The following is a 72,089-nucleotide window of genomic DNA, read 5'->3' as shown; positions in this document are numbered from 1 at the left end:
TCTAACTCGTATAACTCTCTAAGTATCGTACGTCCTCGACCTCTACGCGTCCCACCATTTTCAGCTACAAGACGTATATTATAATATAAGAATTTAAAAAAATAAATCAATTATAAGTCAACACGCATGTAATTAATGTAAGTTACTTTGAACTTCCGTAGGATCCTCGTGTGTAATTGGAACATTCGAAGATCCAATTGCTGTCTGTTGTTCAGTACTATTTGTTTCTGTCGAGTTTGGATTATTTTGAACAATGCTTTCCCTTATATTTTTTCTTCTAGGCATTTTATCTGCAATACACATAAAATGTAATTAAACTTAATAACTAATTATAACAATAACAGCACATATAAAATAGTATGATGTATATAATAAGACCAATATTTAATACTAATGTAAGTTACATATAATTAAACAATCATAAAATCTTACTATATCATTATTCGTAAATATCTTCATCCGTATCGTGATGAACCCATTGAAATTGTGCACTAGTACTAGGGATATTATCGTTTAAGTTTTGTTCTGGAAATGGCAAAGTTTCTGATATGTCGTCGATGTTATCTCTACTTCCACTGCCCATGTCAAACAAGTCTCTAGGGATGTTACGGAGTACAACGTACCAACCCTCATCAGTTGGATCTTTTGAGTAAAAAACTTGTTTGACTTGACTTGAGAATACATACGACTCATCTATCAGTTGTTGTCCTGTGTGAATCAATCGATCAAAGTTCACCATTGTAAAACCAAATTGATCTTGCTTGATTCCACGAGCTGTATTAACATTGGCCCAATCACCTCGAAATAAGACAACTTTCCATTTGCCGTAGTAATCCAACTCAATTATGTCAGTAAGCTGTCCGAAATATTCCATATTTCCCTCGACAGGATTATTGTCCCTAGCGCTAGCATAGCTTGTAATTGCAGAATTAACAACTATTCCACAATTTTGCGTTCTCCTCAACCTCTCGCGATATTTTGTATGAAATCTGAATCCGTTGATGAGGAACGCAGTATATCTTTTAACCACTCGATTTGGACCTTAGGAGAGCCATTTAACTTCGTCGTTTACGCTCTTCCCATTCCAAACCTATTGAATGGAAAGTAAACTAAGTAATTAAAAATGTTATGAAAAAGCATTATAATTTGCAAGCGAAAGCTCCAACTACATACCGTTTGACTTAACCATTCATAAAAAGATTCTGTAAACAACTTATTGATATCTCAATGTTGTGTTCTTCGGTTGCGCGAACGAGATCTCAATATTTGTTTGTACTCACTATGTTAAAAAAATGTGATCTTTGTTAGAAGATAAACAATTTTTAGTTTGATAAATATTTATAAAATTTGTAGAACTTACTTCCGTAAAGGTTCCAATGATTCGTGGTGAAACAAAACATATCGATGTACTTGTACCCACGATAAATTATCTAATTCTGCAATTTCAACTTTATCGATTGGTTGTCCAAAACTTTGGAACAAATAAGTATCAGCTAAGTTATAGTCCGTGAGTCCAGCATTCCTATTTGGTCTGTTAAACCTTGTTTCGACATCTTCCAAATATCTTAAGCAGAAGGTCATACATTCCTCTGCCAAGTAGCCTTTAGCAATTGATCCTTCTGGATATCGCTTGTTGCGGCAGTAAAACTTTAATTTGGATAGGAACCTAAACACAATATACAACATTATCAAGAGTTGTAACTAAAGGCATAGAGGTGAATGAAGGAAAATTTTAAAAATACTCTTTAACACCTTTCTATGGGATACATCCATCGATAGAAAACGGGTCTGCCAAGAATTGCTTCGTATGGGAGATGAATTATCAAGTGAACCATAATGGTGAAGAAGGAAGGTGGGAAGATTTTCTCCATGTTGCATAAAGTCAAAGCGGCTCGATCCTGTACCTTCTGAAGTTCTTGAACATCCAAAACTTTACCACAAATGGCTTTCATTGTGTTGGATAGTTCAATGATACAAGACGTCACCTTCTTGGACATACATCGTACAACAACTGGCATTAAATCTTGCATCAAGATGTGATAGTCATGTAATTTTAGCGAATATAATCTTCGATCTTTAACACTAACACATCGAGATATATTTCATGCATACACATCCGGAACCTTTATATCCTTCAACACCATGCAAAGCAGTTCTTTCTCCGTCTTGGACATTGAGAAAATAGAAGGCGGCAACCGATATTTCCCATTCGGAAGTGGATTGGGATGAAGATCAGGCCGAATTCCCATTTGGACTAAATCAAGTCGACTCTGAAGATTGTCTTTTGATTTTCCGTCGACGTTCAAAATTGTACCCACAATGTTCTCGCAGACATTTTTCTCTATGTGCATAACATCAAGATTGTGTCGTAAAAGATGATGCTCTTAATAAGGCAACTCAAAAAAAATACTTCTTTTTTTTCCACAAGTCCGCCTCATTAGGATCGTCCTCTTCCTCGGAGCTTTCATCAGCTTCATCATTTGATCTTCTGTTTCTCTGCGTGTTTGGCGGTTGGTTCATCTTCCCATAAATGAAATTCATATCTTTCAACATGAACAAGATTTCAGAGCCACTGGTCTGGGAATGAGCTTCTCTAAACTCTTCAGTGCCGTCAAATACAGAACTCTGAAATCTAAATCTATGATTTTTCGGTAACCACCGACGATGCCCCATGTAAGAAAACTTCTTCCCATTGTACAGCCATTGTGAACATGTTTGTGCAGCACAACAAGGACACGCATAACGACCCTTGGTACTCCAACCGGATAAATTGGCATAAGCGGGAAAGTCATTAATGGTCCACATCAAAGCCGCACGTAAATTAAAGTTTTCCTTTCTCACCACATCGTATGTCTCGACACCAGCCCATAATTGTTTTAACTCTTCAATAAGTGGCTGTAAATAAATGTCGGTATCATTCCTGGACCCTTTCTCACCAGGGATAATCATAGATAAGATAATGGAAGATTGCTTCATGCAAATCCACGGAGGCAGATTATATGGAACAAGCCCTACTGGCCAAGTACTGTACGCAGTGCTCATGATCTTAAAAGGATTAAATCCATCAGATGCTAGCCCAAGCCTCACACTCCTAGAATCGCTTGCAAAGCCTGGAAATTTATTGTCAAATGATTTCCAAGCTAAAGAATCTGCCGAATACCTCAGTAATCCATCATCGGTTCGTCCATCATGGTGCCACGTCATTGACTCCGCTGTCTTGGACGACATGAATAGCCTTTGAAGCCTTGGTATCAGGGAAAAATACCGCAAAATCTTAACTGGCTTCTTTCTCGACTGTGCACCATTTTCATCGTCCTTCCCATCTTCTGTGTTTCTACTAATCCAATTGGATTGGCCGCATACATGACAGCACTGTTGGTCATTTCGATCGCCCCAATACAACATACAGTCATTTGGGCAACTATGGATTTTGTTGTACCCAAGGCCTAAATCTTTTATCATTTTCTTCATATCTTTTCACGACTGAGGGATTTTTGCAAACAGAAACATTTCTCGTAAGAACTCTAACAGCATTGTCAACGAGTTTCCGGTCCAACCTCCCAAACATTTTAACTGAAAAAGACAAACAGAGAAAGACATTTTTGAAAATTTTGATCCCTCATACAGTTCTTCATTCATGTCTTTAAGTAGCGCGTAGAACTTCGCCGCTTCTTCATTCGGCTCTTCATGAGGTACACTACTTCCCGGTTTGGTAAAAGTATTTCTCCCAATATTACAATCATCAGAATCCACAAAGTCCGCTGGGAACGACTGGACACCATGATTGTGCATATTAAATGCATCTTGCAACATACCTTCCATGTCATCCTATCTATCAGACTGATGGTAAGCAGTACCAGAATAAGATACATCCATTCTTGAAGAGGAAGTACTAGGCGGGCATTCTCCATGAAATAACCATTGTTTATAACCCCGAACAAACCCATCAACAATTAGATGCTCGTATACAACCTCACGATAATGCCAGTTTATGTTGACACACTTCTTACAGGGGCAAAGAATCATGTTCTCTTGGCTTGCATATTGAAATGCAAAATTTAGAAAATACTGTACTCCATTTCGATAATCGTTGCTAACCCTTGACAAATTCATCCAAGACCGGTCCATTTCTTAATTCTTGAAGTCTGACGTTGACAAGAATTTGCACGGGTAAGTTAAAACGCCAGTTATGACCATAAATGAATTACGGAAATTTTTGATATGATATATTTTTATGTATTATGTAAGTTATGTAAGTTATGTATTATGTAAGTACTGTAAGTTATGTAAGTAATGTATTATGTAAGTTGTGTATAATATTAATTATGTGAGTTGTGTATAATGTAAGTTATTATGTAAGTTATGTAAGTGAAACAAATTTATGTAAGTTATGTAAGTTATTTAATTTATGTAAGTTATGTAAGTTATTTAGTTTATGTAAGTTATTATGTAAGTTATTTAATTCGGTCAAAGTTATGTAAGTTATTTAAGTTATTTAATTTATGTAAGTTATGTAAATTATTTATTTTATGTAAGTTACTTAATTTATGTAAGTTATGTAAGTTATTTAATTCGGTCAAAGTTATGCAAGTTATTTAAGTTATTTAATTTATGTAAGTTATGTAAATTATTTATTTTATGTAAGTTACTTAATTTATGTAAGTTATGTAAGTTATTTAATTTATGTAAGTTATTTAAGTGGTGTATTAAGTTATGGAAGTTATTATGTAAGTTATGCAATATTATAATATAAGTTATGTATTATGTTATTATGTATTATCAGATTATATATAAGTTATGGAAGTTATTATGTAAGTTATACAAGCTTATATATAAGTTATGTATTATGTTATTATGTATTATGTAATTTATTATGTTATTATTTATAAGTTATCGTATGATTGTTAAATTTGAGTTATTTTGGTTATGTATATTAAAACAATATATATTTTATATAAATAAAATATTTAAATTTTTAAAAAAATATAATTATTTGCAAAACTTGTAAAATTGATACTTATAAATTTTATTAATAATAAATCTAGAACAACTTTTTAGAAAACTTATAAATTTAATACTACTAAATTTTTATACTAATAAATTTAGAAAAATTATTTAGAAAACTTATAAATTTAGAAAACTTATATAGAAAATAAAACACTATTCATAATTATTGGTTGTAATAGATATTAAATTATCATTTACAAGCTTTTTTAAAATTTAAAATGTTATTATTATGTCAAAATTTAAATACAGGTTCCATATCCATATTAATATATGTAATATGTAAAAAGAATATAAATTATCATATTTATGATATAATATTTCCGTCCAAAATTTTTTACGTTACTTGCACAAATGATTGCGTTTTTTGCACGAACATATTACATATTCCTTTCTAAGTTGCTGCTGGAAAATATTAACATGGAAAATAAAACCTAACACATGACGTACATCTTGCGATTTAAGCAAACATAGTATGGATGGATTACAATTTAAAACAAGAATAGGTAGTAAATCATAACACTGATTCTAGAACACAATATATATTTTCATTCGCCAAATTAAACTATACTTAGAGAGAAATGGGTTCGGTATATATATAACCCGTTACACTAATATAACTTTACAACAGTCTAAGTGAAACCCTCCTCGTGTATATATATATAATATACACACTAGTAGGGTTTGAAGAAAAAAGAAAAGGAACTTCACTCAATGTTATTTAAATCCAACTAAGAAGCAACTGAGGTTCAGTCGTTTGAGCCCCCGACCATTTTTAACAGTTAATAAATCACTAACCACGAACTGGATAAGCCAGTAAAAGAAGAACACGCAAACCAAGTAACCCAAAAATCAATATAAAAAAACCTAATCTAAGCAGGTGTGAAATTGATTTACTGAGCATTCACAGAATCAAGAGAAAAAAGAATATGGGTGAAAGTAAAATAAGAGAAAAAAGAAGACGACATTTTTAAGATAAAAAAGAATGACAGTTAGAGAATTTTTATCACTAAGCATTTACTTCACTTTCCTAGAGCTACTCTTTCTTAGTTGTCAAAATTATTATATAAACTTTGAATTGCAGGTAATTAATATAAAAAATAGTCAAATACATATTTCTGCCAGATTTAATCACCAAAATTATCTTACAATGCATAATGCTGCTATTTGTTGAGATATGAAAAATGAGTTTTGGCGGATGAAGAATTAAAAGAATGACTGCTGGCAGTTATATCATATATGTAGCATAGCTTCCCTACCTATTATATCTTCATTTGCAAAAGGAGTTGGCCTAATTTCATGGAGAAGAATCTAATTTCCGTCCAACCCATTTAACCCGTTACACTGATAATGAAAGCATCTGAAATAAATAAAGCAGCAGTTCTGTACCTTCAGCAGGATGAAGAAAAGTGAAACCGTTGAAGACCGATGAAACCAATGAAACCCTAAACAAAAACAACTTCAAATCAGTTCGTAACAAATGAAACCATTCACAAAACAATCAAAGCAGTAATGTACCTCCAGGAAGATGAACGAAACAGTCGAAGACCGAAAGCCCTAAACACGAAAAATACAATTTTTTAAATTCCAGAAGCGAAATCGGAGACGTTATTGAATGGTTTTTTTTGCCGCAAATAATGTTAAATGATTTCAACAAATAGGATGTAATGACCCTATTGAATGGTTTTTTTGCTAGGAATCGAAACTTAATGACAGAAGGGTGAAAGAGATGAAGAAAGGATGAGGGGAAATCGGAGACGCTGACTTAGGGATTTGGCTGAAAAGTGATTTGGGGCTGGCTACGGGGTTATACCCCAAATTTGATATCCCCCAAAACGACACCGTTTTAATTGATTTTTTTTTGTGGCGCTTAAGAAAAACACCACTAATCTTACGGATTTGCGGCGCGTTGAGCAAAAACGCCACTGAACCCTAAACGCGTCACTCAAAAGGACACGTGTCGTTCAAGATTTAATTACCGTTTGTGGCGTTTTAGTTAAAAACGCCACTAATTTTAATTGATTTTTAAATTGAAACATTAATATGAAATTTTTAATTTTTTTCAATACTATTAAATTATTTTCTAGAACAGAAACGGCACCGAATCCGGAAATTTAATTAATTATTGCGGTGTTTCCCTTCAAAAACGCCACTATAAAATTTTTGCCAACACTAAAACGGCGCCGCATTCCGAAAACTTAATCGATCATTGTTATGAAAACGGCATCGTTTTATATTATAATATTTGTTGCGCTTACGCATAAACGCCACTAATTTCACAACTTTTGCGGCGTTTCACAAAAAAACGCCACTAATCTGCAGCTCGTCAACGAAACGGCGTCGTACTACTTCATTTTTTATATATTTTTGTGGCGTTTTATTAACAAATGCTGCTAATATTTAGCTTTTTATAAATTATTTACATTGTTGTAGACATTATTTTTAATTCATACATTAAAATTATGACATTATTAATATTATTAATAATATTATTTAAAAATTTTATACAGATTTATTAATTTCAATTGTTAAATTTTATAAATTTTAAAAATAAATCTGTATAATTTAAATATTATCAATATTTAAAATTATTAATTATTAATTATTTATATTATTCAATTAATGTATTATAATTTTAAAATTATATATACTCTATTTTTAAGTGAATATATAAATGATTAATATATATATGTAAATAAGACAATATTAAAATAATTTGTTTCATCATATATAACATATAAACATGTCATTCGTCATTAATTAGTAAATTAGTCATTTGTGTCAATTAGAACTATAGTATCATAATAATAATTAAAAAACAATACGTATTTGTCATTTTTTTGAAATTGGTACCAAAAAAGTCATTAAACCCTAAATTGCCCAAACCCCAAAACCATGCATTGTAAACGTTAAATTATAAACTGCAAACCGTTAACCACAAGCATAAACCCCTAAAACAGTAATTAACCTCTTAACATAACTAAATCAGTCTAAACCCCAAACCCCAAATCTTAAACCCCAAACTCTTAAACCCTAAACCCAAAACACCATAGCCCACATCATAAACCCTAAACTCAATGCTCTAATATTCACAAAATATTAAACAATATGTAATGATTAACCCTAAAACCCTAAACTATATACGATAAACTTTTTAACTTATAATAATCACTGAACCTTAATCCTTAAACTCTCAAACCCTAAACCAAAAACAATATACCTACATAGTAAACCCTAAACCCTAAACTATAATCCAAAATAATAAACATTGTATAATGATCCCTAATACCCTAAACGTAACCCAAATACGATAAATTAAATATATAATAACCTACATTATATTAATGCATGGTTAAGACCAAAACTGTGCGTTTAGGTAAAGATCTTTTGCGGCGCTTATCAAAAAGCACCGCTAATAATATGATTTAGTGGCGATTTCTCGTGAACGCCACTAATTCCAATATACATCAAGATTTAAACGCAGCGTTTCGGTTAATATATCTTGCGGTGCTTCTAGGAAAGCGCCGCTAATAGTATACTTTAGCGGCGTTTTTCAATAAGCGCCAGTAATTCTAATATACATCAATACCAAACTCTGCGTTTTGGTGTGCATATCTTGCGGCGCTTAACGTTAAGCGCCACTAATACTGTTATGTAGCGGCGTTTTATTGTAAACGCCACTAATTATAGTATACATCAAGACCAAAACGCTGAGTTTTGGTTAAGAAATATAGCGGCGCTTTATCAGAAGCGCCGGTAATAGTATACTTTAGCGGCATTTCCTATAAGCGCCACTAATTCTAATATACCTCAATACCAAACTCTGCGTTTTGGTGTGCATATCTTGCGGCGCTTAACTGAAAGCGCCGCTAATACTGTTATTTAGCGGCGTTTTATTGTAAGCGCCACTAATTATAGTATACATCAAGACCAAAACTCTGAGTTTTGGTTAAGAAATATAGCGACGTTTTATTAGAAGCGCCGGTAATAGTATACTTTAGCGGCGTTTCCTATAAGCACCACTAATTCTAATATACCTCAATACCAAACTCTGCGTTTTGGTGTGCATATCTTGCGGCGCTTAACTGAAAGCGCCGCTAATATTGTTACTTAGCAGCGTTTTATTGTAAGCGCCACTAATTATAGTATACATCGATACCAAAACGCTGCGTTTTGGTTAAGATTTTTGCGGCGCTTCCCACAATGCGCCGCTATTACTTACTTTAGCGGCGTTTTATCATAATCGCCACTAATTATTGTATACATCAATACAAAAATGATGCGTTTTGGTCTTGAGATTTTACGGTGCATAACCAAAAACACCGCTAATTATGTTCTTTTACGGCGTTTTGCTTGAAGTGCCACTAATGCCAGATATTTAGCGGTGTTTTACTTGTTGCGCCGCTAATGCTCGTTTTGTAGCGGAGTTTTCCATCCAAACGCCACAAAATATGCCGCTAAAAGTCTGTTTTGGTGTAGTGTTAGTAGCAATCCACATATTTCACAAATTCATAAATTTTACCATAAATTTATCACAATTTTCAATTTTTCCCCAAATTGATAATTTCACCAAAATTCCCTTTACCAAAGTTGTTTATCTAACAACAACCATTCATTTTCTATCATCAAACTTCAAAACTCATATATATTCATCAATGGTAAAACCCTAATAGTTTAACAGTTTCACAAATTAGTCTCAAGGCTAGCTAGATTAAGCTACAAAGATCCCAGAAACATAAAAATCATTTAAAATAGGTTAAAAATTCATACCCAATTGAACAAAATGAGCTTGCCGAAACCTAGCTCCCAAAAATGGATTTATTTTTTTTGATATTTTTTTTGGTGAAATGTAATATCAATTACATAAAGCAACCATTCATTTTATCCACTTGTAGTAAATCTAAAATATCATTGGGAGCCTCATCAATAACTTGCAAGCTTGATTTCCAACTCAAACTGAGTTTAGCAAGACGATCTGCTACCAAGTTTTGATTTCTTGGTATATGCTTAATCCTCCACTCCCCTTTTGAATGTAAGATGCGTAGAGTTCTTCGGAGTACAGTGATCCCTGAGTCTTTCAAGTCCATATCATTCAAGGTCTGGGCAACTTCAAGATTATCAGTCATGATGGTGATTCGTTTATATCCCTTATTAAGTAAAATAAGGATACCATCAAGAATGGCCCAAACTTCAGTTTCGAACGGAGAACACACGCTTATGAATCGGTTAAAACCCACAATCCAATCTCCAACCCGGTCATGAGCCATGCCTCCTATTGCAGCATAACCTAAATCTCTGGCCACAGCTCCATCAGTGAATAAAAACACCCAAGTATCACCTGGATTGACCATCAAAGGAGAGTTCTGCTTAATGTTGTTGAGATTTCTGACATGTGGGATATAATTCCCCAGCAGCTAGAGACTTTCACTACTTCTGAAGCTGTCCAAGATATATGTTGGAAGATAAATAAGTTTCTGTTCTTCCATATACGCCACGCAACTAGTCCAAATAGGCAAGACCACATGAGGCCATAATCTTGCAATCTTTCATGAAAACAAGCCAAAGGAAGACTCTTACTCTCTAAGGACCTGGATATTTCCAGACTATCTTCCAATAATCTTTCTGGGAATTCCAAGAACTTTCTTTCAAATACCAATAGGCGCTGCAAACTGAGAAAACTCCGGATGCTAACTTAGTCCATATAATCCTATCCGGACCAGAGTCAGGATGAGGATGAGGAATACTAATGATTCTATTGATAATATCTTCAGTTACCCAGACACAAAATAAATCCAAATTCCAGCTACCATCAGAATTGACCATGTCCCTAACACAACAATCTAAATCAAGGTTAGCAAAAGGTGGAATTGAAGAGATTAAGGGACCCATACTTGGAATCTAAGGATCCTTCCAACATCGAGCACTAACACCATCTTCGATAGACCATGCAAGATTTTCTCAAAGAAGCGGCCATATCTTAGAGAGTGCCCTCCATAAATGAGAACATTAGCTTTTATTAATAGAATCTGTGAAATTATCTTTCCAACTATATTTGGCTCAAAGGACAAGTACCCAAAGAGCGTTACTTTTAGACGCTAGATTAAAGCCAATCTTTTTTAGGAATGAAGAATTTTGATCTTCCATATGTCTAAACCCAAGACCTCCCTGATTCCTCGGTTGACAAATAGAATTCCAGCCCACTAGGGACAATTTAGGATGCCCATCAAAACTGCCCCAGATAAACTGTCTGACTATCCTTTCAATGTCAGCACTGACACCTTTCGGAATCATCAATGATTGCATGAAGTAGTTAGGAATGGAAAGTACCGATTGGGCCAACGTGATTCTCCCTGCAATAGATAACTTTCGAGCATCCCAACTCTATAATTTCTTCCTCACTTTATCCATAATAAAGCTCAGAGTGCTTTTGGCAATCCTGTCATGTAAAAGAGGGACACTTAAATAAGTGCCAAGATTTTGGACTTCATGAAACCCAAAAAGTTGGTTAATTTGGTTACGAACAACTACTTCTATATTTTTGGAAAAGAATATGTTACTTTTCCTAACATTGATTTGGTGTCCTGAAATTCCACAGAAAAGATTTAGAATGATCTCCAACAATCGAGCTTGATCAAGTTGGGCTTTACAGAAGATCACTAAATCATCCGCAAAGAACAAATGAGAAACTGAAGGGCCTACTGGGAAAGATGAATTGGAACCCAATTTCCAGATTCAATTTCTGCCCTAATAAAGTGTCCTAACCATTCCATGCAAAGCACAAATAAATAGGACGACAAAGGACAACCCTGACGAATTCCTCTCTTAGGTTTGAATTTTTGAGTAGGCGTCCCATTCCAAAGAATTTGCATAGAAGATGAAGAAATAGCTGACATGATTACTTTTCTTAAGGAAACAGGGATTTCAGCAGCTATCATGGAAGCATTTATAAAATCTCAGCTAACTCTGTCATAAGCTTTCTCCAACTCTAACTTAATAGCCATCCATTTCCTTCCTTTCCTATTGCAACGCATAGAATGTATGATCTCTTGAGCTAAAATGATGTTATCAGAAATGTTACGCCCAGCTATGAACCCAGCTTGTTCTTGGGATATAAGTTTAGGAAATACCACCTTAAACCGATTAGCGATAACTTTCATAACCAGCTTGTAAAGAACAGAGCATAAACTAATGGGTCTAAAATGGCTAAAATCCTCAGGGTTCTCTTTTTTAGGGATCAACACAATTAGCGTATTATTCAATTCTGGATCAATCTGACATCCATCAAAAACTTCCTTAACCCATTGACAAACATCATTCCTAAGAATTTCCCACTGACTTTGAAAAAAGTGAGCATGGAAACCATCACTTCCAGGAGCTTTCAAAGGAGCCATGTCAAACAAAGCTCTTTTAATCTCCTCGTTAGTAATAGAAGCCTCCAGAAAAGCAACCTCTGAAGAATTAAAGCTAGGGAAACCAACATTAGGCATATCCCTCAAGTTAGAAGGAATCTCTCCATAAAGTCCTTCAAAGAAATCCACCGCCTTAGCTTGCAGAATGTCCTGATCTGAACACCATTCCCCATTATCAATGCGTAAGGAAAGGATATGGTTAAATTTTCTTCTTCTCAAAGTACGGCTAAGAAAAAACTTTGTATTTCGGTCCCCCAGTTGAAGCCAATCACAACGAGCCTTTTGTCTCCAAAGAAGGTCCTCATGATCTAGCACATTTTCCAGTTCATCCTGAATTTCTATTTCTTTTCCTGCTAAATACGTAGAGGAAGAATGCTCCAAGGTTTTTTGGATATTATTAAGCGATCTCATAAGATTTCTCTTACAAGTGCCCAGAAAGCCATAAATATTCCTGTTCCATTCTTTAGCAAAAAAAGTAAAATTATTTAAAGAATCAAACATATTACCTGCAAAATTCCACTTTTCTCTAACAAGGTTAGAGAAATCACTATGTTTCGTCCATCCTGCCAAAGCCATGAAATGAACTACAATTAGATCTAGTAGATAACAAGAGGGGCCTATGATCAGACTTAATGTGAGTGAGATGATGAACAGAATAATGTGGAAAAACAGACACCCAAGCATCGTTAGTTAAGGCCCGATCAAGTCTGACAAAAGTACTGCCTCTTTGCCATGTAAAAGCAAGCCCATTGAATCCCAAATCCTGCAACTCACAAGAGTCAACAAAATTACCGAAAAAATCACAACGCTTACCAACTAACACAAGACTTTTTTTTATCTGAAGGAGATAAAATTGCATTAAAATCCCCCATAATTAACCAATGAGAATAGAGGTTAGGATTAGCAGATTTTAAATCTTCCCAAAGAAGCTTCCGTTTAGACCTATCAGGACTGCCATAAACAAAGGAAATAAAAAAGGAATTATTGGGATTAGGACTATTAACACGTATGAAAATAAACTGAGGGTGATTTCGAACAATATGGATTTGAATAGACTCCTTCCATCCAACCCATATGCCACCTGAAAAACCAACAGCTTCAACCCGATGTGAATAGTTAAATCCTAGATTTTCAATAATAAGGTTAGCCTTATTACCACTCACTCTCAGTTCCATCAAACAAACAATATCAGGCCTATGCTCAGCATTGTACTCCTGAAATACTCGTAAAAATTTCCTGCTAGCACTCTCTTGACAATTCCATGAAAAAAATTTTAGATTTAAAAACATAATAAAATATATAAAAAATACACCAAACCTCTAATATCAAATTAACAAAGAGCAAGTCAAACAAATAAGAATAGAAAATATATCCTTATTGTCCAGAAACATTAATTCCCTCTTTTTGCCCACTAATTTCGATGCTAGATTCAACCTCAATATTAGGCTTAGCAAAAGTCGAGATGCTCTCAGCAAGAAATTCTATTGACTCCTTCAAAGGTGTTCGCTGGACTCCCGAAGTTTTGAAGCGAACATTACTGCTATGGAGAATTTTAGTCTGTTTTTTAACAAATCCTCTGGTTCTATTTTTAAAAGCTTTACCTGAACCAGATGGAAGCGCAAGAGAAGGAGAATAATTATTAGAGGGGTTTTTGGTGTTCTCAAGAAAGACGACTGCCGAATGTCTACCATAATCAAGGTTACCAACATCTAGTGAGACAGCAGTCCGCGTTGACTCCTCCAAAACTGGCTGATTTTTTGATCCTTCTCCTTCGACTTCAAGACCCACATCGTCACCTGGAGTTGTTTGTGACTCATCTGAAAAAAAGGTCTGACTACCTTTTCCAGCAGCAGCAGAGGGAAGATGGGCTCCCAAATCTGGACCAGAAGGTTCCAAGACTCCACAGGCCTGACCAGCAGGTATGGTTCCAATGCCCAAACTACTATCAGGCTTCTTTGTGTTATGCGATTTTCCTTTCAGGCTTGTGCTGGGCTTATTGGGCTCCGCATTTGTTCTACTGTTCCTTTTAAAAAGTGGGCCACAAATGTCCATCTGATTCACCTCCTTTAAGTTGCTTTTATTATTATTGTTTCTTTCTCTGATTGTTCGACCATTATTAGGATTAGCAGAAATTTTCTCCATAGAATTACCATGTAAAATTTCCTTCCCTTTATGGCTTCTAGTATCCGACAAAAAACCCTCAAAATCCTCTTTGTGCATGTCTTTATTATTAAGGGCTCTAAAGCGAGATCCTTTTTTCCAAATCTGTTGGACATTTAAGGGATTTTGTGTATTATCTCTGATTTTCCGCCTTGATTTCTTCTCAACGATCATCCAAGGCCCGAAATTCTCGTGCTCCTTCTCCGCGTCAACCTTGGTCGTGTTTTGAAACTCCGATGCCATTTCCGACGAGGTATTCTCCTTTTCACTGGGGGTTTCAGAATTCTTAAAAGGGCAAGAGTTTTCCACATGCCCATATCTCCCACAATGAAAACAGATTGTGTATAAAGATTCATATTCAACATTCTGCTTACGTCCATTGATCAGAATATGTGATACCAACGGCTTTTCCAGGTCAACATAAACAGCCAATCTAGCGAATCTTCCCCTAGTCCTACTATCAGTGTTCATATCCAATTTAACCACTTTTCCAACCATTTCCCCTATCTCAGTGATGATTTTATGATTATATAAATATCCAGGTAAACCAGGAAATCTAATCCATGCCATCACAACGCTCGGATAAGCTTGTGTCGGATCAAAGGCTAGCGACCAAGGCTGAACCGTCAAATATTGTCCAAAGATGATCCAAGGTCCTTCAGCAAGAGCCCTTTCACAGTCCAACTTATTCTGGAATTTAACCAAGAAATAACCATTTTCTATATCCATCATATGTAGAGGTGCTGAAGGTCTCCACAGATTGAACAATTTATTCTGCAAAACCGAAAAGGAAATGTTACGACCAAGAAGTTTTAAAATCACTGTGTTATCCATACCTTGAATAAGGATTTTGTGAATCCTATCCGAGAAGGAAATGGAAGGTACGCCATCCACAAAGGTTTTTTGAATGTCCCCATCCAAAATTTCCATATCTTCTTTTCCTTCCAAATCAATGTGAGTATCCTTTGACGAATGTCCTACAAGCATATCCCTCCACGAGATAGATTTTTCTGGAGATGTATCGATCAACATATTATTGTTTGTATCAACATCTTCATTTCTGAAAGGAACTTTCTTAGGGATCAACTCCTCAGTAATGGATTTTTCAGATTCAGTATTTTCGCAGAGAGAATTCATAGAGCTCTTATCTTTTTATAAAATGACCTTTAACTTAGAAATACTTTAAACATTCAAACATTTTGTTTGATATTCAATTGGGAAAGATGATACAAAATGATGTTTTAATTTGGTTTTATTTATTATTAACTTTAATTACTCATTTTCAAAATTAACCTTTAAAAGCTTTAATAATTACACAAAATGCCAAGCCATTATCATCCACTAGCAAAATAATGGTCTAATTACCATATAAGAACCTCCACTTTAAAGTCCTATATTTATTTAATACCTTTAGCTCTTAGAACTCATCTTTTGCACTTTACGCGATTTAGTCCTTTTTATCAAATTGAGTATGTAAACGGTAAAATTTCTATCATGCTGTAGACAATAAAATAATAATAAAATAATTTTTTTGACTTCAGATTTGTGATCCCGAAACTACTGTTTTGATTTCACTGAAAACAGGCTGTTACATTTAGTTATGTTAAAAGGCCTTAATCTTCAATTAGTATAGATTTGTCAATGGCTTCGTTCAAAGGGTCCTTTGAAATGCTTATGAATTCACTATTTTCTCCCTCTTAAGAAGCAGAGGGTCTCTTTGACTTTGTCCTTGTCTCTTGGAAGCCCCCTTTGTGTGGGATGGTTCAAGCTTAATACAGAAGGCTCTTCTCCGGGCAATCCAGAGAAAGTGGGTGCAGGTGCTCTTATTGGGGATCACTTGGGTAATTGGGTGATTGGAGCTTACCATAACAGATTGACCCTTGCCCATGACCATAATATTCTCAACATTGAAATTGAAGTAGATGCTACTTTTGTTCTTTCCTTTATGCAAAAATCGACTAATCAAAACTTTGTGTTATCTCATTTGATTGATGAATGCAGGAGGCTCCTCCATTCTCTGAGTTCTAGTTATTGGAGACATGTATTTCAAGGAGAGAACAAATAGGTAGTAGTTTTTAGTTGTTTTTATCTTTAAATGAACTTTTTTACTTTTGGTTTATTTTATGTCTATTATGATCCCTCTGATCGCCTTCTCTTAAATGATGTTTGAGGGGTAATTATGTATTCAACTTTATGCTAATATTTCATAAATAAACTACTTTCCTTTTCTGGCCAAAAGAAAAACTCATTTTAAGTATACTACATAATCAGTAGAAATTGTTAGATTTTTCACTTTAAAAGATTTTCTCAAACCAACATTAATGACCTCTTGCGGAGGTGGTTGTATATTTGGTTCTTCCTCTTTGGAAATTCAACTAATTGTTGATAGAATATGTAAAAAAATAAAAATAAGAAGCAAAGTAATATACGGCAGTTATCCAACCGGTGGTAGTACCTTGCAGGACCCTCGGTTTGTTCAGAATGACCCCTCACAAGGGCAATTGGTCCCAAGTTCTGACTCTTGCGCAAAGGGACCCTTGTGGATGTTGAGAAAGGGCCTGAAATGGAGTGGACAAAAACCGACAACACCTCCTTCTACACATTATTAGAAGAAGAAAAAATGAATGAATCATTCCTACATTTGATTTGTTTAAAAGGAGTTTGTCACTAGAATTTTCCTTTCCTTGCCTTAAAAATTTAGTGTTACTAGGCAATTATTAAATATATGTTGGATGGATATATTTGACTTTTTTAATTTTTCTTATATTGGAAATATTTTCTATATCCAATTCAACTGTGAAAATAAAATTCATTAACATTTGTTTGAAGGTATTTTTATATTAAATTTAGAAAAATAAATTTACAATTTAAACCTAAAATATTTTAATTTTCAATATCTTAAATTAATCATTTCAATTAAACCTTCATACAGTTTTTATATAATTATTTTATCCATATCATAATTAATGTATAAAAGCGACTAGGGAAACAAATACTCACAAACATCTACAATTCCCGTCAGCTGATAGCAGAAATAGAAAACCAAGAATTTCCCAACACTAAAACAAAGTTTCAAATCATTTTTAGCCATTTCTCCACATGAAGAAAGTACTTTGTGTTTATTTGGAACGGGAAACTTAGTAATGTGTGACAGTAATATTAATTACTATAGCAATGAGATTTGAAATAACGGCAAGGTGTACAACTATAGAAATGAGATGAGAATAAGAAAATGGCTATTAAAGATATTAATATAATAAAATTTTATTCGTTAATTATATTTTTACTTTCCGTATATCTATTTTTTAGAGCAATTTATTTAAATTTTGATTAATTATATTTTTATTTATTTTTAAATACATTTTTAATATATTTATTAAATTATATAAAACTAAAAAAAAAAAAAACAAGACCTGGCACTTCACCCTCCAGTGGAAGTCAAGGGTTTCAGTGCAATAGATTTGCTCAAACGGTGGTTCATGTTTTGTCTCCCAAACAATATTCCTCCTATCTTCCATAAGCCTAAATTAGTATATGGGGCTTCTAATCATATGGATTCTGCAAATTTTAACAATTAACAAAACTATTTATTTAAATATATTGTTTTATTATTTTAATTTATGTTTATATTTATAAACATTTAAAATAAATTTTACATGATATTAATTTATATTAAAATTAATAAAAGTTAAATATATTTTTCTTGTATTAGTTTTTTTAACTAGATTTTCTTATTATTTGTATCCATTTATTTAAATTTAGATAAATATATAATAAATAAAATATAATAGACTAATTTGCAATTAAGTTTCTAAATTATGTAAATAGTTCTTTTGGTGGAGAGAGAAAATATTTTAAACAAGTAAAATGGAATTTACAAAAAGTGGTTAAGGAATAATGGAACAAAGGGTGAGTTTATTTCACAAAAAAATTTATTGCTTTATAAAAGACAGTATGGTCACTAAAAAATTACCCTTTTTGGAAACTAACTTCTCCTTTTAAGAGAGTATTAAAAAAAATTGTTTATGAATAACTTGATTTTTAGATAAAAACAATAACTTGAACCAAACCAAATTTTTTTATGTTAGTAATATTTAATTTTAATTTTAACTTTATAAAATATTAAACTCAAATATTATAATTGTGAATATTATTAAACATGCATATTTTATATTTAAAAATATAAGAAATTATTAATTATATTATAATTTATTTTAATAATAATTTTTAATATTAACAATAATTCTAAATTTAAATATTTTTAATATTTTATTAATAAAAGAAGGTATGGAAGCATATATTGAAATTTTGGGTTTTAAGTTCTTTTAATTCTAAAATACTTCCTTTTTTTTTTAATTATATTTAAAGTGGGTCTCATATTTTAATTCAAACATCAAGCATTAAATTATATTTAAAATTTAAAACTAAAATCTCAACACAAATTACAAAACAATATAATAACATCTTCTTCTTTTTTAATTCTTATAAAAAAACATTGTTTCAATATAAAGATTTTTTTTATATACTCAAATAGCATCTTCGCCTTTGGAAGTCCAACCAATCAAGTTGAAAATAACCCATTGACATTATCTTATAAAAAATTTTTAATTTTTATTTAAAATGAAAAAGTTAAATTTTTTTATCCAAAAACGATTTTTGCTACACCAAAATTGTGTATCTGTATTTTTTTTTTTTACAAAAACATCCTATCTTCTATTTTTTTTGGATATTTAATGATTTTTTTAGTTTTGTTATATTTTAAGTGATTTATTTAAAATTTTTCTTGACACTTGGCGATGTGTCTTTGGTGGTATATTTATTTAACAAAAATTTGGGTTAGTGAAGGAAATTACAGATTTAAAATAAAATGGCCAAATAGATCACAAAAATAAAGTACAAAGGCACAACTGATAAAAAAAAAAGTGATAACTTTGCTATAGTTAAAGGGCCAAAAGAGGTATTAAGCCTATTTAATTTTAATGTATAATTTGTAATTTATTAAAGTTATCATATTTTTCTCTTTACTTTTTCTAATTATTGTATTAGTCAAATTTGAGTTGTTAAATTTGTAAAAGAAAATATTTCAATGTATTAATATCAATTTTCAATACTTTTGATCATATTTGAGTTTTATATAAATATTATTATTTGGTTCATAATTTATATTACTCATACTAAAAAATTCATTTAGTTTTAAATATCAACTTCATATTAAAATTGCACATTTTGTTATTAAATTTTATTACTTGTTTTTTATTTTGAAAATGCTTCTAATTTCAAATAATAATAATTTAAACAAATTAATATAACATATTGAAATAAAAGCAAATAAAGACACACGTTCAACTCCTCATGCATCACACGGGTAAAAAAACTAATTTATGAATATATATTACAATTTAAATCCTGCTTAATTAGATGTATCCCTTCGAGCTTCGATGTGCCACTATCTACTATCATGAATGTAATATATAAATTAAAATTAAAATTTAATTAGGTTGATAGTATTATAAAATAAATTTTGGTTGTCAAAAAGAAATATTTCTATAATATTTTGTAACAAATATAATTTATATTGTGTTTGGTTCACTAAAAACAACTTTCGAAAAAATATTCGAAGCAAATTTTCCAAACAAAATTTTCCATAAAATCAATACATTTCTAAAAATTCATTTTTTTGACAAAAATAACTTATGTGTGGTTGAGAAAAAGGCCGAGCAAAGTAAAAAAAATTGAGAGAACCCTAAAGAAAATAGAACTAAGAAAATTTAAAAATACCGCAAGTTATAAATGATATTAATGCCTTTTCCAGTTTATAGTTTGTTAGAATATGACTACCCAGTTGGCATTATTATTATTTTTTCAGTTGCAAAATATATTAATGCCTTTTCCATTGGAAAAGAGTTTAAGTTTCACAATATTTTTAAAAGAAAAGGTGTAACACCCCATTACTCGTTTCAACGACGGGTTCAGATACAAGATACTATCACATAAATGCATACACATGTGACTTATAATTCTTCAAGTAGTAAATCTTTAAAACAATATTTAAGAAAATAATATAATCAAATTTAGAACCATTTTAAGGCTTTAAAATTAAACAATTTAAAACTATTAAGAAGTGATTGGAGGTGTTCTAAGACCCCAAACAATGCAGTTGGACAAGGAAGCCTTCTTTAGTTTTATTGTGCTTCTATAGCAGCTGCGGGAGGCTTGGAATATGATTGTTAACTAGGGAGAGGTGTTTCCTCACAAGATGTGGTATTATGAGCTAGGTCCTATCACCATGAGTTCCTGGTGCACAATCTCTTATATACACTGTTGGTTCTTAAACGTCTGTTTGTGGCCCGATGGTCTCCACCTTGTGAAGATGCAATGAAAATTAATGTTGACGCGGCACGGAATGCAAAGATGATATCAGCTTTTTGTGGCGCCATCGTTCATGACCATGAGGGAATAGTGTAGTAGGATTTACTTGCTCGATTGTGGAGGCATTTGATGCTCCTTCGGCTGAAGCGCTTACTTTATTTTGAGCCACTAAGAAAGCCCTTAACAAATGTTTTTTCTAAAGTCCAACTGTACGTTTGTTGTTAATAAGTTCAATAGTCAGGTACTAGATTTATTTTGTATGGTCGTATTGTTAGTGAGGCCCTAGCTTGTTGTGATGTTTGATGTTGTAAGTTTTTTTCTCCATAAGTTAGCCAATCATGTCACCCACTGTTTGGCACATTAGCAGATGTATGAGAATGGTGTTTTAGATATCGATTTGAATTATCCAAATTTCATCCACCAATTACTATTAAATGATGTTTCATAGGGGCAAAATACCAAAAAAGCCCCCTTTTTTAAAATTTACCGAAATGGGCCCGGTATTTTATTATTTACCGGAATGGACCCTTTTCCCCAAAAATGCGTCCCCATCAGCGCGATGTCAGGGGATGTGTCAGCAAAACGCGTCCTTGGTGGTGCGCTTTTCTTACGTGGACACAAAGCGCGCTTACGAGGACGCCATTTGTTGCAACGTAGGCAAAGCGCGCTGACGTGGACGCGTTTTGCTGCCACGTAGCGCGCCCCTAGGGACGCGTTTTCCCCGCGCGTGAACAGTGCAATGGTCATTTTTTTGACCGTTTCGCCCCTAACGGTAAAAAAAACCTATAAAACCCCCCACCCTTTCATTTTTTTTCACAAACTAATCCTCTCTCAATTATTTTCTCAATTTCCTCTCAATTTGCTCTAAATTTCCTTCCAAATTTCTCTCAAATTCATATTTAATTTGCTCTCAATTTTCTCCTAAATTTCTCTTAAATCCCTATTTTTAATTATTTTTAAAAAAAATTTAATTTTTTTTAAATTTTTTTAAATCGAAAAAATTTGTACGAATTTAGTAATGGTCGGAGAATTGATTCGTCTTGATAACCAGCACATATCCGTCGACCAAATGAAAATGGTAAGTGTTAAATTTATTTTTTAAATATTATTTAAGATTTTTTTATTTATGCATTTTTAGATAATTATTAATTTATTATTTGTTATAAAAGTCTGTAGATCGGATATTGGAATGCTATATCCGGAATATGCATGGTCCTCCATCACCGTTGGTAGAGAATTACCTACAGGAAGCGGGTTTTTGGCACGTGGTGACGGTAGGCCGGGGATGCAAGTTGGACCCGAAACTTATCAGTGTGTTGATCGAGAAGTGGAGACCCGAGATGCACACATTCCATCTTCCATGTGGAGAGTGCACTATCACTTTGGAAGATGTCAATCTGCAATTGGGATTGCCGGTGGATGGGTACCCAATCACCGGGTCAGTTCAATTTGGCGATTGGGGAGTAGTGTGCTACGAGCTATTGGGCACTATTCCGGAAAAAATTAACGGAGGTCGGATCGAGATGGGCTGACTACGAGACACATTCCTGGAGCCGGATGATGATTCAACCAAAGTAGAAAGAATTCGATATGCTCAGGCATACATTCTTCAGATAACTGGAGGTTATCTGATGCCGAACTTGTCATGAAACCTCGTACATCTAAGATGACTGCTGAAATTCGTTGATTTTAGAGCAGTTGGTGAATTGAGTTGGGGGTCTGCCGTCTTGGCAACATTATATCGGGAGATGTGCGAGGCGACACGACCAAGTAAAGTAAAAATCGGAGGTTGCCTATCACTACTTCAGTCATGGGCACGGTTTCGCTTTCAATTTCCATGTCATCGAGTGGACCACCCATATACATTCCCACTCATAACGAAGTAAATTTTATATTAGATTTTTTTTACAATTATTATGTAGATTTTTAAAAATAATAGTATGCTAAATTTTTTTTAATTAGGTGGAACCATCTGGCAAGTTATGCTCGATTACCTACCTTTCTTTAAGATATACGGCTTCTATTAGACCCGCAGTCGGAAGCACATGTAAGTATTAAATAAAATTTATATTTCCATCATGAGCTAGTCGATTGGTATTTAGTATTTAGTATTATGTATATAACTAATATTTCTATCATGTTCATATAGTTTCAATGGACACCATACGAGGATCCGGGAATTCGGACAGTAATTCCGGATGAGTTCCTCCAAAATCCAAACGCTTGGCAGCGAAAGTCGCATTGATTAGTTATGCGACCGTGGAGATGCACCAATCAGACAGAGTGTTACGGCAATTTGGATGTAGACAACCGATTCCCGTGGCACCTGAGGTGTTTGATGATCAGCACAAAATTCACCTACGGTAATTGCATACAGATAGGCCGAGATTCTGGTCCCACTACATCCAAATGTGGAAAGATCGATATGATTATATACCTACTCTAGAACTGGTCATCGTTCTGGAGTTAGCGTGCATGCCGGAACACATGCCATGGTTTAGGATCCATGGCAAGCTGTATTTATTGTCGGTAGAGGAGAGGCAGCGGCAATTATGTGTCCAAAAGGAACGACGTGGCCTTTAAATCCAAGATGAAGGGACGACGATGTAGGCCCATCAACGAGTCCCAGAATTTCACCCAGCCCATCATCAACGACCATTCAATCACCAGGCCTAGCGAGAGCACCGACATAGTCACGCGACCCACCCGCTCAACTAACGATACCTACGACACAGCCTTTTTTGATGATGCCAGTGCGTATCCTAGCCCTTTTATGTATCCTAATCCTTATATGTTTTCTTTTTCGAGTCATATGGCAAGTTGGAGCCAATGGCCCGGTTTATCTCCATTTTCTGTTATGCCGAGTGGATCGTCGATATATAGGCCAACGTCGCACGAGGGATCGCAAGAGGGGCCGTCGGGGAGCTCTTCTTTTTACCAATCCCCATCACCGTATGAGTTTCAAACATCGTTGCCGTTGGTGATGCAAACACCTCCACATTCACTATTCTATCAAGGTGGCTCATCGTCCCAACACCGACAACCAGATGCCCTACCGGATGAACCAGAATCCCCGCCAGAGCAATTACAACCCCCGCAGGAAGCTGGACAAAGGAGTAACCCAGCGCATAACCGTCGACGGCCGCCATGTGGCACTGAATCTGGCAGGCACGGAGATTGATTTGTATTTTAATATATTTGTACAAACATTTTGAATATTTTGATATTATTTGATGTAATAAAATAGAAATTTGTTTGAGTTATTACTTAAAAACCCTAACCTAATTTATTAAAAATTTATAAATTTATAATTTATAATTAAATTTATAATTTAATTGACAAACTCTAACAAAAACCATAAACCTTAAACCCTAACCCTAAACTTAAAAATCATAAACCCTTAACTTAAAAACCCTAACCTAATTTATTAAAAATTTATAAATTTATAATTTATAATTAAATTTATAATTTAATTGACAAACCTTAACAAAAACCCTAAACCCTAAACCCTAACCCTAAACTTAAAAACCCTAAGCCCTTAACTTAAAAACCCTAACACAGATAGAGACTAAATACCCATGTTGGTCACTTGTCGACGTTCCCTCTTAGATGGATATTGCCTGTAGTAGTTAGAAGCAACGTGCCTTAGGCAATATCGATGGTGTGTGCACTGCCATAAGCTTCCCTGTCGATCAAATGCAGTTAGTATACCAGTACCCCGATCTGAAATAACACAGATATCAGGTTGGGGACACACATGCCTCCTTAACCTAGATAGAAAGAAATCCCCAATCATCAGATGACTCTCCCAGTGTTATTGCAAATGTAATTGGAAGAATTCTCCCACCGCTATCCTGTGCCACTGCAAGCAATAGCCGATGAGTATACCTACCAAACATAAAGGTACCGTCAATTTGTACCAATGGCTTGCAGTATGGAAATGCGTCTCGATATTGCTTAAAGGTCCAAAACAGTCATTTGAACACTTGGCATCCACGTAGCAATCGACTGTTGTAGTAAGCATTTTCTGTTTCAAGGTCTGTGATGGCACCTAGGACGTATTGCTCTAGCACTTGACACCACTGCCATATTTCATTATATGAGGCGTCCCACCCACTATGCATCTTCTCTAACGCCTTCTGCTTAGCTATCCAAGCCTTGCGGTAAGAGGGCTTGTACCCCATTTGGCTACGAATATTGGCAATTAACACCGGCACTAAAGTCTTGAGATCTACTTTTACCGTGGGCAGTATCAAGCTAGCTAACATAACTGAACCCATCTTGGGATGATCTTGTGAAACATCTATAAACGAAGTACATTAAATAATGCAATATTACATAATAACAATATTATTCAGAAACCGTCAATATTGTACCTGCAGCACATGTATGTGGACCTTTGTATTTTTTTATTTCCCACAACCCTGTCCTTTTCCTCAACGAGGCGTATATTTTCCATGAACATGTGCCGTCTTGCACGGCACACTTTGCCTCAAACTTATCAGATTTGGATTTAACGACGTGGTAGTTAACGTCGTTTTTTATGCTATGTTGTTTCAAAGCACCAATAAAACTATCCTTGTTGGAAAACTGATTACCAACTTCAAATTCACCTAAATCTATCCCTAAACTTGTACGATCACGCAACCGGTGTGGTAGATCTGGAAACTCCAACGCATCATCTACAGACAAATCGACATTATGCATGTGGGCTAGAGGTGAGTATGCTCTGAATCGTGGATTTTTTTCTTCATCTGAACTTCTTTCAGCATCTTCAGGTTCTATTGGAATAGGCTCCGGTTTAGAAAATAAGCCAACTTCTGCACCATCGAGCCTAGGCTCTCGAGGTGGATCCACATCGGAGTTATCTTCTAACCCACCATCATCTGCAGCGTACAAGGTCCCCTCACCGATGGACGTCGTAGGGAGTACATCATCCCTTCTTCTGGGTATTTCATAACGTCCCCAATTGGATGTAGATTGCCAACCACTAGAACTTGATGTTGTTCCCTAGTACGTATTTCCAGCATCAAACATCAAGCCACCGATGTACATGTCCCATCCACCGACAGAATGTCTTGCAGGGGATGTGCATTCCACACCGCTACCAAACATGGGATGTTCCGTGTTTTGTAACCCGCTAATCGAGTGTCGGTCAGGGGTCATGTATACATCTCGAACACTGGTCGCAAGTACATCATTTAGCGATGTAAATTGTACATATAACTCAATATAAGGTGCTCCACTAGCAAGATGAGTCTGCACCATTGCCTCCAAGCTACGAGCACATTTTATGTCGAATGAGTCATATGTCACCGGATCAACAGAAGAACAAAATCGATACGTAATAGACAGAACTTTCATTGGCGTCGTTCCGAAAATTTTACGCCTAATTCTTTTACGAAGTTCTATCAAATCTATGTTCTGGTTAAAAACCAGTCGCACCATATTCTCTGGAAAAAAAAACAACACCGTTCTTGGTATGGCAAACCTCACCATCATAGTAAATAACAGCACTAATACGTTCACTCATATTTAATTTCTAACATTCTTAGCCTCTCTAAATTTTTTTGCTGTGTAACTTATACAATCTGAGAACATGTTTTGCCTCATTTATAGTCTCACCCTAAACATGCTACTATAGCAAAAGTGCGTCCATGTGGGTGCGATTTAAGAAATTCTTCTAATAAAGCATCATGCTTGAAGTGTTTTTTATACTATTCGCTCAGAAACGTCAAGTCGAAATTATTTTTTCAGGACCTACTGTAGCAAAAGCGCGTCCACGTGGGCGCGATTTCAGAAATTCTTCTGATAAAGCATCCTGCTTGAAGTGTTTTTTATACTATTCACTCAGAAACGTCAACTCGAAATTATTTTTTCAAGACCTACTGTAGCAAAAGCGCGTCCACATGGGCACAATTTCAGAAATTCTTCTGATAAAACATCCTGCTTGAAGCATTTTTTATACTATTCGCTCAGAAACGTCAACTCGAAATTATTTTTTCAGGACCTACTGTAGCAAAAGCGCGTCAACATGGGCGCGATTTCAGAAATTCTTCTGATAAAGTATCCTGCTTTGATTTTATCTTAAAAACCCATAAACACGAAACCTAATATAATTTTTAAAAAATTATAATTAATTTAATTAAGAAACCCTAAACCCTAATCCATTATTTTGTTTAATTTTTTCTCCAAAACCCTAAAACCTTAAACCCTAACCCTAAAAACCCAAAACCTAATGGGAGAAACGACGAAAACGCGTCCTTAGAGGCGCGCTACGTGGCAGCAAAACGCGTCCCTGGGGGTGCGCTTTGCCTATGTTGCAACAAATCGTGTCCTCGTAAGCACGCTTTGTGTCCACGTAAGCTAAGCACGCCCCTAGGGACGCGTTTTGCTGACACGTCCCCTGACATTGCGCTGATGGGGACGTGTTTTCGAGGAAAAGGGCACATTCCTGTAAATAATAAAATACCGGGCCTATTTCGATAAATTAAAAAAAACTGGCCTTTAATGGTATTTTGCCCATTTCATAGTTAGTATAACTTTTTCCCATATTGGGCTTTTTTTTCTTCAAAAAATATTATTAGTATTTTAAGGTAAATCTAGTTCCAATGTGTGGCCAAAATTTATTTTCAATATTAAAAAATTTAGTTTTTATGTCCCAATTATCATCTCATCACCACCTACTTTTATAAACTAATATTTTAACATAATTGTGTGTAAAATGATAAAAATGTTTTTTGTGGGTATTTTACGTGGTACCCTATACTCGGTTCAAGTATATGACATCATATTCATTATCGAAACAGTTCAAATTATTTCAATATAATTTCACTGAATTTAATTCATATTTACTTATAGCAAATATGAGGTATTTAAATTTAATCGTTAGGCTTTGTTTGATCCAATTGCATATAATATGTATGAATTGAATTAGATGACATCAACAAATTAAATTAAAATTAAATATATTAGGAAGAAGGTTTTTTTTTTTTTGAGAAACCACTTCTCAATGCCTTTTGGTTCCTAATTTTATGTTCCAATAGGTCAAAATTGATGTTTTGATGTTTACCAAATCTTATATTTAGCTAAACATCAAAATCTTGATTATAAAGTTAAAAAAGGCAAGAAATTGGAAGTAAATAAAAGAATAGAAAAACAAAAACAAAGAAATATTATATATTTATTTTCTGTTTTAAAAATAGAAAAACTAAAATAACATCATCTTCTGCAGCAATGAGGTAGACACTTATTACATACAAGAGAAGCTAGTTAAATTTTGGTTTATTCATGTGTCTATATGCTTTAGCAGAAAGTTTATTTTGAATTCCTCTAGCTCTGGCATGCCTGCTTCAATGGAACAGCCGGATCGGAGAACGAACCAGTCGAAATTTGATCAAAAATGAACTTGTTAGCTGCCTCAGTAAAGTGAATTCCATCCCAAACCACACGAACAGATGGATTATCACATGAACCCACAAATATCTCTGTACCATTCACCGTAATTGTTCCTCCACATAGAACTGCAGCACTGTAGTTGTACTCACCTCCATAGCCACAACATGTCACAAGTGGAAGTTCAAACCCTGAAAATTTAGTCCAGAATCAGATATAAAGCTCAAACACGGGCAGATATAGGCCCAACACAAGTGCCAAACACGAGTACTTTGTCAAATTACCATGTTTTGGGGGTTCAGCAAACAGAGAATACTTCACAGAATAGATGTCTACATATGTAAATGCAGCTGAAGGGAATTCATTTCTGAGTTGAGCTATTGATTCCTGTAGCTTCAGATTGAAATACTGAGCCACTTCATTGTAAGGCTTTAAACAACCAGCAGGGTCCTTTTCAGCTGAGGCAAATGCAACCAAAACATAAGGCAAGCAACCGATTGGTCCAGTGTTGTGAACCCAAAAGAATCTTGCTCCTAAATTGTATATATTCTGCAAAAAAAAAACAAAAAATTCACCCCAGAATTATTAGGTCAAATCATTGAAATTTTAACTTGGGTATTTGGATCAAATTTCTGAATAGGATTATACCTTAATATTTGCTGAGAATTTGTTGATTATGTCAGGAATAGAAGCATTGACTTCTTGTATAGTCAAGTTTGAAAAGAACCCTTCTCCAAGATCGTTTTGGCCAATGTCAAATGTGTATAAAGCTTTAGAAAAATACTCTTCCTTGGGCATTAAACTTGCCAACAACCCTCCTATGCATGGAAAAGACCACAGTTGGTTCAGGTAATGCATCTTACATATTTAGAGTTTATATCTTAACATTTACAATCCCAGGTCATTTTTTAAATAATAAAATGCTACTTGAAATATATACTGACCTTGTTTCCTAATCATTTGAGATCTGACTTTGAATTGCTCAAACTGTGAGTACTGTAACCCCAAATAGAATGGACTGAATCCACCATTAGGGATAACACTAATAGGTAATCTGATTGTAGATGCTGCGGTGGCAAAGTTTATGCCATGCGAGAAATTGGTCCCCACTGAATCAAGATAGGCATTAATAAATGGCAGACCAAATGCCTCAGCTGCCAAAATAAACCATCAAGTAAGAACATCACTTTTATCCATAATTAATCTTTTTCAACGTGAGGATTATATATATGAAAATATATTTGATAGCTTAACAGAATTCCACAAATAAACTTAAGACGATGGGAAGTATTCTTTTAAAGTACAATAAATATTTATTTTAAAAATATATATTTTCTGTGAACTAAAGTATCTATATATATTGTTATTTTCAAACATGTGGTCATAGCATAGCAATGGCGAATGAAGTTATAACATACCTATGAAATCAATGGTGAGCCGCCCATCGGAAAAACGGCGAGCAGGCATGTGAAAGTAGGTTTCTCCATAAGGAGAAGCGGGTGGAGTGAACGCAGAAGCATATCCGCCGGTGTCGGAATTAGAGTCACCCAAGTTAACCACAGCTGGGAAATCGCAGCTTTTATGAGAAACCACAGGGTTCAAAATGGAGACGAGGAGCATGAAAAGGAAGAGAGACATATTGGAAAAGTCGGAGAGCAGTAAAGACAAAGATATGGTTTTGGGATACAATTGAAAAACAGAGACATGTTTGGTTTTATCCAGTGATTCAACTGTAGAATTGTAGAATTTTCTTCAGAAAATGGTCCAACCTTGTAGGCACGTTTACCTTGGCTTCCCCAAAGTGTTTGATGCATTTATTACTCGTAATTAAAAATCTGTTTCACCACAGTTTTGTTTGAATCCCCGAAAGTTCCTTAATCCACACGTATTCCATTTCGTGTCTTGTTTTTCTTTTAATAAAGTAGCTTATTTCTGTTCTCAAGTAATGTCGTCTGATGAGGTGGCAGTGGATGTATAGGTGAACTCTTCTTAATTGCATTCGCTATTTCCGCAGAGAATCGATTTGTAGTTCTAAGAATCTTTTTGTGCATTATATTACTATCATAAAAACCATGAAATTTTATTAATATAATTTATAAGGATTAAGTACCCTTTACTCTCTCAACTTTATAATTTATACCTATTTGAATTTAACCTAAACTTAAAAACTCCATAGATAAAGTGGTATTTTTTTTAAATACTTGACTAATACCGTTTATTTTTATCAATCCAACCATTCCTTTCACACCACGTGTATTAAAAACTTAACTTTATTAATCACGTACCTAAAAGAAGTACCACTTTATCTAATCATTTCTAAAGTTAAATACAAGTTACTGAGTTCAGGAGTAAAGTGTAAATTAACCCAAATTTAAAAATCAGCAATGCCAACACCAGAACAGAGTGTTCTAATTTTAAGGCTATTTTTTTTTCGTTTGATTTTCATTTTTCAATTATTTATTATCATGAATGGAAAAAGAAAAGAAAGAAAGAAGGTTTGACTTGAAAGTTTACATCATGGATGAATTTAATTGGCTGAGACTCTAAAAGACATGATGAAAGATAGTTTTTTTTAATATATTCTAATTTAATAATAATTAATTAAAATTTATAGTTTTTATTATAAATTATTTATATTAAAGTTAATTTAATTATATAATATTTATTATTAATAATTTATACTTGGTCAAGAATTAATCAGCAATAACAATAATTATATGTTTGATGTTAAAACTAACTCAACAAATATGAAATGCTAGAGTAATTAGATAAATTGTTTAGGATGTTTACTTTTCTAGTTAAATTATTTTACTAATCGTATTGTCGAGTACATTCTTTAAACTAATATATTATATGCGATGGTTACTTGTTTAAAAAAAATTATCAAGTATTATTGATACATTTTATAATAATTAATATCTTTTTAAAATTTTAAATTATGTAATTTTTAATTATAATTTATATTACCAAATATGATATAAAGAATTATGATATAATTACACTCTAACATTCAAACATATCTAAAAATTGTAATTACTAGTAATGATAATTTCATCTAATTAGTATTTGGTGTTCAAATATACCCTTAGCATTTTCTCCCATCTTAAGTCAAATTTCAAGAAAATATGTGATTTTTAAGAGTTGACTTTTAATTCCCTCATTATTATGATCATTTGATCACTTAAACAACTTTATTTCATCATTTTAAAGTTGTCGCCCTGCATGGCTATGTCAGTCTGTCGGTATTCAACTAGTTGCTGCGCCTGCTTGCTGCCGATGGTACCTCTCATCTGTAATTTGCCAGATCTACCATTGTTACAGGTATAATTTTTCCTCCTTCCTATTCTTTCTTGTAATTTTTTCATTCTTAATTTGATGACATATTTGGGGTTAAACTAAAGTCATTAAGTCAGTCTTATATTTAGCTTCTTTCCCTTAATTCCTTTTTTGATGACTCATAGTACAGTATACTACTGCATACCCTTTCTTTATGACTTTATGCTTTTAATTGTTTTTGTTACTCATTAATTTTTTAGGTGCATTTCTCATACAAATAATTGGATATTGTTAATTACCATGTCTATCTGTAATTGATTATTAGAATTATATTTACAAAATTCCAGTGACTTGATTTGACTTTTGAAATTAGCAAATGTAAAAAAAAATACTCAACTTGGAATTCTTCTATCAGGTGCTATTGTTTTATTTTCTTGTGTTACTTCAGTATTTGATTTATCTTTTATATACAATGTTACCTAAAAAGCATTTATCTGGAAGTGAAAAAAAGGAAAAAGAGAAAACGTGTTGAAGAGTTAAAAAACTCACAACATGGTGCTATTGATAAATTTATTTTTAAAAAAGTAGTTTCTAATGAAAATTTGGATCAATCAAATGAAAGTTTGCATAATGATGTCAATGAGAATAATGAAATTAATTATCTAAATGAGCTTAATGATATGCCAAATGTATCCAATATTCAAAATATTGGTTTTAATGAAGAACAAACAATTCCTCCTCATATTGGCATTGGTGAAGAAAAAACAATTCCTTCTTTGGATATTTATGATCCTAGAAATTGGGCTAAACTTGATAACATAACAATGAACATTTTAGTTGAAAAGGGGTCTATATTAAGAGAAATGAATCTTGATTTTCATTTCAATAATAATAATAGACATTTTTCATATGCTTATTTTTCTAGGAAGTTGAGCAATGGTGAGATTATCAATAGAAAATGGTTGGTTTATTCCAAACATGTTGACAAAGTATTTTGTTTTTGTTGTAAGTTGTTCAAATCTATTAGTAACAAATGTTTGTTAGCAAATGAGGGTTTAAGTAATTGGAGGCATATTAGTGAGAGGCTCAAACAACATGAAAACAGTCTTGAGCATATGACTAATATGAATTGTAATACCCCGAAAATTACTACAGTAAAAAAGTAAGATAATATCATTGATATAGTAAAATAAGGAAATAAAGTGATAAAAATGGTAATATGGAGTTATGTCAACATTGAGAAGTATATTATGACATATTAATTCAAGAAAGGATTAAATTGCAAAAGTGAGAAAAGTTTTGTTGCCCAAGAGTAAATACTCAAAATTTGAAGGGTTAAAGTGTAAATACAAAAAAAGTTGAAGGACCAATAGTGTAAATATTTTAAGGGTGGAATAATCTAGAAACTAAGGAAAAGGGATGAATTAGGACCAAATTAAAAATGTGAAGAATTTTAAGGGACTAAATTACAATTTTACCAAATTCAGTGATGACTCAAGGATGAAATTTCAAAAGATTATAAAGGGCAAAATGGTCAAATAGAGAGAGAGAATTCTAGAAGGTAATGATGATGTTTGTGATATTTTTAATTAATTAATTAGATAAATGTTATTTAATTAATATTTTTTTAAGATTTTTAGTATTATTTTATTATTAAATGATTAATATAAAAGGAAGGAAAGATGATGAAAAAATCATCATCTTTCCATGCAACCAACGTTAGAAGAGAAGAGAAGAAAGAAAGTTTTACTTTCTTTACAATTTGGTCCTTTCACCAAAAATTCACTATTTTCACCTGAAAATCAAAAGAATTTCCATAGCTTCCAAGAGAGAAAAATAATAAGGAGATAATGGGGAGCCAGAATGTCAAGTTAGATTCAAGAAATAGAAGCTGGAGGAGAGAGAAAATCAAATTAAAGATTGAAATCAATAGCACAAGGTAAGAACATCAAGATTTCAACATACTTTTAAGTTTGTTATTGTTGAAAAAGCATGGAAATGATGTTATAGTAGAGTTTTCTTAAATAAAGTCTTATGTTCTTGATATATTAGTGAAGTGAAATAAGTGAAAATGATGGGAAATATTGTAGAGAAAGGAAATTAGGGAGTTATAAACTTAGTAATTAACATCTTGTACTAAAACAATTTTGAACAGTAGCAGTAGGTTAACTTTGAAAAATCACCATAAATTGTGGAAATCGAATTACAGAATTAAAATAAAATGGCCAAATAGATCACAAAAATAAAGTACAAAGGCACAACTGATAAAAAATAGTAAAAGTATCAAAGTGATAACTTTGCTATAGTTAAAGGGCCAAAAGAGTTATTAAGCCTATTTAATTTTAATGTATAATTTGTATTGTTAAAGTTATCATATTTTTCTCTTTACTTTTTCTGATTATTGTATTAGTCAAATTTGAGTTGTTAAATTTGTAGAAGAAAATATTTCAATGTATTAATATCAATTTTCAATACTTTTATCATATTTGAGTTTTATATAAATATTATTATTTGGTTCATAATTTATATTACTCATACTAAAAAATTCCATTTAGTTTTAAATAACAATTTCATATTAAAATTGCACATTTTGCTATAAAATTTTATTGCTTGTTTTTTAATTTTGAAAATGCTTCTAATTTCAATTTATAATTTTTATAAAAAAAATTAAACAAATTAATATAACATATTGAAATAAAAGCAAATAAAGGCACATGTTCAACTCGTGCATCACACGAGTAAAAAAACTAATTTATGAATATATATATATTACAATTTAAATCCTGCTTAAGTAGATGTATCCCTTCGAACTTCGATGTGCCATTATCTATTATCCTGAATGTAATATATAAATTAAAATTAAAATTTAATTAGGTTGATACTATTATAAAATAAATTTTGGTTGTCAAAAAGAAATATTTTTATAATATTTTGTAACAAATATAATTTATATTGTGTTTGTTTCATTAAAAATAACTTTCGAAAAAATATTCCAAGCAAATTTTCCAAACAAAGAAAAATATTTTCCAAACAAAAATTTCCATAAAATCAATACATTTCTAAAAATTCATTTTTTTTATAAAAATAACTTATGTGTGGTTGAGAAAAAGGCCGAGCAAAGGAAAAGACTGAGAGAACCCTAAAAAAAATAGAACTAAGAAAATTTAAAAATACCGCAAATTATAAATGATATTAATGCCTTTTCCAGTTTTTAGTTTGTTAGAATATGACTACACAGTTGTCATTAATTTTTTTTTCAGTTACAAAAGATATTAATGCCTTTTCCAATGAAAAGAGTTTAAGTTTCACAATATTTTTAAAAGAAAAGGTGTAACACCCCATTACTCGTTCTAAAGACCGGTTCAGATACAAGATACTATTACATAAATGTACACACATGTGACTTATAATTCATCAAGTAGTAAGTCTTTAAAATAATATTTAAGAAAATCATATAATCAAATTTAGAACAATTTTGAGGGTTTAAAAACAATTTAAAACTATTAAGAAGTGATTGGAGGTGTTAAAGACCAAAAACAATGCAGTTGGACAAGGAAGCCTTCACTATTTTTATTGTGCTTCTATAGTAGTTGCGGGAGGCTAGGAATATGATTGTTAACTAGGGAGAGGCGTTTCCGCACAAGATGTGGTATTATGAGCTAGGTCCTATCATCATGAGTTCCTGGTGCACAATCTCTTATATATACTGTTGGTTCTTAAACGTCTATTTGTGGCCCGATGGTCTCCACCTTGTGAAGATGCAATGAAAATTAATGTTGACGCGGCATGGAATGCAAAGATGAGATCAGCTTTTTGTGGCGCCATCGTTCATGACCATGAGGGAATAGTGATAGCAGGATTTACTTGCTCGATTGTGGAGGCATTTGATGCTCCTTCGGCTGAAGCGCTTACTTTATTTTGTGCCACTAAGAAAGCCCTTAACAAAGAGTTTTTTAAGAGTCCTGCTAAAGTCCAATTGTACGTTTGTTGTTAATAAGTTCAATAGCCAGGTACTAGATTTATTTTGTATGGTCGTATTGTTAGTGAGGCCCTAGCTTGTTGTGATGTTTGATGTTGTAAGTTTTTTTCTCCATAATTTAGCCAATCATGTCACCCATTGTTTGGCACATTAGCAAATGGATGAGAATGGTGTTTTAGATATCCATTTGAATTATCCAAATTTCATCCACCAATTACTATTAAATGATGTTTCATAGTTAATATAACTTTTTCCCATATTGGGTTTTTTTCTTCAAAAAATATTATTAGTATTTTAAGGTCAATCTAGTTTCAATGTGCGGCCAAAATTTATTTTCAATATTAAAAAATTGGTTTTTATGTCCCAGTTATCATCTCATTACCACCTACTTTTATAAACTTTAATATTTTAACATAATTGTGTGCAAAATGATAAAAATGTTTTATGTGAGTATTTTATGTGGTACCCCATATTTGGTCTGATCATCAGATTCAAGTATATGACATCATATTCATTATCGAAACAACTCAAATTATTTCAATATAATTTTACTGAATTTAATTCATATTTACTTATAGCAAACATCATGTATTTAAATTTAATCGTTAGGCTTTGTTTGATCCAATTGCATATAATATGTATGAATTGAGTTAGATGACATCAACAAATTAAATTAAAATTAAATATATTAGGAACTTGTTTTGGAGGTTTTTTTTTGTTTTGAGAAACCACTTCTCAATTAGAGGTGATCATGGGTTGGGCTACCCGGCTCGACCCGACGGCCTACCCAAAAAATGGGAGGGTTCGGGTAAAAATATAGGCCTGAAATAAAGGTTTGGGCAAAAAAAAAGGCCCGTTTAGAAAATGGGCCGTGTAACACCCCTTACCTGTATCCAACACCGGAATAGAGTACGAGGCATTACCAGAATGCATACACTTGTAAACGTATTTAACCGAGTTATAAAATTTCATATAAATTAAAACTTTCAAAATTATTAACATGCTTTTATAACTCTTCACAATATATCCTCAAAATATTATAATCTTAATAAATAGGGCCTACGAGACCCGATACATACTCATATAATTCAATGCTTCATTTCCATTTCACTCAATTCACAATTTCTCATGCTCACAATTTGGATCATATTACTAGCAATTTCCATTTAATTCACATACAATTCAAGCTCATTAAGTTTAACACTAATACGTATTTATCACTTAACGTTTACCGATTATACCATTCATTAACACATTTACGAAATTCTCAATTTTTCAATGAAAATATCACTTTAGCTTAAATAACAACATCATCCTGGTATAAATACACTACCACTTATCCATTTACTTTAATTTTTTTAGGCCCATTTGTCACTTACCATCCTTAATCAATTTAGGGAACGGTTACGGAAAATTGAGTACTTCACTTCCACTTTGCCATAGTATAACTATGGTCTAACGTATGATCACTTATCACTTGTCCCTAATCAGATAAGTGTAGCTAAGCTACCACTTATCACTTGCCGGTTATCACTGATTAGATAAGTGTAGTTAATGCTACCACTTATCTCTTATCACTTGTCACTTGTCACTGATCAGATAAGTGTAGCTGAAGCTATCACTTATCACTTGTCACTGATCAGATTAGTGTAGCTGAAGCTATCACTTATCACTTATCACTTATCACTTGTCACTTGCTACTGATCAGATAAGTGTAGTTAAAGCAACCAATTATCACTTATCACTGATCAGAAGTACTCAAATCCGACGTTCCGCTCAATTTGATCATTTATTCGGTTTTCGTATTTTTATTTTATTCTTATTTCAACAATAAATATATTTCATCATACATTATATAATTCATGAAATTAACATTTAATCATTAAATTTCAGCCATATGAACTTACTATTTCAATGCATAACTTATAAATTTAACATGGCATAATCTAATCACTACTTGGCCAAAGCCTAAGCATGTACACCAAATATGTTAGCCAAATACACTTATAGCGTAAGCATTATAAGCATGGATGAGCACAATATTTATTCATGTGTCACGCTTACCAACATATGTTAATTCATAAACCATTCATGACATTATTTCATGCCAAATCATATACCGAATATACCATACACACATACTATGAAACTTTATTTTCACACATGAGCTTAAACCATGACCAATAATGCACAAATATAAGCATCATTTCTATTTCATCGTTTATCAATTATAATCAAGCTTATGACCAATTATACACAAATCATTCATATGTTTCCAAATTTTCCTCATCCTCCTCTCCATTCCACATCCTTAATGTGTATAACACACTTAAACAACATTAGCTATAATTTCACTATTTACTCACATGTATATTCAAAGCTGTTTATCTGAGTCAGAGTCACTAAATTATTTTTATCTGGAGCTACAGAGATCCAAATTAAGATCCGTTAATTTTCTTGAAACTAGACTCACATATATTCTTACCATAAAATTTTCAGAATTTTTGGTTTAGCCAAATAGTACAGTTTATTCTTTAAAGTTTCCCCTGTTTCACTGTCTGGCAGTTCCGACCACTCTTCACTAAAAATGAATTATCTAATTGTACAGAATTCGGATAATGTTTCTATTTATTTCTTTTGAAAATAGACTCATTAAGGATTCTAAGAATATAAATTACAACTCATAATTATTTTTCTTCAATTTTTGATGATTTTCCAAAATCAGAACAGGGGAACCCGAAATTATTCTGACATTGTCTCACAAAATTTATTATAACTCATAATTTACAATTTTATTACTTACACTGTTTCTTCTATGAGAAACTAGACTCAATAAGCTTTAATCCATATTTTATCCACCCTCTAATTCAATTCCCACAGTTTTTGGTGATTTATCAAAGTTAAACCACTGCTGCTGTCCAAAACTGTTTTAGTGTAAAATGTTGATTTCCATTTTGCCCCAAATTTCACAGTTCATACAATTCAGTCCTTGCTCAATTAACCCCTGAATTAAGCTAAAATTTCTCCATTAGTACTTTACCTAGACATTATAAATTATTTCACAACTATTGAAATTCATAATTTCCACATAAAACCCTAACTTCAAACTCTTTTACTATTAGGTCCCAAACATTCACTTTCTATTCAATTCTTTCAATAAAATCAGCATAAGAACAATTTAAATCTCTAATTCCATGCTAAATCATCATACTTCCAGCATGTATTCATAGCAACTTTCAACTTCTTTCATAGAATCGAAAACTAATGAATACCATAAATGGGCCTAGTTGTAAAAGTGACAAAAACACAAAATTTTCAAGAAATAATCAAGAGTCGAACTTACCTGCAGTAAAAATATGTAGAACCAGCTTAAGGAAACCCTTCTATGGTGTTTTTGCTGATGAGAATGCAGAAAAATAAAGAGAAATCTTGATAATTCCACTTTGGTCCTAACTTTATTAAGTAAATTTTGCAATATTCCAATTTTGCCATTAATTCTCCTTACTTTGTTGTTGATTTCATGCCTTTGCCGTCCAGCCCAAATGGACTTTGTGTCTATTTGCCTTTTAAGCCCTCTTCCTTTTATCTTTTAAGCTATTTAATCATTTTCTATAATTTTGCATTTGTTACAATTTAGTTCTTTTTATTCAATTAATTATCAGAACTTTAAAATTTCTTAACGAAACTTTAACACTACCATATTGACACTCCGTAAATATTTATAAAAATATTTACGGCTCGGTTTATAACATCGAGGTCTCGATACCTCTTTTCCTCAATTTCTTGACTTAATAAATTTTTATAAAACACAAATTACTAATTCAAAAATCTCTTAAAAATCATATTTGGCTCGTAGTTATTAATAATGAAATTTACGAGCTTATTTTCTGAATTTGGTGATCTTGTACCACTGTTTTTGACATTTCTGAAAATCGGGCTATTACAGGCTGAGCCTCGGGTAAGACTTTTTCGGGTCGAGCCCGACCTGACCCAAATTATATACTAGATATATATTTTTTTAATCAAATATGGGCCGGGTAGGGCCGGGCTTGGGCTTATCAATTTTCTTTCGGGCCGGGCCAGGCTAGGACCTAGAAAACGGGCTTAAAATTTTGTCTTGACCCGGCTCGGCCCATGATCACATCTATTCTCAATGCCTTTTGGTTCCTAATTTTATGTTCCAATAGGCCAAAATTGATAAACATCAAAACCTTGATTATAAAGTTAAAAAGGCAAGAAATTGGAAATAAACAAACGAATAGAAAAACAAAAACAAAGAAATATTATATATTTATTTTCTGTTTTAAAAATAGAAAAACTAAAATAACATCATCTTCTGCAGCAATGAGGTAGACACTTATTACATACAAGAGAAGCCAGTTAAATTTTGGTTTATTCATGTGTCTATATGCTTTAGCAGAAAGTTTATTTTGAATTCCTCTAGCTCTGGCATGCCTGCTTCAATGGAACAGCCGGATCGGAGAACGAACCAGTCGAAATTTGATCAAAAATGAACTTGTTAGCTGCCTCAGTAAAGTGAATTCCATCCCAAACCACACGAACAGGTGGATTATCACATGAACCCACAAATATCTCTGTACCATTCACCGTAATTGTTCCTCCACATAGAACTGAAGCACTGTAGTTGTACTCACCTCCATAGCCACAACATGTCACAAGTGGAAGTTCAAACCCTGAAAATTTAGTCCAGAATCAGATACAAAGCTCAAACTCGGGCTGATATAGGCCCAACACAAGTGCCAAACACGAGTACTTTGTCAAATTACCATGTTTTGGGGGTTCAGCAAACAGAGAATACTTCACAGAATAGATGTCTACATATGTAAATGCAGCTGAAGGGAATTCATTTCTGAGTTGAGCTATTGATTCCTGTAGCTTCAGATTGAAATACTGAGCCACTTCATTGTAAGGCTTTAAACAACCAGCAGGGTCCTTTTCAGCTGAGGCAAATGCAACCAAAACATAAGGCAAGCAACCGATTGGTCCAGTGTTGTGAACCCAAAAGAATCTTGCTCCTAAATTGTATATATTCTGCAAAAAAAAAACAAAAAAAAGTTGACCTCAGAACTATTAGGTCAAAATCATTGAAATTTTAACTTGGGTATTTGGATCAAATTTCTGAATAGGATTATACCTTAATATTTTCTGAGAATTTGTTGATTATATCAGGAATAGAAGCGTTGACTTCTTGTATAGTCAAGTTTGGAAAGAACCCTTCTGCAAGATCGTTTTGGCCAATATCAAATGTGTATAAAGCTTTAGAAAAATACTCTTCCTTGGGCATTAAACCTGCCAACAACCCTCCTGTGCATGGAAAAGATCACGGTTGGTTCAGGTAATGCATCTTACATATTTAGAGTTTATATCTTAACTTTTACAATCCCAGGTCATTTTTTAAATAATAAAATGCTACTTGAAATATATACTGACCTTGTTTCCTAATCATTTGAGATCTGACTTTGAATTGCTCAAACTGTGAGTACTGAAACCCCAAATAGAATGGACTGAATACACCATTAGGGATAACACTAATAGGTAATCTGATTGTAGATGCTGCGGTGGCAAAGTTTATGCCATGCGAGAAATTGGTCCCCACTGAATCAAGATAGGCATTAATAAATGGCAGACCAAATGCCTCAGCTGCCAAAATAAACCATAAAGTAAGAACATCACTTTTATCCATAATTAATCTTTTTCAACGTGAGGATTATATATATGAAAATATATTTGATAGATTAACAGAATTCCACAAATAAACTTAAGACGATGAGAGAAGTATTCTTTTAAAGTACAATAAATATTTATTTTAAAAATATATATTTTCTGTGTACTAAAGTATCTATATATATTGTTATTTTTAAACATGTGGTCATAGCATAGCAATGGCGAATGAAGTTATAACATACCTATGAAATCAATGATGAGCCGCCCATCGGAAAAACGGCGAGCAGGCATGTGAAAGTAGGTATCTCCATAAGGAGAAGTGGGTGTAGTGAACGCAGAAGCATATCCGCCGGTGTCGGAATTAGAGTCACCCAAGTTAAACACAGCTGGGAAATCGCAGCTTTTATGAGAAACCACAGGGTTCAAAATGGAGACGAGGAGCATGAAAAGGAAGAGAGACATATTGGAAAACTGGGAGAGCAGTAAAGACAAAGATATGGTTTTGGGATACAATTAAAAAACAGAGACATGCTTGGTTTTATACGGTGATTCAACTGTAAAATTGTAGAATTTTCTTCAGAAAATGGTGCAACCTTGTAGGTACGTTTATCTTGGCTTCCCCAAAGTGTTTGATGGCGGGAAATTTTGCATTGATTTCTCTGACAAGTGTTAACTTTATATCAATAGAAGAAGATATATAATAATAATAATTAAAAATCTGTTTTACCACAGTTTTGTTTGAATACCCCAAAGTTCCTTAATCGACACGTATTCCATTTCGTGTCTTTATTTTTTTTAAGTTCTTACAAGCAATAATTTGTTGGAAAATAAAGTAGCTTATTTCTGTTCTCAAGTAATGTAATTAAATGCAAATCACATAAAATGATATAATCTGATTTTGCATTCTGATATTTCAATTAATTCGTCTGATGAGGTGAACTCAATTCACAACCATTTCTCTTCTTAATTGCATTCTTAGGACTTTAACTAACAAGTTCTAAGAATCTTTTTGTGCATTATATTACTATCATAAAAAACATGAAAATTAATTACAATTAATCAATAAATAAATTATGAATCTAAAATATAATTATAAGGACTAAGTACCCTTTAGTCTCTCAACTTTATAATTTATACTTAGTTAAATTTAACCTAAACTTGAAAACTTGTTAGTTAAAGTGGTATTTTTTTTAAATACTTGACTAACACCGTTTATTTTTATCAATCCAACCATTCCTTTCATGCCACATGTATTAAAAATTTAGTATTATTAATCAGGCACCTAAAAGAAGTACCACTTTAGCTAGTCATTTCCGAATTTAAATAAAAAAAAAAGTTTAAATACAGGAGTAAAGTGTAAATTAACCCAAATTTAACAATCAGCAATGCGAACACCAGAGCAAAGTGATCTAATTTTAATGCTAGATTTTCGGTTTGATTTTCATTTTTCAATTATATATTATCATAACGGAAAAAGAAAAGAAAGAAAGAAGGTTTGACTTGAAAGTTTACATCATGGATGAATTTATCTATATAATAATTATATGTTACTTTATTAATATTGTTTAAATAATTTAAAATTTTTATTGATGAAAGATAGTTTTTTATATATTCGGATTTAATAATAATTAATTAAAATATATAGTATTTATTATAAATTATTTATATTAAATTTAATTTAATTATATAATATTTCTTATTAATAATTTATACTTGGTCAAGAATCAATCGGCAATAACAATAATTATATGTTTGATGTTAAAGAGTAACTAACTCAACAAATATGAAATGCTAGAGTAATTAGATAAATTGCTTAGGATGTTTACTTTTCTGGTTAAATTATTTTAGTAATCGTATTGTCAAGTACGTTTTTTAAACTAATATATTATATGCGATGGTTTGAGTTAGGTTTTTGTTGCTTGTTTAAAAAATTTTATCAAGTATTATTGATACTTTTTATAATAATTAATATCTTTTTAGAATTTTAAATTATGTAGTTTTGTAATTATAATTTATACTACCGAACATGATATAAAGAATTACGATGTAATTACACTCTAACAATAAAGTACATCTAAAAATTGTAATTACTAGTAATTATAATTTCATCTAATTAGTATTTGGTGTCCAAATATACCCTTAGCATTTTCGCTCATCTTAAGTCAAATTTCAAGAAAATATGTGATTTTTAAGAGTTGACTTTTAATTCCCTCATTATTATGATCATTTGATCACTTAAACAACTTTATTTCATCATTTTAAAGTTGTCGTCCTGCGTGGCTATGTCAGATTGTCGGTATTCAATTGGTTGCTGTGCCTTCTTGCTGCCCATGGTACCTCTCATCTGCAGTTTGCTAGATCTACCATTTGTCGAAACCACTTTTCCTTTAAAAATGGATTGACTTAAAAATGAAAATTGGAGTCGCCACCGATCCTTTATTGAGGTGTGATCGGCTCACATTGAAAACGATTTTGGTCTACGAAGTTTGAGAAAACAGATTCAGGAGTCGGTTACGCACGACGAAGGGTTAGCACCCTCTTAACGCCTAAAATTGGTACCGAATTGATTGTTTAATGTCTTGGTGTCGAAAATTTGAAAAGATTTTAAAAGAAAATTTGAATAAGTTAACTTGGATGATAAGACCACCCTTATTTCGAAGAAGTAAAATGTCATACCCAGTAAGTTAGGGTGCAGCATTTCTAATCTTCGAAATTAAGTTATTTAGGTCAAATGAAAAATCAGAACTCAGTGAGTTAGGGTTCAATTCCTCAAAATTCCAAATACAGACACTACACCAAAACAGGCTTTTAGTGGCACTTTTTTAGAAAGCGCCGCAACAGACGCCGCTAATGAATGCGCCGCTAAAGACCCTGATCTTTAGCGGCACTTCTAGCACAAACGCCGCTGAAGACTAAGACCTTTAGCGGCCCTGATCTATAGCGGCACTTTGACCACAAACGCCACGAAAGAACCTAATCTTTAGCGGCGCTTTCCCCTCAAACGCCGCAATAGACCCTGATCTATAGCGGCGCTTCGACAACAAAACGCCACTAAAGAACCTAATCTTTAGCGGCGCTTTCCCCACAAACGCCGCTAAAGACCATGATCTTTAGTGGCGCTTTTTCCACAAACGCTGCTAAAGACCCTTATCTTTAGCGGCGCTTTGACCAAAAACGCCACTAAAGGCCAACACCTTTAGTGGCGTTTTTTTTAAAAACGCCACAAAATTTGGCAGATTTGTAAAATAAATTTTTTTATATTTTCAGCCCTCCTGTAAAAACAAATCAGAAGAAATCATATCTAAACCAGCCAAAAGTAATAAATCTATATAGTAAACAAATAAAATAATAAATATCAATAAATAAAATAAAATTCGTATTATTCTTACAAAAATGTTAAAAGTTAAAATGATAATTAAAAGTCAAAATCGAAGTATATTTACACGATAGTTTAAGACGGCGGCTGTTGCGACTGCTGAAACATCTTCATCATACTCTGAAGCTGCTGCTGGAGTTCATCGAACTTTTGACGCTGCTCGGCTTCCCTCGCTGCAGCCTCTGCTTCCCTCGCTTTAGCCTCTGCTTCCCTCGCTGCAGCCTGTACTTCTCTCGCTGCCGCCTCTGCTTCTTTTGCTGCCGCATCTGCTTTAAGCTGCTGCTGGAGTTCTTCATACTTTCGTTGAACCTCAGCTTCTCTCGCTGCTGCATCTGCTTTCAGTTGTAGCTGGAGTTCTTCATATCTTTTTTGAACCTCAGCTTCTCTCGATGTTGCCTCCGCTTTAAGTTGTGTAATTTGCTCAATTGTTGTCGCTTGCATCTGAGCCATCTGGTCTCTTAACCTCTGAACTTTAGCTTCTGCTCGACTCCTCGAAGGCATATATTGTTGCGAGCTAGATCCAAAATATTGGGATGGGTTAACAAAAGATCCTTGAAATCGAACCCGACCATACCTTTCAGGACCCAAAACTTCAGTGATAATCCGGTTATCAATGTCGTCAATATGAACAGAACTATCACTGGAAGCAATCGCTTCGTACTCCGCCTTTTTATCCTTTAATTTTTCCTAAAAAATAAATCAAATAGTTAGGAATGCAATATATATTAAAAAACCTAATGCAACATAACTTAACAATATTTGCATTACAATAAATGAAATAAATCGTTAGAAAATAAACACTATAAATTATTAAAACAAGTGAAATTGTATTAATTAAGCAAACGTACCATAATTTCTGCAGCTTCAGGAGTCATAGGGTTTCCATCTTTCTTCCTATGTGTAATGTCAAAAAGTTGAAGGCGTCCAACTTTTTGACCGGACGACAGTTCCTACAATACAATAGTAAAAATATTAATGTAAGTAAGTAATAAATATCTGCCAATATTAAAAAATTGAAAATACCTCTGCATGAGCTACACACGCAAAACTTTTCGACCCAGCTGTGTGAGTGAATTTTTGTTGCTGCCTACTTTTTTTCAAACTTCTTCACGATCCTACATTATGAAATTATTAGTACGTTAATTAGGAAATACTATACACCAAAATAATTACAAAATTTTATAAGTTACACATACCTCTCCTTTCTTTGAAGTCCAAAATCTAACAACCTCTTCCCACTAGTACCTCAGCATTCCCGGCGGGACATTTTGTAATCTCTCGTCGAGTGTTGTTTTTGTCTTAAAATAGTCTTTCTTTAAAGTGCTCTTATGGTCTCTCCATCTTTTTCCCAATGCCTTCTTTACATAAGCATCGGAGACCTCTAGAGTAAATCTCGCCTACAAAAAACACAACTTAAGAAAGTAAATGTAAACGAAACTTAAACCCAAGTATTATAAATGACATACACGTTTTGTTACCTTAATGTTATCGAGAGCTTGGTTCTTATTACTCTCGGGCACTTTATGCCATGACTCGAAGTTAATTGGCAACATATTTGCATTCCGTGCTAGAATGCCCATGTATCCTGCTAAAAGGCGAGCTTCTGATCCAACAGGCTGACCAAAGCTATTACTGGATACTTGGACACGCTCGACTGGATCTAGGTCATATAAATCGCTCAGTACCGTACGTCCGCGACCTCTCCGTGTCCCACCAGTTTCATCTGAAAAATAAAAGTATTGTAATATTTAACTAATTTAAAAAAAACAAGAAGTCAACACACATGTAAATTAAATGTTAAATTACTTTGAACTTCTATAGGTTCCTCAGGTGTAACCGGAACATTCGAAGATCCAATAGCAGTCTGTTGTTTAGTGCTGTTTGTTTCCGCCGAGTTTGGAGTACCTTGAACAATGCGGTGCGATCGCACTTTTCTTCTAGGCATTTTATCTGCAATACAAATAAATTAGTTGAAAACTTAGTATTCAATTACAACAATAATATCACATATAAAATAGTTGAAATACCATCATTCGTAGATGTAATTAGATAATCGTAAAAGCTTACTACATTATAATTCGTAAATCTCTTCATCCGTATCCTGACGGACCCATTGAAATTGTGTACTAGTACTAGGGATGTTTTCGTTTAAGTTCTGTTCTGGAAATGGCAAAGTTTGTGTTCTGTCGTCAATGTCATCTTTACTTCCACTGCCCATGTCAAAAAAGTCTCTAGGGATGTTACGGAGTACAACGTACCAACCCTCATCAGTTGGGTCTTTTGAGTAAAAAACTTGTTTGACTTGAGAAGAAAATACATACGGCTCATCAATCAATTGTTGTCCTGTGTGAATCAATCGAGCGAAGTTTACCATTGTGAAACCAAATTGATCTTGCTTGATTCCACGTGCAGTATTAACATCGGCCCAATCACCTCGAAATAAGACAACTTTCCATTTTCCGTAGTAATCCAACTCAATTATGTCAGTAAGAAGTCCAAAATATTCCACATTTCCCTCCACAGGATTATTGTCCCTAGCACTAGCATAACTTGTAATTGAGGAATTAACCACTATTCCACAATTTTGCGTTCTCCTCAATCTCTCGCGATATTTTGTATGAAATCTGAATCCGTTTATGAGGAACGCACTATATCTTTTAACCACCCGATTTGGACCTTGGGAAAGCCATTTAACTTCGTCGGTGACGTTCTTCCCACTCCAAACCTATTGAATGAAAAGTAAACTGAGTAATTAAAAATGTTTTGAGTAAATATTATTATTTCTAGAACTTAAAGCTCTAATTACATACCGTTTGGCTTAACCATTCATGAAAAGATTCTGTAAACAACTTATTGATATCTCGATGTTGTGTTCTTCGAGAGCGCGAACGAGATCTCAATATTTGTTTGTACTCACTATGTTAAAAATATGTTCAGTTTGTTAGACTATAAACAATTTTTAAATGATGAATATTTATCAAATTTCTAAAACTTACTTGCGTAAAGGTTCCATTGATTCGTGGTGAAACAGAACATATCGATGTGCTTGAACCCACGATAAATCATCTAATTCTGTAATTTCAACTTTACCGATTGGTTCTCCAAAACTTTTGAACAAATAAGTCTCGGCAAAGTTATGATCCGTGAGTCCAACATTTCTATTTGGTCTGTTCAACCTTGTTTCAACATCTTCCAAATATCTTGAACAGAAGGTCATACATTCCTCTGCCAAGTAGCCTTCAGCAATCGATCCTTCTGGATAACGCTTGTTGCGGCAATAAGACTTTAATTTGGATAGGAACCTAAACACGGTATACAACATTATCAAAAGTTGTAACTAAAGGCATATAGGTGAATGAAGGAAAATTTTAAAAATTGAAATTAACACCTTTCTATGGGATACATCCATCAATAGAAAACGGGTCCGCCAAGAATTGCTTCATGCGGGAGATGGATTATCAAGTGAACCATAATAGTGAAGAAAGAATGTGGGAAGATTTTCTCCATGTTGCATAAAGTTAAAGCGGCTCGATCCTGTACCTTTTGAAGTTCTTGAACATCCAAAACTTTGCCACAAATGGCTTTCATTATGTTGGATAGTTCAATGATACAAGACGTCACCTTCTTGGACATACAACACCGTAGAGCAACTGGCATTAAATCTTGCATCAAGATGTGATAGTCATGTGATTTTAGCGAATATAATCTTCGATCTTTAACACTAACACATCGAGATATATTTGACGCATACGCATCCGGAACCTTTATATCCTTCAACACCATGCAAAACAGTTCTTTCTCCGTCTTTGACATGGAGAAAATTGAAGGCGGCAACCGATATTTCCCATTCGGAAGTGGATTAGGATGAAGATCAGGCCGAATTCCCATTTGGACTAAATCAAGTCGACCCTGAAAATTGTCTTTTGATTTTCCGTCGACGTTCAAAATTGTACCGACAATGTTCTCGCAGACATTTTTCTCAATGTGCATAACATCAAGATTGTGTCGTAAAAGGTGATGCTCCCAGTAAGGCAACTCAAAAAAATACTTCTTTTTTTCCACAAGTCCGCCTCATTAGGATCGTCCTCTTCGTCAGAGCTTTCATCAGCTTCATCATTTGATCTTCTGTTTCTCTGCGTGTTTGTCGGTTGGTTCATCTTCCCATAAATGAAATTCATATCTTCCAACATGAATAAGATTTCAGAGCCACTGGTCTGGGAAGGAGCTTCTCTGAACTCTTCAGTGCCGTCAAATACAGAACTCTGAAATCTAAATCTATGATTTTCCGGCAACCACCGACGATGCCCCATGTAAGAGAACTTCTTCCCATTATACAACCATTGGGAGCATGTTTGTGCAGCACAACAAGGACACGCATAACGACCCTTAGTAATCCAACCGGATAAATTGGTATAAGCGGGAAAGTCATTAATGGTCCACATCAAAGCTACACGTAAATTAAAGTTCTCCTTTCTCAGCACATCGTATGTCTCGACACCAGCCCATAATTGTTTTAACTCTTCAATAAGTGGCTGTAAATAAATGTCGATATCATTCTCGGGCCCTTTCTCTCCAGGGATAATCATAGATAAGATAAGGGAAGATTGCTTCATGCAAATCCACGGAGGCAGATTGTAAGGAACAAGAACTACTGGCCAAGTACTGTAGGCAGTGCTCATGATCTTGAAAGGATTAAATCTATCAGATGCTAGCCCAAGCCTCACACTCCTAGGATCGCTTGCAAAGCTTGGAAATTTATTGTCAAATGCTTTCCAAGGTAAAGAATCTGCCGGATGCCTTAGTAATCTATCATCGGTTCGTCTATCATGGTGCCACGTCATTGACTCCGCTGTCTTCGACGACATGAAAAGCCTTTGAAGCCTTGGTATCAACGGAAAATACCGCAAAATCTTTACTGGCTTCTTCCTCGACTGTGCATAATTTTCACCGTCGTTCCCATCTTCTGTGTTTCTATTTATCCAATGGGATTGGCCGCATACATGACAGCACTGTTGGTTTTTCCGATCGCCCCAATACAACATGCAGTCATTTGGGCAACTATGGATTTTGTTGTACCCAAGGCCTAAATCTTTTATCATTTTCTTCATATCTTTGCATGACTGAGGGATTTTTGCAAACGGAAACATTTCTCTCAAAAACTCTAGTAGCATTGTCAACGAGTTTCCGGTCCACCCTCCCAAACATTTTAACTGAAAAAGATGAACACAGAATGCCATTTTTGAAAATTTTGATCCCTCATACAGTTCTTCGTTCATGTCATTAAGTAGAGCGTAGAACTTCGCCGCTTCTCCATTTGGCTCTTCATGAGGTACACTACTTCCCGGTTCGGTAAAAGCAGTTCCACCGACGTTACAATCATCATATGCCATAAAATCCCCTGGGAACGATTGCACACCATGATTGTGCATATTAAATGCATCCCGCAACATACCTTCCATGTCATCCCCTCTATCAGACTGATGGTAAGCAGTCCCAGGATAAGATACATCAATCGTTGAAGAGGAAGTACTTCTAGGGCATTCTCCATGAAAAAGCCATTGCTTATAACCCTTAACAAACCCATCAACAATTAGATGCTCGTATACAACCTCACGATAAAATGAATATATGTATAATATTAAAAAAATAGTAATACTTATTTAAGTTATAAATTTATTATTAATAAAATTTAAATATAGCTTACATACGTAAATGAATATATGTATAATATTAAAAAATAGTAATACTTATTTAAGTTATAAATTTATTATTAATAAAATTTAAATATAGCTTACATACGTAAATGAATGCTTTTAAACTAATCTTCCACTGAATTATTCGTGGAGAGGTATATGTGTTACTAATTTGACAACAATATATGTTTAAATTTGATGCACCATTTTTACTTTGACTTATTTAAAGTATTAAAATAACAGTTTAAAGAATTTCTCCATATAACATTTTAAGTGACTTGACATTTTGAAAAACGAGCATAACAACTTATGAATTCATGTTTTAAGTAAAGCAATTGTGAAGATTTATATACATCATAAAAAGGAGTATTTTGTAATATTTTTAAAAAAAAAGGTGAATCACATGAAGAAATATTAAACAGATGAAGACAATACTAATGCCACTGTCAAAGTGCAATTCGCGTTTTGACTGGAAAATAGAAGCTAAAGGCAACTTGGTTTCACACTTAAGTTTTCTCCAGCATTTTCAGGCAAACTAGGTCAAAACAGTAAGACATTTGCACATCAAAATATCCTACATAAAAATTTACACATCAAATCCTTTGCTAAAAGCAGAGTAGCAGATGATTCCACCGACAGCATTTTTGTGCAAAAAACAGAAATTTTCCTACATATACATTTGCACATCAAATTTTCGTAAATATATATTTGTACCTTCAGAACCTTGCAGCAAACAGAAATGAAGGCAATGAAATTGAATGGACTGAAACCCTATAAAAAAGAAGTATTAACATCAGTTTGTAAGCAATGAAACCATTCCAATCACTTTCGAACCATTACACTACCTTCAGGACGGTCCAAAAAAAATGAAGAGGAAGACCGAATAAAATTTACAACAGAGGATACAATTTTTTTTAATTTCAGGATCAACAAACAAATACAAACCAAGAATAAAATTAACAAGAGAAAACCCAAATGAATACAGATTGATAATGGGGAAAGCGAACCTTGAATACTTATTCCCCGACGATCGATTCCGACGATGCTTCGCGACGTTCTCCGTCAACTATGTGTGTTGACCGAATGTACGAACCGGGGATTTTAATGTTTTGCAAGAAATGTGAACACTTTTAACAATGAAAAACGGAACAGATGAAGAATTGGGGATTTCGGTGACTTAGGGATTTCGGTGAAACACTTAGGGATTTCAGAAGTAAGAATTGGGGCTAGGGCTGGGTGAGAGCGGGGATATACCCCAAAACTGATCTGGTCAATGAAACGACGCCGTTTCACTAAATTAATTTGTGGCGCTTAATAAAAAACGCCACTAAAAATTAAATTCGTCAACGAAACGGCACCGTTTTGTTTAAATTTTAATTGGATCCTTGCGACGTTTTACACAGAAATGCCACTAATAATTCACTTCTTATAATTTTTTATTTCTTTTTATTTATAATTTTAATTTGTTATATATTTCTGATTTAATACATTATTTTTAAATGATAAAATTTATTAAATTTTTTTAATTTTATACCGTATGAATAATGTATATATTAGCAACATTAAAATTTATAAATAATTGAAATTATAAAAAAAATACATTTTCCAATTTTAAATTTTAATCAGAAAAACCTAAAATATAATTTATTTCCTTTGCGGCATTTTTGTTAAAAACACCGCTAATACCAATAAACAGTATAAAAACGATGTCGTATTGTCACACTTACAACCAAAAAATAAATGTAAACGACGTCGTATTACAGAAACATTTGCGGCGTTTATGTAAAACCGCCGCTAAAGCCCCGAACCGTTGCGGCGTTTATTAAGAAGCGCCACTAAAGTTATTTCTCCCAATGAAAACGAAGTCGTTTTGGTTTAATTTTGTGCGGCGTTTATACAATAAATGCCGCAAATTCAACTCTATAGCGGCGTGTTACAAAAAAAACGCCGCTAATTATTCAGTTTTTAAAAATGTTTTATTTCTCTTTATTTATAAGTTTAATGATTTTTAATAGATTTTTATTTTGATAATTGTTATGAAATTATTATAAATTGACACATTAATATGATTGTTACGTAACTAACACAATATTAATATATATGTGTTTCATAATATATAATATATATCGTTGCATATATATCTTTTTCTATAACCCTAATTTAATATTTAATTATAATCCTACTAATGACATATATAATAAGAAGTAAAAAACACAAAGAATTTACATTTTTTTGGCTTTTGTTTTAGATGAGTAATTAAACCCTAAAACCCAAAGCTATTAATCCCTATAACCCGTAAATTTTAAAATTAAATTATAAACCCTAACTCGTATTCTTCATGCGAATCCGAAACGCAAAAACCATGCATTGCAACATTCAAATCATTAACGCTAAACCATAAACCATAAACAGTAAATTTGATCATTATCTTATAAGCCGTAAACACTGACCTCACATTAACACTAACATGTAAACTGAAACTCTAAACCTTAAACCTCAATCCCCAAGCCATAATCTAAACTGAAAACCTTGAACTTAATACTGTAAACCTAAAATAACAAACATTATGTAATGAACCCTAAAACTCCAAACCGTACACGACAAAACTTAAATATTAATCTTGAAACCCTAAAATATAATTTATTCAATTTGCGGCGTTTTCACAAAAAAACGCCACTAATACCAATAAACAGTATAAAAACGATGTCGTTTTGTCTAACTTCCAACCAAATAATAAAAGTAAACGACGACGTATTAGGGAAATATTTGCGGCGTTTATGTAAAACCGCCGCTACTAAAGGTAAACATCATCAAAGCGACGTCGTTTACAATTTGGGCGCTATACCTACGACGAAACATTGCGTTTCGGTTTCACATTTCCGGCGTTTCTCGGTTAAGCGCCGCTAATATGCAGATATAGCGGCGTTTTCCTCAAGCGCCACTATTGGCTCTATGCCTCAATACGAAACGCTGCGTTTTGGTCTACATATTTTGCGGCGCTTTTGCTTTAGCGCTGCTATTGATGTGCTTCAGCGGCGTTTTTGCAGAAGCGCCACTAACTCTACTATACCTCAATATTGTACGCTGCGGTTTGTTTAACATTTTTTGCGGCGCTTAGAAACAAACGCCGCTAATTGTGTTCTATTATGACGTTTCTATAATGCGCCGCTACTGCCAATATTCCTAAATATTAAACGATGCGTTTTGTCAGATTTATTACAGCGTTTTGTTTAAAAACGCCACTAATGATGCTCTTTTGCGGCGTTTTTGTATAAAACGCCACTATGTGTCTGACTATTTACGGCGTTTTTCCGGAAGCGCCGCTATTTCCCAATTTTTATCGGCGTTTTAGTGTTAGCGCTGCTAATGCCTGATTTATAGCGGCGTTTTATCTAAAAACGCCGCAAGAAATGCCGCTGAAGCCCCCTTTTGGTGTAGTGAGAATATTGCCTTTATTTTTAGAAATCCTTAACTCAAGGTAGCAAAATGTCATATCCAGTGAGTTAGGACACAACGTTTTGAATTCTCGAGATAAGCCTTAATTTTGGAATTTTTACGTTTTTATTGAAAAAGGGATCCTCAGTTACCTAAATTCAATGAGGAAAATTGAAGCCTAGTGAGTTAGGGCACAATCTTTTCGAGAATCTTGGATACCAAGTATCTTGGAAATTTATGGAAAAATCATTTTAATATTTTAATCAAATGCAACCTTTTATACAAATAATGCGATTGAATGATAACGTACAATACAAAAGGATAATTTGTGAATAAACATAGACTAATGAATAAAAAATAATCAATAGCTAAATACAAACAAGCATAGCAAGAATAATCTCAATCATACATTCAAAAATTAAATGAATTATTAATTAATTTTTAAAGATACACTAAAAAAGAAGAAATTATAATCAATAAATTATACGTACAAAAGTTTCAAAAAAATGAACAATATAGATATATAGGTATGAAATGTATTCAAAATAGTGTAAAAAATAAACACTACATAAAATAATAGTATTTACATGAATTTTGAAACAAATATTATATAAGAAGAAAATTAAACGATATAAAATAATATATATTATTTTAGAATAAATAATACACATGGAGTGAAAAACTTGATATAAATAATAGTATACATATATAATAATACATATAAAAAAGTTGAAATAAAATATATAATAAAATAAGGTTTAAAAGAAATAAATTTTATATATAAGTAAATTTGAAAGAAGATACATAAACATATTTAAAAGAGAATTTAAAGATAATAGCTAGAATAATATAAAATCAATAGCATAAAATAAAAATAATTTAGTATAAGTTATGTATATGTATAAAATAATAATGTCTAAGAGTATTATTCTATAAATCTTTAAAACATAGAAATATATAAAAGTGAATTTTAAAAAATATATTATAAAATAAAAAAATGTATATAAATTATATTGAATTTACATAGAAAATATATAAAGTAATAGACAATAAATGTAAATAATAATATATGATAAATTTAAAATATTAATGATGAATTTAAAATAATATCAAGCTTAAACATTAAAACCCTAAAGAGTAATAAAATAATAAATTAAATTAAATTAAATTAAATATTGGATTTTATTGAAAACAGAACAAATTTTGAGGGAAAAATCGAAATGAATTCTAAAATAAAAACGAATCGAGACCAGATTGAATGCGTACTAAAGAGGGGAGGATCGAATGGCAAAATAAACCCCGTCCTCTGAAACACACCATTTCAACAGGACCAAATTAGAAGCCAGATGAAATTTAAATTATTAATTGAATAAAAAAAATAAAAAAAATTGAATTAAAATAATTAAAAATGTGGAGGGGCCAAATGTGCAAATATACTATTTAGATGAAACGCGCGGATCCTTCCCTCGGGTCGAGTCACTGCGAGAATCTCGGCCTTAAACAAATGGCGCCATTTTTTAATATTATTTAAACAAAAAGAAACGCTAAAAATATTTGCAGCCCATATTTTTCCTTTTTTAAAAAAAATTGCTACTCCTATTTGCTCTGCTAGGGTTTCGACCCTAGCATCCTTGCCATCCGAAAGCTGCATCTCGTCCCCTTCTGAACTTTAATTTTGACGAAGTGGACAGAGATTCGATGGTCCTGTCACAAAGGTAATTCCCTCCTTCTCCCTCTTCTCTTATTTTTTTCGCATATATAAAAAAATGAAGAACAGATCGAAAAAAAGAAAATAAAAAAACTTTGAGAATCACCTTAAAGAAAACTGATATTCGATTTTTTTCTTTTTTATCTACCGTATGCGTAACCGTTTATAGATTTTGTTGGCTCTTTTTATAGCCGAGACAGAGTCGAAAGAAAAAGAAAAAAAGCTTGAAACTTTTTACATTTTTCTCTTTTTTTTCTCTATTTTTTCTATTATTTCCTGTCACTGTTTTGTTGCTCTGTTGTTGTTGTTGTTGTTTTTGTTGTTGTTGTTGTTGTTGTTGTTTGTTTCTATTGCAGGAGTGGTCGTACGGTGATGTGGCGCGGCGCGTGGCGAAGGCGCAGAGAGTGGTGCTGGAAGCTGTTAGGCGTGCGTTGGCTTAGGCAGATAGAGCTTTAGGGTTTCTCTTTTTTTGTAATTGGGTTTGGGTTAGGCTAATTGGGTTTAGTTTACTGGGCCCTGTTAATTTTGCTGTAATCTAGACATGGGCTTTAATTCTGTAAATGGACTTTGAATTTGGTTTTATTTTTTTTTGGGTTTTAATCGGACCCAGGCAAAATGGGCTATTACACCATTGTTACAGGTATAATTTTCCCTCATTCCTATTCTTTCTTGTACTTTTTTCATTCTTAATTTGAAGACATCTTTGGGGTTAAACTAAAGTCATTAAGTCAGTCTTATATTTAGCTTATTTCCCCTAATTCTTTTTTTGATGACTCATAGTACAATATACTACTGCATACCATTTCTTTATGACTTTATGCGATTGAAATTTTAATTGTTTTTGTTATTCATTAATTTTTTAGGTGCATTTCCCTCACAAATAATTGGATATTGTTAATTACCATGTCTATTTGTAATTGATTATTACAATTATATTTACAAAATTCCAGTGACTTGATTTGACTTTTGAAATTAGCAAATGTAAAAACAAATACTCAACTTGGAATTTTTTATCAGGTGTTATAGTTTTATTTTCTTTTGTTACTTCAGTATTTGGTTTATCTTTTATATACAATGTTACCTAAAAAGCATTTATCTGGAAGTGAAAAAAGGAAAAAGAGAAAACATGTTGAAGAGTTAAAAAAATCACAACATGGTGCTATTAATAAATTTATTTTAAAAAAAGTATTTTCTATTGAAATTTTGGATCAATCAAATGAAAGTTTGCATAATGATGTCAATGAGAATGATGAAATTATTTATCCAAATGAGCTTAATGATGTGTCAAATGTATCCAATATTGAAAATATTGGTTTTAATGAAGAACAAACAATTCATCATGATATTGGCATTGATGAAGAAAAAACAATTCCTTCTTTGGATATTTATGATCCTAGAAATTAGGCTAATCTTGACAACAAAATAAGGAACATTTTAGTTGAAAAGGGATCTATATTTATCGAAATGAATCTTGATTTTCCTTTCGATAATAATAATAGACATTTTTCATATGCTTATTTTTCTAGGAAGTTGAGCAATGGTGAGATTAGCAATAGAAAATGATTAGTTTATTCCAAACATGTTGACAAAGTATTTTGTTTTTATTGTAAGTTGTTCAAATCTATTAGTAACAAATGTTTGTTAGTAAATGAGGGTTTAAGTGATTGGAGGCATATTAGTGAGAAGCTCAAACAACATGAAAACAATCTTGAGTATATGACTAATATGAATACCTAGAATGAAATGAGAGTAAGGTTGGATAAAAATGAAACAACTGATAAAAGCTTGCAAGAGCAAATTATGAAAGAGAAAGAGCGATGGAGGCAAGTTTTACTTAGAATATTTTCAGCTGTGAAATGTCTTGCTACTCATAATTTGGCTTTTTTTGGCTTTTTGAGGATCCAATGAAAAACTCTATCAAGATAGTAATGGTAATTTCTTGGGATTGATTGAAATGATTATGGAATTCGATGTGATAATACAAGATCATGTTAGACGCATTCAAAACCATGAAATTCATTATCATTATCTTGGGCATAAAATTCAAAATGAGTTGATTTTTCTTTTGGTCGGTAGTGTTAAAAGTTCTATAATTAAGACCATCAAAGAGGCAATATAACACCCCATACCCGGCTTAGACGTTAAGACCAAGTCTGGAGGTTACATCAAAACATTTAAGGGAAAAACCAACCTTTAAGTAAGTTAAAATTCGTCATAAAGAAAACAAATAGCTAGTTAAACAAGCATGAAACCAAGCTTTCGAAACTTCATCCCAAATAAAAACATACATCAATACAAATTTAAACAAACAATAAAATATTTAGAAAAGAGATGTGACCGAGCTCTTGACACGCTGAGCCTCCTATATCAGTGGGTTACCTACAAATCAGTCAACAATAAATGAGTTTATAACTCAATGTGTGCAACCGATATATATATACTCAAGACAACAATATAGGTACAACCGTATCTGTCCAAACTCCGATACAAAATCAGAAATAAATGATACTTAGTAATATCATAACGTTTCAGAAAAGATACAGACAGATTAGATACTGATGCAGAATAGATCAGAATCAAATGTAGTTTTCTACCCCTATCCGTTACACACCATCTCCGACCATCCTAACAAACCATATAGGGTATTAAGTACCCACCCAACCTTACACACAAATTAGTGTCGGTATGACACATTACAGAGTGATTATAGATTAGCTGTCAGATCAATATGCGATAAATCACCAGAATCAGATACAGAGTTGTGGCTTAGCCACTCAGTTCGGTAGATCATTAAACTGCCAACACTTCCTTCTTTATACCATTCCCACCTAATATAAATGTAGGTTATAGATATCAGATATCATGGATGTATGTACAGTTATCCAATATAATTCATAATTAGATAATACAAATCATTATCATTTAACAATTATCATATCAAGTATACGTACAGATAATCGATTATTCATCCTCAAAAATTGGATATCAAGTTATACAGTCTAATACAGATCTTACGAACCCTAGGAAGGCCTATGTTTGATTTGAACAACTTTTACGATCCTAGGGAAAATTTTAATATTTTGGCCCACATGTCCGTTTGGATTTACATGGCCTGGGTGTTTGGCCTGTGTGGCTCAAAATAGTGAGTTACACGATCTGGTACATAGCCAAGCACACACCCGTGTAGCTCAAAACCCCTCACACGGCCTGGACATACGCCTGTGTTTTTGGCCCGTGTGACCCTAAATCCAAAATAGTGAGTTACACAACTTGGACACACGTCCGTGTCCCTAACCTATGTGACGCCCAATTACAAACAATGAGTTATACGGTCTGGACACACGCCCGTTTCCCTAGTTCGTGTGACCCCAATTCATAAACAGTGACTTGCACCTGCCACACGATCATGTGACGTCGACAGCCATGTTTTTCAACATTCAATACTAGTAGAAAATTGGGTTTTCGGTACACACCTGACATAGTTTTGACATAGAAGCAACAAGAATAACTTCAAAACCTAATAAAGCACAACCAAAGACCAATTCAACAGTTAATTCACATCAAACGCTAAGATTAGCATACAATCTAAACTTATGTCAAAAGCTTTGACAAAACTCCCTATTCGTGAAACCTCACATTACCTCGTACGTTGCAGTGAATTATAAAACTAGAGTGTTGGAAGAACATCTCTCGTAAGATCTTCGCCTAGAATTGAAAATTCAAATAAAAAATTCAAGCAAAACACATTTCGATGAAACTTAACCAAAAACAAGTGAAACATGCAGAAACAATAAAGAACTACAACTGAACTTACAAAAAAACCTTCTGATTGATGTAATGAACAAACTAAAGCCCTTAATTGCCACCAATAGCAAGATTATACCAACAATTAAGCAAAAGAAAGAAACGAGAAAAAAGAAAAATGTAGAAGAAAAAAGGGAAGAAGGAGAAGAGAACGTCAGCTTAACTAATTAAATTTAAAAAACAAAAACTAAACGAAATGAATAAAAAAAACTAAAATGGTTTACTCCAAGGCGTAAAAATTATTTCCTCATTGTATGCACAGGGACTCGAACACAAGACCAGAAAATATATAAAAGTTTAACCACCGAACCAGTAGGCTTATTCTTGACACAAATTCACACAGAAATAAACTTAAGTCCAACATTCAAGGATAAGGGTCAAATCAAGCAAAACAACAAAATTCCAAAAAGTGATTTTTGAACCCATAACCTCTAACACACAAGTGGAGCACTTAGCCATAGAGACTTAATTATATCAGAATTTAACAAACAACATTCAAATTTTTAGGGGGTTACAGACAAAATATTTTCTATAATTCTTGATTGTACCCTGATATTGGTCATCAAGAACAAATGCCTCTAACAGTACGATGTGTTAATATGTCAACTAATAAAATAAAAATTGAGGAGTACTTTCTAGAGTTTTTGAAGGTGAATGATACAACTAGATTGGGACTTTTTAAGGAATTAGAAGATGTTTTGAAGTCTTTTTATCTTAATGTTGATGATGTAATGGGTTAAGGTTATGATAATAATTTCAATATGAAAGGGAAGTACCAAGGTGTTCAAAGCGGATTCTTGAAATAAACTCGAGAGCATTATATATGCCTTGTGCTTGTCATAGTCTGAATCTTACTCTTAGGGATATGTGACCTGTCATCAAATGTAATAGTCAATTCGGGTTAATTTCGCACTTAAGGAGTTTGTTTTCTTGACAATTTAGGATTTTAATTTATGTTTTTAGTATTTAGGCCTTTGGATTAGAAGTTAATAAAAATAAGTATTTTAAACATATTTTGTAAGGTTGTGCCCCAATAGGCTGACACGGGCTTTATGTTGTGCTAATATATTCAATTAAGTGTGTAGGATGAAGATATAAAGGCCCAATTAACTTGGAAGCAAGGGACAAGTGATGCGTAAGCTTCCCTAGTCGTCAAAGCACCAAAAAATTGACTAAGGTTGGAATTGGGTGTCGTGTCACACCATAGCCTTGGTGTGGTGTAACACACATTGATGTGCCGAAAACCTAATTTGGGCTACCAACACCTTTATAAATAAGCCATCAGGGGTTGAATGTGACCAAGTCATCCTAGACGCCTTCAAAAACCATCGTAGTTTATTTAGATTATTTTTTTCAATTTTGAGATACTTTCTTGTTTTTCTTTTTGAATTGGTTTTGATTCAGTGACTTGTTTATTTAATTAAAGTATTTCATTTATATTCTTCTTACACTTGTTTTATTTCGTTATCCCAATCGAAAGATTTTCTACGCCATTCCCCGTTGGATGTTCAATCAACAATTATTCAAACCTCTTTTCTTCTCCAAATCTACTGTGTTTCTTACATTTTTTATTCAATTGAAATTGAGATTATGAATAACATGAGTGGCTAAATCCTTTAAGGGAGATTAACGAGTGGATGGGGATGTGATTATCGGAGGATTTAGGATTTCTAGAGATAGATTGATTGGTATAAATTACATTGTCTTAAAATGTTAGGCTTGACAACCCTAATAAATTATCATAGGGTAGACGAAATTAAAAGATAAAGTCGAACCGAGTAATCGTAATTTATCCTAGTTGAAAAAGTGATGTTAGGAGATAAGTTGTATCAACCAATCGATTAAGTTAATTAGAGTCGACGGGTAATAATTGTTTGAAACGATGACTAATCTACTCTAGAACCCTAATTTGAAGTTAGTCACAAACCTTGAAGCGATTTAATCTTCCTGATTGGTTTATTGGTTTAATTCATTTGTTTATATTTCTTTCTTTATTAGTTAGTTATTTTTGATCTTTTTAATATACTTTACTATCCATCGTAATATAGGAATTAACTATTACTACCTAGAGTTAGTAATGTAAAAAAAGTATTTTCATTATTTGTTCCATCCCTTCTTAGGTATGATTCTTGGAATAGTTCTGGTATTTTGTTGTACAATTATATTACAATTTGACCCGTGCACTTGCAGATACCGCCACTCTCAATCCTTATAGTTTTGGTGTTGTATTCGTCAAGTTGTTAGCGTCATTACCAGGGAGGTTTCAGTAATAAATTTTGAAAATAAATTTTTGCAATTAATAAGATAAGTAGGAATGTTAGGACCTATAGATACGATTTTAATTTTTGGTTAGTTATTTTTATTTGTATTCTTATTTTTATTTTAGGTTGTGTATGACCTAAAGCTCTAGCACTCCAATTGAACCATATCCTAATCTGGAGCGAATACTCAAGTGTAACCATCAAATAATGGATAACGATCTACCTGTGGTAATAAAATTTACTAGGGAAAATATGTTGTTTGAAGAGCCATGAGAACCACAAGGAAATAATTGGAAAGAAGTTCCAATGGCTTAGCAAACGTTGCGTGATTACGCCTTACCTACCTTGGACGCGATGCGAGGAAGCATTGAGTGGATAACGATCAACGTTAATAAGTTTGAGATAAAGACAACCACAATCCAGATGATTCAAAACACATTGCCGTTCAAAGGGAACATAGTTGAATACCTGAATCAACACTTGAAACGGTTCCTTTAGCTATATGACATATTCAAATATAATGGAATATCTGACGATGCTATACGCCTTTAGTTATTCCTATTTTCATTATGTGATAATGCGACCAATTGGTTAGACTCATTAGCATTGGGTTCTATTACCACATGGAACGATTTCGCGAAAAAACTTCTTCATAATTTTTTTCCTAATTAGTCACACCATTCAACTCCGACGGGAAATTACAAATTTCAAACAATACAAAGGAGAATCTTTGTACGAGGCATGAGATCGCTTTAAGATGATGCTAAGAAAGTGTCCATATCATGGATTGCAAGTATGGCTCTAGATACATATATTCTATAATAGTGTCAACGGACACATTAGATCTAGCCTAGATGGAGATTTCAATGGATCTCTGATGTTTCATACATACGAACAAGATCATAAAATCATAGAAGACATGGCTATGAATTCGTATATGTGGCCTATCGAGAGATTCATTTTAACAACTCGTTTTCAATGAAATCGAAATAGTAGTTTCAGGACCACAGCTTCGAAGTTAGAAAAAAATTATTTTATTATTATTTTATGGTCTACAGTATGATAGAGATACCATACAAAAAATTTTACGGTTTACATACTTAATTTGAAAAAAAAGGACTAAATTACGTAAAGTACAAAAGTTGAGTTCTAATAGCTAAAGGTATTAAATAGCTATAGAATTTTAAATTGAAGGTCTTTATATAGTAATTAGCCATTAAAGTTGTTAATGGATAAGCATGAATAGTCACCATTGTAATTTGAATGAATTATTAAGGTTAATTTTGGAAATTAGTGATTAAAGTTATAATAAATAAAATAAAATAAAATATTATCATCATCTCCCACCAAAATTTAAAAAAAAAAACCTAGCCATGGAAGCTTGAAATTTAGGCAAGCTTATTTTGCTCAATTAGGTATGTATTTTTGTTTCGTTTTTTATGATTTTTATGTTTTCGGGATCGTTGTAGCTTAACCTAGCTAGCCCGGGGATTAATTTGCAAAATTGTTAAAGTATTAGGGTTTTACTATTGACGATTATACTTGAGTTTTGAAGTTTGATGATAGAAAATGAATAGTTATTGTTAGATAAACAACTTTTGTAAAGAAATTTTTGGTGAATCATCAGTTAATGGCTAAATTGAAAAAGGTGATAAATTTATAGAAAAATTTGTGAAATTGTGAATTATATGGGTTGCTATTAATATGTATAAAAATTGGCTAGGCTTGAGTAAGGATTAAATTGCATGAAATTCATTTTCGAGCCTAGGGATTAAATTACAAAGGAATTAAAGTATAGGGCAAAATGGTAATTTTGCCAAAATTTCCATGTTGGATTAAATTGAATGAGAATTATATTGAAATGAGTTAAATTCATTCGTATAGATCCTGTTAGACCTCATACAGAGTTAGATCGAGACAAAGAGAAAATATCGAATTAGTTTCATCCGTATCTACGTACACTTATCGAGGTAAGTTCGTGTAACCAAATTGTATATTTATATGTTTTAAATTGAATTATAAGTATGTGATTTGTATAATTTCCATGTATAAATACCGGTCGCATATCCGATGGTTACTGAGTCCTATTTGAACCTTAGGAATTCGTAGGATACAAATGACATGTCATTAATGTTACCGATTTGGTTAGAGTCTTGCATGTGTTGCGAACACACCACAGCTTGTATGAGCTTATCGATTCATAGTTGTGAGAGCATACCGATTCATAGCTCCTATGAGCTTATATGTACATGAATTGACGGATTATAATTTAGTACACCTCGTGTGTACTACCCTTGTATCCAGCAATATTTTAAATGGTTTAATGGGCAATGTTTTGTTATGAGACAATATGAGTTTGATAAGAACTAGTACATGTATATACATGAAATACATGGAAGTGATATTACATATATCTTGAAACATGAAATGGATGATACATGTATATGAAACTTGCTTAGTGGTTATGTACATCCATGTTTATTGGCTATTATATGTGTTTTACATGACTAACATGTTGAGGATATGTGTTTAGGCTTTTGGCCAAATTGGTTTTGATATGTTTTGCATGTTTACCTTAAATTTGATTAAATGGTAAGTTAATTTCTTTATTATAGGAACTTACTAAGCTTAAATGCTTACTCTGTGTTACTTTTCGTGTTTTATAATAATTTGAAAGCTCATTTAGTTTAGAAGCTTATCGGAGTTATTTCACACTATCCATCAACTCTTTTGGTACTTTCGGTAAATTAATATCGGTTATAATGACATGTACAGGTTAATTTGGCCAATGTAGGCATATAAGTATTTTGTTGAGATTAGCCACTTAAATGGCTTGTGTTGGGTATATTTTGATGTATATATATGTGGTCTTATCATATTGATGTTTGTTAGAGTGGTATATTTGGTACCATTTGGGATTATACATTTATGTATTTGGTTATTTAGGTAAGTTTGGATACTTTGTTGACATGTTTTTAAGTTGTTATTTGAGGTGCCTAAGGGCATATTGTTTGTATGTGATGATATTACATGTTTTAAACTTAATCTTGGCTGGTTTTGGATGTCTATTTATGACTTGGTTATATGCAAATTCTTGTGTTTAGGTTGGTACCAAATTGGGTGAGAAACGTGGCTTAGAAAATGGTCTAGTTTTGTCCACCCGGCCAGAGACACGAGCGTGTGCCTCAGCCGTATGTGACACACGGCTAAGTGACAAAGCCGTGTGTCCCCTGTATCTTCTTAAGAATGCAAGTCAGTATGCTCACACGGCCTAGCACATGGGCGTGTGAGTTGGCCGTGTGACCCAAGTCAGAGAGTTACACGGGCATGGACACGGGCTGGGACATGGTCGTATATCCCTATTTCGAATGTCCACACGGCCTAAGACATGGGCCTGTCTCTTGGCCGTGTGACCCTTGCAACTTAGAAAAATTTCAATATTTTTTGAAAAATTCTTTGAGTACCCGATCTAGTATCGACTTGTTTCTAACACATATTTTGGGCCTCGAGGGCTCGTATAAGGGATAATATATTTGATTTTGATTGGTTTTTGACATGAATAATATATGATATGAAATGTTCTTATTTTTTATCTGTTTCATTTGTAATCTTTGGTAATACTTCGTAACCCTGTTTCGACGACGGAGACTTAACGTAGTGTATACAAGTCGAGCTATACATGCCATTATATAACTTGTGATAGTGTGATATCTCCTGACCGTTTTAAAACATGTTTTTAGATAGCAATGACATCCAACTGAGCTGATTCCGATAAAGTAGATAGTAACACTCAAGCCTCCGTTTAAGGAGTAGCTTCAAGTGGTACAAGGCTCGTATTTGAGGGTCAGGGAGGAGAGGCTAAAGAAGCCTTCTTGTAGATGATGAATGAGTGGTTTACAGAGTTTGTAAGATTGAACCCGATTGCTCAACAGCCTTCACCCGCTCCTGTTCCTCAATCGGTTCCTGTTATTCCTCAAAGTTACAATTAAGAATAAATATCCACTGCCTCACATTAATGATTTGTTTGATCAATTTAAAAGTGCCACAGTGTTCTCAAAGATTAATCTTCATTCTGGCTATTATCAGTTACGATTAAAAGATTCAGATGTACCAAAAACGATATTTAGAACTAGGTACGGACATCATGAATTTCTTGTGATGCCGTTGGGCTTAACTAACGCACCTGCAGTATTTATGGATTTGATGATTAGAATTTTCAGATCGTATTTAGATAGATTTGTTGTGGTATTTATTGATGATATTCTGATTTATTCCTAAATTGAGACTGAACTTGCTGAGCATCTAAGAACTGTTCTGTAAACTTTGAGACATAAACAACTATTTGCTAAATTTAGCAAATGTGAGTTTTGGCTTCGGAAAGTTGGTGTTTTGAGACACGTAGTATCGACTGAAGGCATTAGAGTTGATCCAAATAAAATTTCAATGATTGTTAACTGGAAACCATCAAGAAATGTATCTAAAGTTAAAAGTTTTCTGGGATTAGCTGGTTATTACCGGATATTTGTAAAAGGGTTTTCGATGATAGCTACACCGATGACACGGCTATTACAGAAAGATGTGAAGTTTGAATGGTCTGATAAATGTCAGCAAAGTTTAACCAGTTTAAAGCCCTGCTGACTGAAACACCAGTTGTGGTTCAGCCTAAATCAGGTAAGGAATTTATGATTTTTAGTGATGCGTCATTGAACGGATTAGGTTGTGTTTTGATGCAAGAAGGTAAAGTAATAGCTTATGCTTCTAGACAATTAGAACCACATGAAAAGAACTATCTAACACATGACTTAGAGTTGGAAGCTATTGTCTTTGCGTGGAAAATTTGGTGACACCATTTGTTCAGTGAAAAATGTTATCTATTTATCGATCACAAGACTTTAAAGTATCTGATGTCACAGATATATTTAAATCTGAGACAGCGTAGATGGCTCGAACTATTAAAATATTATGAGTTAGTTATTGATTATCATCTGCGAAAAGCAAACATAGTGGCTGATGCTTTGAGTAGAAAGTCCTTATTTGTCCTACGAGCGGTGAAAACCCAATTGTCACTATCTGATGATGGCTTAATTTTAGCCAAGTTAAAAGTTAGACCAACATTTTTACAACAGATCTGCGAAGCTCAGAAATATGATAGTGAGATGTTAGCTAAATAAGTGCAGTGTGAGTCGACTTTTGATTCAGAATTTCAGATAGGACCCGATGATTGTTTGTTATTTAGAGGTAGAGTTTGTGTACCAAAGGATCTAGAGCTTATACAAAAAATTTTACACAAAGCTCATAGTGGTAACTTGTCTGTTCATTTGGGGAGTAATAAAATGTACAATGATTTGAGACAGATGTACTAGTGGCCGAGAATGAAATGTGATATTTCTGATTTTGCATCTAGTTGTTTGATATGTCAGCAAATTAAAGCTGAATATCAGGTACCTTCAGGACTATTATAGCCAGTGATGATACTGGAGTGGAAATAGGATAGAGTTACTATGGATTTTGTATCGGGGTTACCCCTATCTCTGAAAAAGAAATATGTCATTTGGGTTATCGTTGATCATTTCACGAAGTCTGCACATTTTACTCCGGTACGTACATATTTCTCACTTGACAGATTAGCGGAGTTATATGTTTCAGAGATTATCAAACTACACAGAGCATCTCCATTATTTTGGATAGATTTCTGCGGTTCACATCGCGATTCTGGAAAAAGTTACAGGAAGCTCTGGGTACGCAATTACATTTTAGAACATCATTTCACCCTCAGACTGATGGTCAGTCTGACCGTGTGATTCAGATTCTTGAAAATATGCTTCGGTGTTGTGTTTTAGAGTTTGAAGACAATTGGAAGAAATCTTTGCCGTTAGTCAAATTCACATATAATAATAGTTTTCAGTCGAGATAGCTTAAAAGCAGCTTCAGATCGCCAAAAATCTTATGTGGATCTTAAACGTAAACATATAGTGTTTCAAGTCGGTGACAGGGTATTTTTGAAAGTTTCGTCCAGGAAGAAAGTTCTTCAGTTCGGTCGTAAAGGAAAGCTGAGTCCGTGATTTATTGGGCCGTATGAGATTACTGAGAGAATCAGACCTGTTGTGTATCGATTAGCTTTACCATTAGAACTAGATAAGATTCACAATGTCTTTCACGTGTTTATGTTACGACGTTACCAATCTGACCCTTCACATGTTATCTCCCCGACGGATGTTGGTACCAAATTGGGTGAAAATGTGGCTTGGAAAATGGCCTATTTCGTTCACATGGGTAGTGACAAGGGCATGTGTCTCAACCGTGTGTCACACATAGCCGTGTGTCCCTTGCATCTTCTTAAGAATGCAAGTCAGTATGCTCACATAACCTAGCACACGGGCGTGTGGCTTGGCTATGTGACCCAAGTCAGAGAGTTACACGGGCATGGACACGGGTTGAGACACGACCGTGTATCCCTATTTTGAATGTCCACATGGCCTATGAAACGAGCGTATCTCTTAGCCGTGTGAATCACACGGCTTGGTCACACGGTCATGTGACCCCTGCAGCTTAGAAAAATTTCAATGTTTTCTGAAAAATTCTTTGAGTACCCGATCTAGTGCCGACTTGTTATTAACGCATATTTTGGGCCTCGAGGACTCGTATAGGGGACATTATGTTTGATTTCGATTGGTTTTTGACATGAATAATATATGATATGTAATGTTCATATTTTCTCTCTATTTGATTTGTAATATTTGGTAATGTTTCGTAACCCTGTTCCGGTGACAGATTTAGGTTAGGGGTGTTACATTCATATACCAATCCAAGTCACCAACCGTAAAAGCTGTGAAGGTGAGCAGAGTGACATTACAAAAGCTAACCGAATGAGGTGAGCTACGTGAATAATAGGGGTCAAGATACCGACTTAAGTACCTGCAATCTCCATTGGTGGGATTATTCGAACCTCAAATGGATAGGCAACCATGGAGGTGCCAATCAAGCTCAAACTCGACAAAACCCTTCTTATCAACCTACACCATTACAACAAAGATTCATGGGAATTGACCATGCTGCATGTGGTCAAAGATTTGACCAATTAGAGAGGGATGTGCAAACAATGAAGACAGATATTCAACAAGCCCAAACGACATGTGGGCGACTCAAATCTTGGATAGGTAACCTCTATTATCAAATAAGCCAATTAGTGGCAATGTTCCAAAAATAAAATGGTTAGAGTCTTCCTAGTAACACGGAGAACAACCCTCAGAGGGAGGGGAAGGAGCACGCAAAGATGATTGCATTGCAATTAGGCAAGGCATTAAAGCTGCAAATCACGCCCATTCATGAAGAGGAGGAGGTTCACGAAGAGGTCAACGAATCAACGGAAGAGAAGTAAGTTGAACACCATGAGTTGATCGAGGAGATAGCTGAACAGTGTTTGATCTGGTAATGTCAAACCTAAGCATAATAAATGTACCATTTTTTACACGATTAAATAACAAGAAAAAGAGAGACAAGGTAGATTTTATAAATTTTATGAATTTATTTAAATATCTCAATGTCAATTTTTCGCTATTAGAACTTATTGACAAAATCCAAAAATATGTCAAGTATTTAAAGGAAATCATGAAAAGGTATAGGAAAATGAAAAAGGACGAGTAAATTGACTTTGATGCCTCGTGTAGCACACTAATTGCAAAGAAGATACCCCCAAAGTTAAAAGATCCGAGTAGTTTTACAATCTCAATAGAGATAGGGGAAAGATATTTTAGCAAAGCCCTTTGCGACTTAAGAGTTAGCATAAATTTAATGCCCCAATCGATTTATCAGAAACTCAGACTCGAGGATCTCAAAAACACCTCAATAACACTACAACTTGCAAATAGATCCTTAATACACCTAAAAGGAGTACTTGATGATGTATTGGTTAAGGTACGGAGAATTATAATACTCGTCGATTTTGTAGTCCTCGACTTCAAAGAAGGTCGAGAAGTCCCCATTATGTTAGGAAGGCCAATTTTGGCCATTTCTAAATCAACAATCGATCTCGAGCGAAATGAGTTAATAATAAAGATCGATTAGGGGTTGCTTAGGGAAGAATGTTATGTAATAGTCAATTTAACCCCTAACAACCTCAATCAATGGTATATTTTGAGTCGTGAAAATGTAGGTACCTATAAAATAAGAAAAATGGGATAGATGGCAAAACTGTAGTGGAAAGAGAGGCGATATGAAGAGCTGAGATGGGAAAGACCGACAACTAAAGGCAATAGTAAAATTCAAAGAATTGTCGGACAAGTTCAGTAGCACGATATAAATTTTAACCATCAAATTTTACTTGTAAATAGCGTATATTAATGGGTTTTCAAATTATTAGAATTAGGAATTAACCTTTTTATTTTGTTAGGAATTAGTAGGAGACAGGTTTTCGAGCACAATGGAAGATCTAGATGTTAGTAGAACGCATGTACGGGCAATCGAGGACCCTCTATAAGTTCTGAAGAGGGCAATTTGAAGTCGTATTGACACACAATGATTTCATGGCACGACACAACCTAAACATGCCAAAATTTATTGTCGTGTTGTGCCACACCATATTTATAGCACGACATATCTTTAAACTCTATATACACAGGGGTAAAAATTACTTTCGTGTCTCACCATACATACTTTTTGGTGTGACACATAAGCCATTTTTGGCAACTTTCTGTTCTTAATTCAACGTGATCTTCAGAGGTTTTTACCAATATTAGACAGCAAGTAAAACCCTATACGGCTTCTATATATTTCCCTTAGCAGCTACTAAACCATTCCAGTTGTCATAGCCACCCAAATTAATGTTTGCCAACCTTTTCTTCAAAATTTTGCAAATTCCCCTATTTTTCTTTTATTTCCAAACTCCAAATCATGCATAGCAATCTTTTTAATAGCGAATCTGTAGCGGATAGCCACACCTACCTTTAGGAACAGGAGCTCGAAAGTAACCTTCTTGTAGCTCAACGTAAAATACCATTGCAAGAACGAGTTTCGAATCCTTGGACTCATTGAAGAACAAAATGCGTGAGTTAATCCAATACCCCCATAGGAGAAGTTCTACACAACCCCGACCAAGCCAGCGTACCTTCCTATCATGCACAAAATTTATGTTGCCTTGAAGGAGAGAGATGCGAATAGGCCAATAGAGGTAGAATGGATGCAGTTCTCAATTTGAGGAAAGGAGATGACTATCTCGCCACCCAAGATAGCAAGGTATTATGACATTTCGCTATATTTCTGTGATTTTGTTCAAATAACTTACCTAATGTATTTCCTAAGAGAAAATATGAATGCCATAATTAAATTCCTAACGGATAGGAAGGGTAAGTGGAAATGCCACTTAGGCATAGATTATCTTATATCATTCTCTCAAATGAAGTTAACCTCGATGGCACGAATGTGGTTGAAATTCATTAATACTCAAATTTTCCTAGCGATGGACATGTCCAACATCAACACGTTCCAGAAAACCTTGTTATACGCAATTTTAAATAGATTTGTATGGGAATGTGGATATATCAGAGCATACTCCAATGTTTGCAAAAAAAACGAAGTAGAATTATTATTCTCATACTTCGTAACGTCCATATGCTGATAAGTGAAGGTGCTGATGGGACGACTGGGTCATTTCTTACAACCAAGTAAGTTTCCGATCTTGGAACCAAGTGTAGAATACCTTAAAGGGAATCAGAAACGAAAAAGGGAAACAAAAACCAAACCACATCAAGATGACAATGTGTTACCCGATTCGTAATGGATCATTCGATGGATTCAAGAAGCCGAACAAATCTTTCAAGACTATGCAAGGACAAGCGGGTTGAAGTGACCATAATTCCCAAAAGCCAAGTATGAGGTAGTGACCGAATGGAGCAAGGTGAAGAAAGAGAAGGAATTAGTGGAAGAGGAAGATCCTGAAGAAGATTCGGAGAAGGAACCATAGGAAGAGTTGGAAGGTGAACAATGTAAAGTGAATGAAACATCGGATCCTGCCTCCGACTAATTTTAAACAATTTCGTTTAAGTCTCAGTTTTTCTTAAAATTTGGACTTAATATTCAAAATGTTTTTAAAGTTAGTTTTTAAGTATTTAAGACTTTAATATTTAAAATATATATATATATATATATATATTGTGTGTGTGTGTGTTTAGTTTTTCTTAGTAGGAGCCTCAAATATTTTACGGCACGACACTATAGAGCCAAAATCGAGAAGAAGGAGAAGTCTAATAAATTATTTAGCACGAATTAAGAAAATCGAGTAATCTCTTCCCTTAATATTATTAGTTGCACATTAGGGACAATGTGTCGAATAAAGTGCGGGGGATGAATTAGGACAAATTTAAAATTTTTTCTTTTTAGTTATTTTCTTTTTCTTGTTTTTAGTTTTTAGTTTTAAAATTTTATTTTAATTGCATGTTTGTCCTTAAGCTTGTAGAAATATAAGTGCTTAGTTAGGAGCATATACCTAGGTTATTTGTTTAAATTGTAAATTTAGCTTGAAATTAAATAATTTAGATTGT

General features: G+C 33.4%; 2 protein-coding genes, 1 long non-coding RNA gene and 1 other non-coding gene across 6 annotated transcripts; all 4 read right to left on the bottom strand.

Annotated features, from left to right (window-relative positions):
• Positions 1 to 28,099: 28,099 nt before the first annotated feature.
• Positions 28,100 to 30,121, bottom strand: LOC107910386 (esterase). The gene is made up of 5 exons (XM_016838212.2): positions 29,756 to 30,121; positions 29,282 to 29,491; positions 28,986 to 29,155; positions 28,622 to 28,886; positions 28,100 to 28,528 (listed from the first exon to the last, which is right to left on the bottom strand). Exons 1-5 carry the CDS (start codon positions 29,973 to 29,975, stop codon positions 28,275 to 28,277), a joined length of 1,119 nt encoding a protein of 372 aa, XP_016693701.1. The 5' UTR covers positions 29,976 to 30,121; the 3' UTR covers positions 28,100 to 28,274.
• Positions 30,122 to 39,857: 9,736 nt separating this feature from the next.
• Positions 39,858 to 41,859, bottom strand: LOC107908023 (esterase). 2 transcript variants are annotated; one of them, XM_016835304.2, is made up of 5 exons: positions 41,520 to 41,859; positions 41,044 to 41,253; positions 40,748 to 40,917; positions 40,380 to 40,644; positions 39,858 to 40,286 (listed from the first exon to the last, which is right to left on the bottom strand). In XM_016835304.2, exons 1-5 carry the CDS (start codon positions 41,737 to 41,739, stop codon positions 40,033 to 40,035), a joined length of 1,119 nt encoding a protein of 372 aa, XP_016690793.2. In that variant the 5' UTR covers positions 41,740 to 41,859; the 3' UTR covers positions 39,858 to 40,032. The 2 variants fall into 2 exon arrangements, with proteins under 2 accessions (XP_016690793.2, XP_040944388.1); XM_041088454.1 differs by having other exon boundaries at positions 40,748 to 40,830; positions 41,520 to 41,857.
• A 4,497-nt stretch (positions 41,860 to 46,356) lies between these two features.
• Positions 46,357 to 46,983, bottom strand: LOC121214620 (uncharacterized). 2 transcript variants are annotated; one of them, XR_005910210.1, is made up of 3 exons: positions 46,721 to 46,983; positions 46,460 to 46,603; positions 46,357 to 46,376 (listed from the first exon to the last, which is right to left on the bottom strand). It is a non-coding gene; the product is annotated as an uncharacterized lncRNA (long non-coding RNA). The 2 variants fall into 2 exon arrangements; XR_005910211.1 differs by having other exon boundaries at positions 46,724 to 46,983.
• A 15,253-nt stretch (positions 46,984 to 62,236) lies between these two features.
• LOC121215077 (small nucleolar RNA R71) lies at positions 62,237 to 62,343 on the bottom strand. Its single transcript, XR_005910810.1, has one exon. It is a non-coding gene; the product is annotated as a small nucleolar RNA R71 (small nucleolar RNA).
• Between the last annotated feature and the right edge of the window lie 9,746 nt (positions 62,344 to 72,089).

Source organism: Gossypium hirsutum, chromosome D02 (genome assembly GCF_007990345.1).
Source record: "Gossypium hirsutum isolate 1008001.06 chromosome D02, Gossypium_hirsutum_v2.1, whole genome shotgun sequence".
NCBI classification, from domain to species: domain Eukaryota; kingdom Viridiplantae; phylum Streptophyta; class Magnoliopsida; order Malvales; family Malvaceae; genus Gossypium; species Gossypium hirsutum.
The sequence above is the reverse complement of the archived record's forward strand: the minus strand, read 5'-3'. Positions and strand labels throughout refer to the sequence as shown.

Bases quoted from the DNA above. Each gene is read 5' to 3' on its own strand.
- LOC107908023 (XM_016835304.2), bottom strand. From the start codon at position 41,739: ATGTCTCTCTTCCTTTTCATGCTCCTCGTCTCCATTTTGAACCCTGTG. The intron at 41,254-41,519 runs GTATGTTATAAC...TTATTTTGGCAG, and splicing joins GCTCATCATTGATTTCATAG to CTGAGGCATTTGGTCTGCCA. The intron at 40,287-40,379 runs GTAATTTGACAA...CTAAATTTTCAG, and splicing joins TGCTGAACCCCCAAAACATG to GGTTTGAACTTCCACTTGTG.
- LOC107910386 (XM_016838212.2), bottom strand. From the start codon at position 29,975: ATGTCTCTCTTCCTTTTCATGCTCCTCGTCTCCATTTTGAACCCTGTG. The intron at 29,156-29,281 runs GTCAGTATATAT...TTCCATGCATAG, and splicing joins TCAAATGATTAGGAAACAAG to GAGGGTTGTTGGCAAGTTTA. The intron at 28,529-28,621 runs GTAATTTGACAA...CTAAATTTTCAG, and splicing joins TGCTGAACCCCCAAAACATG to GGTTTGAACTTCCACTTGTG.